The sequence below is a fragment of the Juglans microcarpa x Juglans regia genome, chromosome 1S (assembly GCF_004785595.1).
Source record: "Juglans microcarpa x Juglans regia isolate MS1-56 chromosome 1S, Jm3101_v1.0, whole genome shotgun sequence".
Taxonomy (NCBI): Eukaryota; Viridiplantae; Streptophyta; class Magnoliopsida; order Fagales; family Juglandaceae; genus Juglans; species Juglans microcarpa x Juglans regia.
The window spans coordinates 4,706,820-4,773,298 of NC_054595.1; the positions used below are offsets into that span (position 1 = coordinate 4,706,820).

The 66,479-nt window shown below is 34.4% G+C and overlaps 5 protein-coding genes across 19 annotated transcripts in view; 3 read left to right on the forward strand and 2 right to left on the reverse strand.

Moving 5' to 3' along the window:
• Positions 1 to 219, forward strand: part of LOC121245913 (U-box domain-containing protein 33-like) — a 7,823-nt gene extending 7,604 nt beyond the window's left edge. Inside the window, exon 9 of the mRNA XM_041143825.1 lies at positions 1 to 219. This exon is cut by the window's left edge and continues 134 nt beyond it. Coding sequence (XP_040999759.1) covers positions 1 to 49 — 49 coding nt within the window. The 3' untranslated portion in view covers positions 50 to 219.
• Positions 220 to 13,412: 13,193 nt separating this feature from the next.
• On the forward strand, positions 13,413 to 22,110 carry LOC121245914 (signal peptide peptidase-like 4). Its single transcript, XM_041143826.1, has 14 exons — positions 13,413 to 13,702; positions 14,539 to 14,697; positions 14,848 to 14,959; positions 16,254 to 16,373; positions 16,520 to 16,671; positions 16,805 to 16,987; positions 17,911 to 17,945; positions 18,988 to 19,150; positions 19,275 to 19,328; positions 19,949 to 20,041; positions 20,139 to 20,281; positions 21,023 to 21,093; positions 21,698 to 21,781; positions 21,855 to 22,110. The coding sequence occupies exons 1-14, from the start codon at positions 13,568 to 13,570 to the stop codon at positions 21,959 to 21,961; spliced, it is 1,611 nt and encodes a 536-aa protein (XP_040999760.1). The 5' UTR covers positions 13,413 to 13,567; the 3' UTR covers positions 21,962 to 22,110.
• A 3,238-nt stretch (positions 22,111 to 25,348) lies between these two features.
• On the reverse strand, positions 25,349 to 33,585 carry LOC121246623 (SKP1-like protein 21). Of its 11 annotated transcripts, XM_041144818.1 has the most exons (10): positions 30,451 to 30,488; positions 30,216 to 30,343; positions 29,156 to 29,380; positions 28,624 to 28,815; positions 28,429 to 28,539; positions 28,241 to 28,359; positions 27,911 to 27,914; positions 26,881 to 27,018; positions 26,592 to 26,770; positions 25,777 to 26,162 (listed from the first exon to the last, which is right to left on the reverse strand). In XM_041144818.1, the coding sequence occupies exons 2-10, from the start codon at positions 30,249 to 30,251 to the stop codon at positions 25,970 to 25,972; spliced, it is 1,197 nt and encodes a 398-aa protein (XP_041000752.1). In that variant the 5' UTR covers positions 30,252 to 30,343; positions 30,451 to 30,488; the 3' UTR covers positions 25,777 to 25,969. The 11 variants fall into 11 exon arrangements, with proteins under 11 accessions (XP_041000756.1, XP_041000752.1, XP_041000760.1 ...); XM_041144822.1 differs by adding an exon at positions 25,349 to 25,682 and having other exon boundaries at positions 26,041 to 26,162; positions 29,156 to 30,503; XM_041144826.1 differs by lacking the exons at positions 30,216 to 30,343; positions 30,451 to 30,488 and adding an exon at positions 33,431 to 33,585 and having other exon boundaries at positions 29,218 to 29,380.
• A 9,338-nt stretch (positions 33,586 to 42,923) lies between these two features.
• On the forward strand, positions 42,924 to 52,611 carry LOC121246157 (ascorbate transporter, chloroplastic-like). Of its 4 annotated transcripts, none has more exons than XM_041144179.1 (11): positions 42,924 to 43,162; positions 44,903 to 45,504; positions 45,804 to 45,911; positions 46,150 to 46,305; positions 46,768 to 46,983; positions 47,185 to 47,394; positions 48,546 to 48,683; positions 49,217 to 49,318; positions 50,756 to 50,821; positions 51,801 to 51,885; positions 52,111 to 52,611. In XM_041144179.1, exons 1-11 carry the CDS (start codon positions 43,108 to 43,110, stop codon positions 52,206 to 52,208), a joined length of 1,836 nt encoding a protein of 611 aa, XP_041000113.1. In that variant the 5' UTR covers positions 42,924 to 43,107; the 3' UTR covers positions 52,209 to 52,611. The 4 variants fall into 4 exon arrangements, with proteins under 4 accessions (XP_041000113.1, XP_041000114.1, XP_041000115.1 ...); XM_041144180.1 differs by having other exon boundaries at positions 44,912 to 45,504; XM_041144181.1 differs by lacking the exons at positions 50,756 to 50,821; positions 51,801 to 51,885; positions 52,111 to 52,611 and adding an exon at positions 49,932 to 50,600.
• A 1,848-nt stretch (positions 52,612 to 54,459) lies between these two features.
• LOC121245911 (ATG8-interacting protein 1) lies at positions 54,460 to 59,085 on the reverse strand. Of its 2 annotated transcripts, XM_041143822.1 has the most exons (5): positions 58,916 to 59,004; positions 58,732 to 58,771; positions 57,403 to 57,686; positions 56,831 to 57,306; positions 54,460 to 54,844 (listed from the first exon to the last, which is right to left on the reverse strand). In XM_041143822.1, exons 3-5 carry the CDS (start codon positions 57,668 to 57,670, stop codon positions 54,740 to 54,742), a joined length of 849 nt encoding a protein of 282 aa, XP_040999756.1. In that variant the 5' UTR covers positions 57,671 to 57,686; positions 58,732 to 58,771; positions 58,916 to 59,004; the 3' UTR covers positions 54,460 to 54,739. The 2 variants fall into 2 exon arrangements, with proteins under 2 accessions (XP_040999756.1, XP_040999755.1); XM_041143821.1 differs by lacking the exon at positions 58,732 to 58,771 and having other exon boundaries at positions 56,831 to 57,686; positions 58,916 to 59,085.
• Between the last annotated feature and the right edge of the window lie 7,394 nt (positions 59,086 to 66,479).

The following is a 66,479-nucleotide window of genomic DNA, read 5'->3' on the forward strand; positions in this document are numbered from 1 at the left end:
AAACCACGCTCTTCGTTCTGCCATACAGGAATGGCTGCAACAACAATGAAATATTTTCTTGTTTTCCTTTGGTTGTTATACATATTGTTTATACTCACGGAAAGAAACGTAAAATTTTCCTACTTTCTCTTTTCTTGTTTATGTTGGATCCGATAGTTTGCTGACACAAAATATCTTAATCCTGTTTGTATAGAATATACAACTCCTCATTTCATGATATTTTGATCCCTTTGTATGTAACACAATAAATCTATATCCTTCACATGGTATAGCATGCAATTTTCATAATGCCAAGACGATTGTATTTGTCAATCATTTGATATTACATCAGAATGAAATGATGATAAATAGTATTTTTCATTATATTTCTTCTTGATATAGTAAAATATTCCCCAAAAAAAAAAGTGGGGTTTGCCCTTTTAGGTTTTACTTTGCTGAGATTCTCAAGATTTTTTACTCTTTTTTTTTTATTTTTTATTTTTTATTTTTTAATTTCTTGGATTTATTGGTGTTCTAATGTTTTTATTTGCAGTCTGAACAGCTGAAATTGCCAAGATCTGAATGTTTTTGGTAGGTATAAAATTTTTGGTATGCACAGGAAATAAGAGTAATGTGTTACACACGTATAGGTGGACAATTTTTCCACAAAGATTATATGTATGAAAGTCAGAATAGAAGAATAAAACTGCGTTTAGTTCTCAAACTCAGCTGAGTTTAGTTGAATTCAGTCTAATTTTAAGTTGAGTTTAACATTTACATATTCAATTTTCAAATTATTAAATTCATCTCAATTTAAAATCTTTTTATACGTAAAACCTATAATCTTATTCAACTTAAAATATCTTTATACACGAGATCTATAACAATTTTCAATTTTTCATAAAAAATATTAAACTCATCTTAACATCTAAAGATATTTTAAACTCAGTATAAATGAGCTTCACATAACTATCTCAACTATTCAACTCTAACTATTTATAAAGAATCTAACTCAACTTAATTCAATTCAATTCACCACATCATCCAAAGCCGGCCTAAAACTGCATCCACATAGCCTTTTTGGGTCACATCAAATGCAAATGCTTTCTTTTACCAACTCTAGTCAGCAAAGCTTCAAATCAAATCCCAATTGGCCTAATGGCGCTTCCCACCGTTCCTTGCGGACCCGTATTTAAGGCCAAGAGTAAGAAGTTGGAACCGTGTCAGCCCTTTAAAAAGTTGCCTGAGTTTCTTTTATTTTTATTTTAAAACAAAAACAAAAAAACAAAAAACTAGGTTGGCACCTTATCTGAATTTTACATTTTTATAAAAATAAATATAAAAATTGGCGAGTTTGTAAGATGTTAAATTGTAAAATAAATTTATCGTCTTACATTAAGTCATATAAGTCGGTAAGATATCTATCGAGATCTAAAACTTGGTTTTTATAAAAATCTCCCTTAAGTTTTCACTTTTCCATCTTTAGATTTTAAAAAATTTGTAATTACTTTGTCTTCTTTCAATACTGGTTAGTTTTTCACAAGTTTAGAAGACCATATAACACGTCATCAACTAACCTATTAACAAAATATCAAAATAGTAAAAGAATATATTTCAATATCTTTAAATTATTTTTTTTTAAAAAAAAGACAATTAAATAAAATCTACTTTGCAAGGGGAAGGCCTCCCATGGGTGGTAGCCACCCAAGGGAACATTACAACATATACTAGTTTTTGTTAAGAGAAACTATGGTCAGAAAAAATATATCCACTGTGACAAAAAGTTTTTTCTCACCAAATTGATCCGTGACAGCTTGGTAGCATATAACTGGTGAAGTAAGTCTCTTTTTCCACCAAAAGTTTAATTCATGACAAAAACTTATCTTTTTCCATGACATTAAAGGCGGAAAAAATATACAAAATTTCGTGACAAATAATACTAGACCTACCCTCAGCTTGTGAGAAATGAGTGAATTTTTCATGAAATTCAATGGTGGATAATTGTTTTACCCATGACCATGTTCATGAGAAATGATTGCATTCCTTTTTTTTCCCAAGAAAAATAGTCATGCAATTACAGATTTTGCATGTCCAATGCTCATGAGAAATAACCATTTCCAATCAAATACATAGTCAAAACTAATTTGATTACATGATTATATTTCATGGCAAAAGACTAATTTTGGAACAAGCACAAAAACATAGTTGAGAGAAAATACTTTTTGTTAGGACCAAATCTCGTCAATGAAGCCTAATATGCACGGAATGATTGGCATGGGAAATAAAAATATATGCAAGCAACATGGATCCGTTCTACCAATTTTGCCTTGGAAAAAAGACTAATTTTTTGTAGCAACCTGCTTATAGAGAAATCCACATTAACAAAAAGGATTACATTCAAAAGAGTATTTTGCTAAAACCATCACTATATTGAAGCTACAAATTACCAACCATCAGAAGAATATCATAGCTTTAAGACTAACTCAACTATACAATAAATTAATGGCCATTCACTTCATAAAACCAACGCCTGAATAACTTCAACAAAAATATCATAAATATAAATTATATATATCATAATACTTTTACACATTTTTCGACTAGATTAACCAGTCAATCGAGGCCTGCTGATTTACAATATATGTTTGCAAATAGGGGAGTACAGGAGGTAAGCCAACTACATCAGTAATGTTCATAACAAAATCCAGCTACATGTACACATATTTCTTGCCACAAGACACATTACTGTGATTTAGTGTGTGCTCCAATTCAACTCCATTCATAGTTGGTTGCAAAGCCTCTTAACCACAAATATGATGGGCTCATAGTTACCTGAAAATACCATTTATTGATCTGTATTAGCCATTAGAAAACACTAAGGAACCTAGCTACTAGGACATATGCTTAGCAAATTATATTTAGAGCAAATCATATTTAGAAAGATGATATAAACAAGTTGTTTTGTGGTTTACAACCACTATTTAATAGCCATTGAACAAGATTATACCGGACTTCAAACATGAGTAACTCATTGTAATAATTTTGATCATAAAACATTTATATAACACCATATCTTTTCCAGCCATAAATACCTCACCATTTTTAAGATTCATAAATAGCCACCTCTTACTACTTTTACATACTTGCTACCCTATATATTTATTTACTTTATTTCCCCCAATCCCTATAATTCATGAGTTGTGCCATATGAAGCAATACATACCTCAAATTTATTCCCAGCCTTATCCATTTTGACTGCATCTATCTAAGGTGGCACCATCAGTTTTTTATCTCCACATACTCCAACCACTATTTGATATATTTTTATATTTATACATATATAACCAAATTGTAAAGAACATTACCACCTTTCATGTGCAAATAGAGATGTATTAGGATAACTCATGGACTAAGTTAATTGCGAATAATTAGAATCTCAGCAAATAAGTAAAGAATACTTACTCCTGTACAAGGAATACAGCAAAAAGATGTGCAGGAATATCTGATTTAATGCAGGCTGGTGCCCTGGTCTAGAACCTGCATAAAATAAAAAGACTAAAGTTATTTTAGTATTAAGTTTGAAATAACCAATATACAAAGTCTACAAACCAACTTAGAACAAAATATAAAATAATCACCCCTTGATGATAACTAGAAGTCTTCAGAAACAATAAAATTATTTCCTTACTAGTTTTTGTGCAACCAACCTAGAGTCAAATCCCACACACTTCCTCACGCTCTAGACAAAAGTTTTAAAACCACCAACTTTTCCCTGCCACTTGTTCTAACATACTCTACCATAAAATATTTCCACTAAGCCCCATCAAAATATTTCCCCTTCCAAACTGCTATGGCCTTTGGATTGTGCTAAGAAAATGATAAAATATAACAGAGTTTAATATATGCTAAAATAAATATATCTGAACCTTGGAGATCCAAATTCACAGTTACAATAATTTTTTTTAAAAAATGTAACATTGTGCTAACATTCACAAAAAAAAACTTCTAATGAGAACACGAGAGGAAACTACCCATACAATTTATACACGTGCACCACACATACACCACATAACCACAAAACATTATAAGTTAAAATTCATGACTCCACAAAACCACAACCATACAATCTATTCAAGCTTTATAAGATCAACATACAATCCATTCAAATCACTCATTTATTTTTTCAAGCTTCATCCATACCCAATACATTTAATATATACAAATTTGTCTATTAAACCAACATTAACGTCATACTTTACAAACTCACTACAACTCCATCACTTAATCCCAACACTTCAAAACAATTCATTTTTATTCCAACTCCATTTCATGCTCAAACATCAATACAAGTGAAGCCACTTCATTGCAATCCAAATAGGCTATCGCCCAACCAACCAAAAAAAAAAATCCACTTTAGAACCAATGACATATTATAACTAACCCAAACAACTACATTTAATTAAAATTTGTTTATAATTAAACTACCTTTACTTTAATTAATCAATGAAAAAATGCATAATATTTCTAAACTAAGCCCCAAATCAAAGTGATATAACTAGTTTCTAGGTTAAAATGATGGTAAAAATGAGAGTTTTCAGTAACTGTGTGAAAATGAGAGTTTTCAGGTCAAGATAGTGTTGCCGGATCTTGTAAACATCAAAGCAGCTTGCAGTAAAATCATTAAAAAAGATTCTAAAGGTAGAATGAGATACGACAAGATGAATAAAATACTGGATTATAAATATAGTATTGGCCCTAACCCCTTAAGTAGCGAGCCGATGACTTGAGCCTTTATTGAAACTTGAAAGACACAATGACTATACTTATTTAGATCACCAGACATTAGATCAGATATTTAGATAAAACTTAAGAAACATAAAAGTACCACAACCCCCCCCCTCCCAAAAAAAAAAACCAAATAAAAGATACAATGACCTTACAAAAGTGGGATTATAGGAAAAAAAGGCTACAAAACATACAGTTTGAAGTACAAAACATAGAACTGTAGCATAAAACTGCTTGTCAGCAATTAGCTTTCCAATATGAGCTGGAACCTGAGCCAAAGTTTCAAGTACAGAATATGGAAATTTTTCAGAATCACCAAACTGTGAAATCTAGAAAAATTAAAAGAGAATAATTGTAGTGCTAGTTTATAAATGATGAAGTCATAGTATAAGTACTTTTTTTTCCATTTTCTAAGAAAAGGTTGGAACAATTGAGTAAGGGCACATCATAGCATGCAAAAATGTGTGCATACCAATACATCTACTTATATATACATGCCTACATCTAGATATGAATAAGAAAGGCAACTATAACTCAAGTGCAAAAAGATCCAAGCACAAATGTGTAGGCATAGTGTTTTAAAGCGTGGGATGGAAATTAGGTGATTGAAAACAGAGACAATGAGAAGAAGAAATAAGCAAATATGCACAGGTCTTCCAATTCTTATTGTGCCATCAGTAATTGTGGACATGGCTAGTAGCCTAGTACACACAATGACAACCTTTTCCAGAAAAAACAAGATGCTTCTCTACTTGAGACAAGACAGAGCCCAAACACTCCAACTCATTATCCCATTAGGTTTCTAGAAGACAGTTCAATAATGCTACTACGAAAACCATTATAGATGAGTTGCATTCACATCAATGCTCTCAAATCTAAACTTGATTCTTGAGTAATTACATTCACCAAAGTGTATAATATCCTTTGGAGACCAAGTGGCTGGCCACCTTATTAATATCACACTATCTACGGGTCTAGATTTAGTATGTGATATAACTTTTGGTGTTAAAGATAATCTTCAGAATAAAAGCTTACTAAATTGCTTCAGAATAAAACCAAGCTCATTAGCAAAATACCAAATTCGAAACACAAGAAATCCTATAGTAAAACAGCTCCATCATCATTTGGTTAGGACCAAAACAAAGCATTTATAATATTTTGCAACATAGAAAAATAAACACAACCCAAGACACAAGCTTTCCATCACAAAAGAATTCGGTTGGCTTCAAACTAATACCCAAATCAAATAGAGTCCAGTTAGGGTTTTTACCTTGGTTCTTAGCTCCTTCTCAAGATGTAAAATGGAGGACCAAATAATGTTATAGGCATGTAGAGGAAAGAACACAAGTGATTGCACTGAAAAACTCCAAACCGAAACATCAAGGGGTAACATTCCTTGAAGAAATCGAAACACATTCGAAACCATAATAGAAAGTAAATCAAAATGGTCTTACCTTCAAGGTTTTCCCTTTGGAAAGATGAGAACAAGACCTTAAATCAAACTTGAAAAGAAACTAAAATGGGTAAAGGGATGAGGGCATCGCATGGCTTGGGAGGAAGAAAACCATTTGCTTAGTTGCTATGGTCACACGGCTTGGAGGAAGAGATATGCAGGAGCTAGGGTGGAGCGACGGGTGGTGACTAGAGGAGCCGTAGGCGGCTGAGGGTGGCGATGGTCATGGCTGGAGAAGGCGTAGGTGCACGGATCTAGTGGGATCCGAGAGGGAGAGAGAGAGAGAGAGTGAGATAGAAAGTCGGTGAGAGGGCGAGCTCTAATGGCTTGACGGCGAGGAGAGCCTTTCGCGGTGGCGCAGTGGGGAGGAGAGCCTCGACAGTCGCACGAAGTCGTAGGGAGAGAGACAGAGAGAGAGGCGAGAGTATCGCAGGGGTTGGGGGGAAATAAAGGAAGAATGGTTTTAAATTCTTATTACTATTTACAGCGAGTTGTTATCGCCGCAAATGGTATTTAGTCGCCGCAATTACCAATACCCAGAATTAAAAAAAAAATTAGTAGGCAAGTTTATTTGCGGCGATAAATAATCACCGCAAAAAGATATTAATCTCGTCAAAAAAACTATTAACTCACAAGAGGAAAATATTTCTGAGAAGATTCTATTCTGCGATATAAAGTCGCCGCAAAAAACTAATAACCTTGTCGCAAAAACTATTTATCCACGAAAGTAAAAATAATTTTGGTAAATTTATTTTCGGCGACCTGAAATTGCCGCAAAAAATGTTTATTTCGTGGCAAAAAAATTTTTTACACAAAGTTTTACTTGCCAACAAGATTTCGTGGCAAAAGGCTTGTTTTTTTTCCCCACCAACTGTTTTTGTGTCATCAGCACACTATTTGCCCGATCATATATCGTGAGAAAAGAATTCGTGGCCCCACATTTGTTGTAGTGGAATAAGAAGCAGGAACTCTTCCTCCCCCATCCCCGTCATGGCCACCCCATGAGGAGGAAATCTGCTCACATAGTCGTCGTAAGCATATCTTGTGAGCCAATCTACTATTAGCAGGTGGCTCGTGGCCACCCGAAAAGCGGATCTTTATCATATACATGGTGGTTGCAATCCATCCCACAAGGATATTGACATACTTTAACACAATACGTTAGATCTATTTTACGATAAAAATAATTTTACAGTCTAACAGATTATATTAAGTCATGCACATCAGTGTGTAAACTTTTTTGTATAAAATATTTGGGTAGATCAAGCATTTCTCTGGTTTTTATAGGCTCAAATTTTATTAGGTGACTAGTAACCTTAATTTACTCATCCCAAGTAGGTTAAAAACAGGAATAATGCTATATTTATTCCTGTCACATGAATTGGTTCAAGTTATGGCTTTATGCCACTTTTTAATTCTGTTTTCATTTTTTTAGATATTCAGCTCTCTACTTGATGTTTAGAGCTTAAAAAAAAAAAAATTGATTAAATGCAAAATAAGAATACGGCAAAATTAATTTTTAAAATGCCGCCACTCTTTTTTAAAATAGTAAAATTTATTATTAAAAATTATTTTTTTAATATAAATCTTATATTTATTTATTTAAAAAAAATACATATAAATTTTATGATTATGAATAAAATAATTTATCTCTTCAATTACTATTTATTATCCTACATCATATATCTTATAAAAAAAAATTATGGAGCGTGAGAATTTGTATCCGTACGTGCCAGCATAATACGCGTTGACGATCTAAAGTCAAAAGATATAACCAATCAGATAAATACGTGGCGGGACTTACGAGCGTTAAAGTGGGTTCCACACATTATTTAGATATTATATTATAATCAATTGAGGAATTTTATGCATTCGTGACATCATCATATGGTTTTTTTTTCTTAATTTTATATTATGTGGAAATTTAATGAACCTTTTAAAAATCGAACCCCTTATTTTTAAGGTGTAATCCATCCGGTTCGACATATTTTATAACCGAATTAATATATATTGATTTTAAGAATTGAAGAATCAATATTGTAATAATTATAATCCTAAATTGATACTTTCAATTTTTTCGATTTCAATCAAGTTCGTTCCGATTTTTTTGGTATAATATATTGTAATATATTATAATTATATTATAGGTTATAGTAATATATTATAAAATATAATATAGTGATATAATATAGTATATTATAATATATAGTGATAGTGTTAGTATAATTATTAATACAATAGACTATAATGATAATATATAATTATTTATATTAGATTTTAAAATTTAAAATTATATTAATTAATAATTTATCATATAATATAAAATTATTTTATATATAATTATATATTATATATAAAAAGTATATATAATATAAAAAAAATCATACAAAAAATACTTTATACAATATTAAAAATTAAAACATATATATATATATGAACGGATTTGGTATTTGAAAAAATAAAATAGAACCGAATCAATTTCGACTGATTTTAAAAAAAAAATAGAACCGTATTGATCAAAACAAACCCACCAGTTCAATCCGATTTAGTCAAGTTGACCGATTCACCAATTTTTTATTTTTTTTTCACCCTACTTGTTCCTTTCTTTTTGTTCCTTGAAAAAAAACATAGTATAAAGAGATTAGACTCCAGATGAGACTGAGCAGCCACCGACCCTTCCGACTCATAATGATGCAATTAATCAGAGAGAAATGCTATTTAACGTCTCAATAGCAGGTGTTGATAACTTGATATGTGATTTATTTTTATTTTTATTTCTATTTAAATATACATATTTATACATTAATATATATGTATTTAAATAAAAAGATAAAAATTACAAATTATATATTAGTATATGGTGTAGGAAATAATATGGAGAATCTTTCTTAATCATATAATTAAAAAAAACAACAGTACAGACCATGTTTAATTTAGAAATTCTTTTTGCTTGATCTACGATTTTTCTTAAAAAAAAAAAAACTCATGGAATAACTTTTAATGTGATATAATTTTAGTGAGCCATTATATTTACAAATGAGAAAATATATTTTCAACTGTGAATTATGCAACTGCTGTTATATGTAAAAATTAATATTTTAATATTCTAATAGTGAATCTCACTCTTTTCTAAAATGATTACGTGGCGTTTACGCACTTCACAGTTATATGTAGAATTACTCTAAATTTCTCTTACAAATTAAATTCTGCAAACATCAGTAGTATGCAATATGGAATATTTATTTATTTTTATTGTTATGTTTTTTCGATTGGTTAAAAAAAATAATAAAAAAAAATCAAATGACTAGTTCAATAAAAAATGGTTAATTTTGTGCAATAGTTTTTTAAATACAATATATATATTTTTTTAAATCAAGATTGTTTTATTAATCAAAACTGCTGCAACAAAGTCTAGATACATGGAGCACTAGCCTCAGTATCCACAATTACATTAGAAATATACAAAACATTTTTGGCCAAGACATGTGCTATAACATTTGCTTCTTTTATAACATGATGGATTGACCAATATGTAAAGTTTTGGAGTTTACTTTTAATGTCACTAACAAGCATTCCAATATTAGTCCAAGACTCTCCAGTTTTCGAAATGGCTTGAATAACTTGAAAAGAATCACCCTCGAGTATGATGTTTGTTAGCCCCAACTCAGATCTAAAGATAGTTGCTTGAAGAGCACCAAAAGTTTTTGCAAGTAATGGATCAGGAAGGAAACTCCTATTCATTCTCATAGTGGTTACGACTCTTCCTTCCCAATCTCTAGCTATAACCCCAATCCCAATCTTGCATAGAATTTTGTCAATTGTAGCATCCCAATTGACCTTAATGGAATTTTGTGGAGGAGGTGTCCAATACTGAGATTAATGTCTAGTAGCTTCTGATGAGCTTGTCCTCTTTGCTTGAATTGCCTTCATATCTTGCAAAATCTATTTAGAATGCAACACCACACTTTTTGGATGGGTTAAAACTGCATTAAAAACAAAATCATTCATTCTCAACCATATTCTTCTAGCAACAACAACAATTTCTTCAATTTGTTCATTCTCAAAGGTTTGTGTTTTCCATTAACTCCATAAAACTCATCTTAGTAAAACTGCTTTTCTGTATTTGCTTAGTACACCAACTCAAAACATCTCGAGCGGCAATGCATCACCACAATTCATGATCCACTGGCACTTCCTCCTCTAGATAGATAAGGCATTTTGAGTTCTCCACAACTTTCTTTCTGAACAGATTCAAGTTTGTAGGAAGTGCTTCTAGTATGCTATGCACAAGACAACTTTGTTAGCATTTAGAATGTTCAGCTTCCTCTTCTTTGTTTGTTACTGTTGAAAGGTTGCCCTTTAGTTCTCTCTTGAATTTCTATTTGTAGATAATAAGCACTTCTTACCGAAAAAGTCCATATTATTTTCTTTGATTAGGTAAAAAGTCAGATAAGAGGTTTTTTTTTTCTTAAATTTAAATTTAATCATTTAGTCTTATTAATTTGTGTGTTGGATCTTCTTTCTCATGGTTGGTTGGTTTAGACAGTTTGGCAAGGTTAGCTGCAAATAAATAACTTCAAAGTTTGACTATTGACATCTGTAAAATCAGTCATGACTTTTTATGTATTTATATAAGAGTAATATTAGATACAAGTTTTAAATAGACAAATTTCGTACAAGTATTTTATAAAATAATAAGTCTCACTAATAAATAATAATTTTTTTTACATTTTTTTAAAGTAGAGTCTAATTTTTTACAAAAGCTTGTATGAGACTTATCTATTTAAGACTTGTACAAATCATTTCTCTTTATAAAAACAAAAAAACTACTGAATTTCTAACTTTCACATTACTCCGTGTTTCTTAAATCCTTCCGTCCAATTCCCGTGAACTTTTATAACATTGCAAGGCTGACGTGGCTCAATGTACACACATGGACCAATTAGATATAAACACATGACATTGTTCATATTATTTTATTTTATTTAAGGTGTGGACGATGCAAAGCTAAAATAAACCTGCCTACTTTTGATTGGTCCACGTATAATTTGAGCTATACCAAAAAAAATAGGAAGAATAGTGAAAACTGCATAGATATTTTACAAACTTATGAAAAAGAGATATTTTACAAACTTAATAAAATTGTTCTCAATATATATAAATAGTTTTATCTCATCTCACCTCATCTCATTATTATAATTTTTTTAAATTTTTATATAAAATATAATAAACAATTCAACTTTTTCAAATTTTAACATAATAATAATATTAAAAAATAATATTATAACAATATTTTTTTCAACTTTTAATTTTTATTTAAAATCATCACATCTCGTCTCACTATCCAAACGAGGCCGACTCTGTTTGGATAGTAATATTTTATCATCTCATCTCATTATTATAATTTTTTCAAGTTTTTATATAAAATATAATAAACAATTCAACTTTTTCAAATTTTAACATAATAATAATATTAAAAAATAATATTATGACAATATTTTTTTCAACTTTTAATTTTTATTTAAAATCATTACATCTCGTCTCACTATCCAAACGAGGCCGACTCTGTTTGTATAGTAATATTTTATAAGAATATTCTACTATTATTTATTATTTTATCATTACTTTTTATCTATTTATTATTATTATTCACAATTATTTAATATTTTATCATTATTTTTTATTACTATTTATAAAATATCTAAAATCACCAACTTATCTAAACGGAATGAACAACGTGTTCTCTTCAGACAAGTTGTCAAAGAATAATGACGTCATTCCACGCGCCTTTGCCCTTTTACTAAGCTGCAGCCCGTGTAAGGCGGAAGATCATGGCCTTTTCCCGTTTCGACCTCCTAAAGTAAACGGGATTATATACAGGGATTATATTAAAAAATTATCTATATAAAAATAATTTTATAAATTAACCTGATTTTATGTATTTATTAGATTTATTTTATAATAAAAATAATTTTATAATTTAATATCACAAATCAAGTCACATCATTTTTGTGAGTTTATTTTTATATAATTTTTTATGGTTAAAATTTTCCCTTAAAAAAATATTTGCTTATATATATATATATATATATATATATAATGATATGCGTACAATTTTTGTTATAATTTTTTATATAATTATTTTTTAAAATAGAGGGATTTCTATAAAATTATATTACGTTTTTAAGTTATTCAATAAAAATGCTTATCATTAAAATATGAGTAATTATATATATATAGTCTATAAGTTCTATAAGTTACGAGGAGATATTATAAATATCAAAATATATAAAGATATCATTGAAAATTAGAAAAAATATTTGAAATGAATAAAAAAATATTAAAAAATATAATATTTAAATGATATAAAGAAAAAATAGATAAACTGATGTATGATATATTGTAAAAATCAGTATGTAAAATAGAAAAAGTAAATTTTAATGATATATTTTAAAAGATAGGATGAATGATTCACTGTGAGTGCTCTAAGTATTCAATCTTAATGGCAGAATTCACCTGCGGATTTAAATTATTCAGAGACTTTAGATAAATAATATTAGATTATAAAAAACAGTCATAGAAAGTGTCTATCTTCTTTTAAATTAGATTCTCAAATTTAAAAAATAATTTGAAGAGAATCTATATCTCACTCAGGATTAATAGAGACATGGAAAATTTCTGAACATTTAAAATGTAAATTCGTCTGAATCAATATTTTTTTTTAATATACTAATAAAAAAATAGGATTATTTAGTTTGAAAATTTAATATTTTCTCACTAAAGGTCACAAATTTTTAATTTTAATTTTTCTTCCTTAAAAAAAAAAGAAGAGAAAAAAGGTCTTAACCATTGAATTTAATGGATTTAAATGATATTTAAAATTTAAATCTTATAAATTAAATGATACAGATGCTGTTATGAATTTTGTCTACCGACTTAAGAATAGAATCTTTAAAATATAAAGAGGAGTAGATATTAAGAATATTTGTAAATATTTGTAAATAATAATAAATAGTTTATAAATAATAATAATAAAATAGTAAGAGACCGATAGGAAGGAGGATTCATTATTCAACGGTTAGAATAAGACGTTTTCTTTCATGTGAATGCTATCAACAAAGCCGCAAAAAAACTGAAACACACGCACATTATATATTATTATATATTTGTTTATGTATATATGTATATGAAAACGACGATGCTACCACCCTGTCTCCGTTTCGTCTCTTTTCCTTTCACATTTCCTCGTCTTCCTCGTCTCTCTCTCTCTCTCTCTCTCTCTCTAAACCTTCTTCTTCTTCTTGAATCTCTGACTTAGCTAATCTAAGCTCGCTCTTAAGTTATTTTTCGATGGATTTTCAGAGAGCTCCTTGTATAGTGGGAGTTCTGTTACTCCTAAGCATGTCTCTTGGGTCGGCCGGAGACGTGGTTCACCGCGACAACGTCCCTCCCAAGCGGCCTGGCTGCGACAACGACTTCGTTCTGGTATGGGACAAAACGTCAAACAGCTAATTCCTCTCTCCTTTGGGAAAATTATGAGTGTGGAATTTTCTTTTTCGTTTTTCGTTTTGTTTTCTTGGACTTACTGTTCCCTTTTCCCTCCATTTTGTTCTGGTAACACGAACAAAGACTATACAGCTAAATGGAGGGAGATAAGGAATAGTAAGGATAAAACAAAAATAAGTTTTTATATTTTTTACGAAGATTACTGTTTGATCGATTTGGCTGAATATTCGTTTATTCTTTTTTCTTTTTCTTTACTTTTGTTTGTTTGCTGAGAAAACTGGGAAAAAGAATTGAAAAGGAAAGAAAGGATTTTTTTTTTTTTTTTTTTTTTTTTCCATTTCTTGGGGTTTTTTTCCGGATTTTGATAAATGAAATGCGCAATTCAGTTCAGCTGAGTCGGGAAACTAGGACAGGTTGAGTTGAAGAGGAAGAAAACTCTTTTCGTTAGATATTTTAAACTGCCTTAGATTACTAAAGATGAGAAACATATTTTTGCTTAGGCTACTGGAGATGATCAATTATTACTTGATTTTGTTCTGGTGGATGCAAAAATTCAACATACAAAACAATTAAAAGGGAAGCAAAATACTCAGTCAACTAAATTATGTACTGTTGTACAGCTTTTTGATTGACTTGTAATGCGTTTACCTTTTTTATGCACTAAACCTAAATATTCGAAACCTAAAACTTGTTCTCTTTACTCTGCTTCTTGGCAACAAAACCGAGCCTAAGCTTCTCATGTACATGGTGCTTATTTACTGTAACTGATCAAGGTGGCTGTGACGTAACAAGCTTGATGCAATTTTGTTCCCCAGGTCAAAGTCCCAACATGGATTAATGGTGTAGAAGACGATCATTATGTTGGTGTTGGTGCTCGATTTGGCCCTACCTTGGAAACAAAGGAAAAGCGTGCCAATCATACTAGAGTTGTTCTTGCCGATCCTCCTGATTGTTGTAGTACTCCCAAGAATAATGTGTTCTTCTTCTGAAACATCTATATGATGTTCCTCAATTTGATTCTGCTAGAGACTAATTAATTCACATGTGAAGCTTGATTGGTACCTGTAATATTTTATCCTTTTATCTAATGGGTGCCTTATACGGAGTTCCTTGCCTTTTGATAGCTTACGAGGGAGGTCATTATGGTGCACCGCGGAGGTTGCAGTTTCACAATTAAGGCAAATATCGCTGAATCTGCTGGTGCTTCAGCCATCCTCATAATAAACAGCGATCCTGGTATTTGCATAAAATATCTTATGCTTTTTCGATTCATTTCTTGAATTTGCTGCCCATCTCATGTTCTAGTCGAACCAGCTCTATCCCATATAAGACCAGTTCTGAGATATTTCTGTCTCTACAAGATTCATTGCTTGCTGATCTAGCTTCTCTATCTTCCTTGCAGTTAAAGTTGGCATGCTTTTTAAATTATGGTTTTTACAATTTGTTTGTAAATATGCATGCCATGGCTTTCAAAGTCCCCCGTTGTTATGTAACCACTTTTCATGGGCATTATATGTTTAGGAAATGCAAAATGATTTGTGTTCCTTGTTGTCTACATTATTTTCTCTATTACCGTTGGATGTACAAAAAAACATATCTGTGATAAAATCAAATGCGTGTTACGTCAAATTAGTGGTAAGAGTAAGAAATGTTGCAGTGGAATGTTGGTTTTCTTAGAGCTGGTCAGGATCGGAGATGGGTGCTATTACAGAAAATTTTCACCTTGCTGTACTCTATGAGTTCTGGTAGTTTTGTGGTGGATAAGATGATTTGGATTCAGTCAGGGAGTGTGAAAGTCTCTGTCCGCTCTTTGTACAAGGCCATGACGAGACAGAATTACAACCCTTATCCTTGGAAGGGTATTTGGAGGAGTAAGGTGCCTCTTAAGGTTGCTTTCTTTGGTTGGACCGCTTCTCTTGGGAAAATCCTCACGATGGATAAGTTAAGGAAGCGGTGGATTATTATTGTTGATTGATGTTATATGTGCAAAAGAAGTGGTGAATCCATAGACCAATTGTTACTTCATTTTGAGGTGGCTAGGGCCTTATGGGATGATATTTTCAGCAGAACCAGATTAGCATGAGTAATGTAGGGAACACCCTTTGGAAAATCTCATACGAATATTTTTTTGAGAATATAGGGAACGCTCTCTGGAAGATCTCATAAGAATATTTTTTTAATTTATTCTTATGGGCATCTGTTATTGATTTCAATGGAGCTAGCTTTCATAATTTTTTTGTTTCTCTATCAAGCTCCAAACTCTCTCTAGGTGTTTCCTCTTGTATACTTCCTATGTACTTGGGTTACGCCAATTCATTTGATTCAAATATTTTTTTTTACCTATCAAATAAAAGAGTAAGAAATGTCTCCCATTTCTGAAATAGAAGATCAGTAGTAAGAGGAAATGGTGGTCAATTGCAAGTGCTGAAAGGGTGTCATCATTGTAATGCTTGCTTGTAATTCTAATTAACAATCTTCAAAACAGTCATGTTAAACCTTTTTTTAAGAAATATTTCCTTCTGTCATGCAGAACTTTTTAAGATGGGTTGTGAAGACAATGAAACCAATATACATGTACATATACCTGTGGTTATGCTTCCACTAGACGCTGGGGAAAACTTGGAAAAAAATTTACAGAACAACTCCACAGGTAAGGCTTTTTTCTGCATATATTCATCAAAACTTAGTTTGACAACTGGCTTGCCCATCCATACTTGGAAGTTTTTATCATAGAAATACTCAGTAATACCTGATCTATCTTTTTAATTTCTTTATGTGCATGGTTGCTTCTTTTAGTGCTTGTGCAGCTATACTCTCCACTGCGTCCATCGGTTGACATTGCAGAGGTGTTTTTATGGCTTATGGCTGTTGGTACCATCTTATGTGCTTCGTATTGGTCTGCATGGAGTGCCAGAGAAGCAGCTATTGAGCAGGACAAGCTCTTAAAGGTCGCCTTCTGGTTTTCCAGATCCTCTTTTGCTATTTTTGAAATAGGATTTTCTTTTATTGGGATTGATTGAATCATTGCTGAATTTCCACTGATTCTATCATTTGACATACGGATTGGTGCTGTGACTGCAGGATGGTTCAGACGAAATCCCAAGTTTGGAAGGCATTGGTTCTAGTGGTTTTGTGGAAATCAGTACAACAGCAGCAATTCTATTCGTTGTGATTGCTTCATGCTTCCTAGTTATGCTTTACAAGCTTATGTCAAAACAGTTTATTGAGATACTGGTGGTTCTGTTTTGCATTGGTGGGGTAGAGGTGCGTGTCTTCTATGATATGCACGTTTGATTGACTATGACTATATTCTGAGTATTTCTTTCCTAGAGACCAAACTAACAGCTACTTTTGTAGTTAAGCATATGCATTTGCAACTTCTGCATTAAATTCCAACATTACCTACAAAAGCCTAGTATTTCTCTTTACATTTCAATCTCCTTTTCTTATACCCATGGAGGGGTTGGCTTAGTGTTAAAGTTAGGTCCTATAATATTTGTTGGATGAGATGTGCACATGATGCTAAGGGGACGAGACTTGCAACAATTATTCCTACCCATTGAGGGGGTCAGCCTAGCGGTTAGTTTAAAAAAAGAGCGCCTGCAGACCCCTCGCATCCGATCCCGTATAGAGAGCTCCTCCAAGGCTCATCTATGCACCTTTGATGGATGCTCCAATAAGTATTGGTCGTAATATAGTCACACTGAGGTAGAGTGTTTCAAACTCTAGCTCCTCTTTAATACTTTGAATTGAGTATAAGAAGGTGAAGTGAAATCACACAATGCTTGGGATGGAGAAGTCGTTGTCCTTTATAATAATTCTAAGGGGCTCCAATTGTAACCTTGGGTAGTTCGGTATAAGATCAGACGCAGCTTTAACTTTCCCTGGGTTATTACATTATCTCTTTACCCTTTGTTATCTATAAAAAAGAAATATCCATTTCCCATATTTATGTCTGAAGCCATCAATGCATCAATGTCATCAGGCAATGTAGTCCAAATATCTTATACATTTGCAAACCATCTAGATAGTATGCTTTGCATGTCAGTTTTTCACATTCATGAGATGATTTGTTTGTGAATTCTCTAGAAATATCCTTGAGGTGATTTTGAATTTCTAAGCTTCATATCATTCTGTACATTCGTTGGAGATTTATGCTGAACCATGTAGGCTCTTTGTTCTTACAGGGCCTGCAAACCTGCTTGGTTACTTTGTTATCATGGTAAATATATTCTCTCTCTCTCTCTAATTTTTTTTTGCATTTCATTTTTTCATTCAATATTGATGTGATGTATTCTTCTCAAAGAGAGGGGGCAGGGGAGGTTTTTGATCAATGATCTATTCGTCTCATTTGTGGGAGTTACCAATGTCACCTCACTAGGATGAACCTTTTTTCAGGAAAGCATGTATTTTATCTTCCAATCAATTTTATTGTGGATGGTTTTTTGTTCCTTCATCTGGATTTCTCTCTTCTGTCAACCTTTATTTCTATTTCTAGAATGCAATAAATCGAGTAGAGCACAAAATTTAAAAAATCACTCAAGATTTAATGTAAAGAATTAGACTCAAAGAATGTGGAATTTTCCAGGTGTTGGAATTATCTCCCTGACAACTTGTCTGCAAACAGTTACTGATTGTGATGCTTTGATTGCAATCCATATTGTAGCCATCATATTATTACCAATAACTAAATTCAAGAAATATACGTTGGACTAACTTGCCAAGAGAAAAAAAGAAAAAAAAAACAAGTTTACTCTTGGTGCCATTAGCTTCCCAGTCAGTGTAATATATCTGAGAAAATTAAAAGAAAAAAAAAATGAGAAGATTGGATAAATTGTGTCAACAAATGTTTGGTCCACAATGAGAAGTGCAAAACCTTTACAAACTGACGTGGCTTAATATGGTATGTCAAATCTATCTTATAAATAAAAACAGCTTTACAATCTGACTAATCACATCAAGCTACACCAATTTGTAAGAGTTATTGTTATAATTTTCTTTGAAGACCTAGCACTTCTCAATTGTGTCACATGCCATGCTTCCTATGAGGTAAGCTAAAACCAAAAATCAATTATATGTGTTTGGAAAGCATGTTTAAATGTGAGAATTCCATGGAACCATTATTGTCTATTTTACAGTGAATGAGGAGAATGGAGAGGATTTCCTTGGAGAATGTGCTGGTGTTTGATCTGTTATATTTTTTTTTTATACTATTTGGTTAGTAGATCTTCCATAACATGGGACTGACAACCAAACAACTGTAGTTTCAGATGGTTTGAACGTGTGGGACAGTCATTTGTTAAAGTACCCTTCTTTGGAGCTGTGTCATATCTGACATTGGCCATTTCTCCCTTCTGCATAGCATTTGCTATTGTTTGGGCTTTCTTTCGCAAAAAATCATATGCTTGGATTGGTCAAGATGTCCTTGTAAGAAAAAAGTTTCTATTAACTTCCTGTTTTATATTGGTTCTTTTAGCTTCTTTTTAATTTGCAAGTAAATAGGAGGGGACGACTGAATTTCATAGTAACTTCCTTTTTCCCCTTCACTCAGGGTATCACACTAATAATCACCGTCCTTCAAATTGTCCGTGTCCCGAATCTCAAGGTAATTATTTGAACTTGTTTGGCTTTTCGTAGTAACTGGTTTGAGAAATCTGCAGGCTTTGCTATTGCATGGTTATTATATGATAATCCCCCTGCTGCTCGTTTAAGATAGTCATGCAAGAATATCCTTGTAATCTTTCTTGACAGCTTTCTCTGGTTTAAGGCTTCCAACATCAACTTGCTCTTATTGTTTCTGAAGAAAAGTAACATACGATGCTTTTTACTTGTATTACTTTTATGAAATTATTTTGTTTTGGTAAGTATTAATTTATGGTATTATACTTCTATCTGAGAGAGGTTGAAGGCCCTGAGCATGGAGTATTAGACAGGTCAAAATGAGAATGCGGCACTAAAAGAAAATTTGACGAAACACAAATCAAGTAACACATACCCATTTCTATATCAATAAAATATTTTCTTACTTATAAAAAAAGGTAACACAAACAATGGGGAAAACATTAGTAGTTCAGAAAATGATATTGATTCTGATAGTTATGTTGTACCCCCTTTATCTCTCCTCTTTTCCTTTAAAGGAGTATTAACGTTAGTTGGCAAGTATTTGCTTGATTCAGTCTTAAGGGGACATTCAGATTGACATCTTCCTGTTGTATTTGTAATCAGGTTGCAACAGTCCTCCTCAGTTGTGCCTTCTTGTACGACATCTTTTGGGTATTTGTTTCTAAACCGTTGTTTCATGAGAGCGTGATGATAGTGGTGAGTAGGTCAAAAAACATCTATCCTTCTCAGTAGCACCATCAGTCTGCCGAATGAAAGAGTACCTATAATTATTCATGCTTCATCTTCTGTACAGGTAGCTCGGGGTGATAAGAGTGGAGGGGATGGTATCCCAATGCTACTAAAAATCCCACGGATGTTTGACCCTTGGGGTGGCTACAGCATCATAGGATTTGGTGACATTATCTTACCAGGACTGCTTGTAGCATTTTCATTAAGGTTCAAGCTATGATGCCATATATGAACTTTTTCTTGTTTTATTTCTCTCTTTTATCAATAGAAACTTTTTTCAGTAACCTCCTATGTTATGGCCAGAATAAGTTTTTCCCCTTGTGCCTTTTTTTAAGGACTTGCACAGGCTATTCCTCAAAAATAAAATGTGCTACTCCTAAAAAAACACAAGGGGGAATCTCAACTTAGTCAAAGCACAAGGGATTATTGACCAAATTTCCTAAGTTTTGCACGCCCCCAACAGGGTATTGAATTCATAACCTCATCCTCCACTTCATTCTCATGGGGAGAAAATGTAACCATTTGAGCCAGAGCTCATTGGTTGATGCCATATATATAAGCTTTACTAATACAGTCCATTATCTCCTCTAAAATTTAGTTTTGACCACCATTGCTACAACATTGTTTTGCTATTTATTCCGTTAAATGATTCTAAACTTTTCATATGCTGTAAGGCCTGTTTTTTTTATTTTTATGTATATTTAGGAGCCAAACAACACAGGTGTGAACATACCGACTTTTAAAGGAACAATGCATAACGTTAATAAGCTAATTTATATGTATGAGGGCTCATCCTGGAACCTTTATATTTATCTTCAAGTATATATCATTATTGGTCCGGTATCTTTTAAGTGTTTTTTTCTTTGATATGTTTAAAATGGAGAGAGAGAGACAGTTCAGTGTCTAACACCTTCCATATTCTAAAAATTGTATGGGAAACTTTGACAGGTATGATTGGTTGGCAAAGAAGAGTCTTCGATCAGGGTACTTCCTTTGGGCAATGACTGCTTACGGTTTAGGTATGAGATACTAAATCTGGAACCATGTCCCCCCTGGACCTTGAGGAAATATCTTACTACTGGGAAATTTTCAAGAAAATATAGGAAACTGGAAAAACTATGTTGGTATCCAAGGAAAAATACTGAATACCCATTTCACAAATCTCAGATGCATGCCACAATTAGAAAGAAGGAAGGTTCAACAATTAACTGATAAATTTCATCAGTATGCACTCACTAGTTTGTGATAGGATAACTATTAAATGGGAAAATGTTACTGCCCTTTTCATTGATCATGTATCGGAGGGTGGCACGCTCTTTCTTCCTCACCACTCTATCTCTTCCTTTCATCTGACCTTGTTTTTCTCCTGTGTATGAAATATGAGAGTAGTAAATGACTCCAAGTTGTTCAAGAATAGTGTTCTCGACCCTTTGACTCAGCGGTAGAGTGTCACATTGATGTGTTGGAAGAGAGAGGGTTTTGATGTCAAGAAGTCATCAGACAGTAGCACTGAACATTAACTTGTGCATACAGAATACATATATGATGCTGTAAAATGTCCTGCTCTAATTTTACTCAAATTCTTTTGATTTTGTTGATCACATTGCCGGCATTAACGCACAGGTCTCCTCGTCACATATGTTGCTTTGAACATGATGGATGGTCACGGCCAACCAGCTTTGCTTTACATTGTTCCATTCACACTAGGTAAGTTGGAATTTAATTTAATAGATGATAAGCACTAGTTTCTTTTTACTCAATTGTTTGGTCATGAATGCAGGAACTTTTTTGACTTTGGGAAAGAAGAGAGGTGAGCTTAAAATCCTTTGGTCTAGAGGAGAGCCGGAATGGCCTTGCCCACACATCCAACTCCAACCTTCCCAATAAAATGAAACCATGAAGCATACTTGTTGTAATTATCTGACAGAGTTTTAGGGTAAACTAGAATTTGGGAACTCTAACCTGGGTATACGTAGGACTGTATCATTTTTTGTGTTACTAAATTATGTCTTTAAATATCAACTGATAAAGGGGGGGGGGGGGGGGGAAAAAGAATCTTAAACGAGGAATACCGTATACATTTCACCATTTAGCGGCGTGTGCAGTATTATTCTAATTTCATATTGAGCTCAAGCGCAGCCCAAAATGAATAGAGAACTTGTTTGGCGGGTGCAAGGTGTAAAGGGGTGCATAAGACCGTTTGGATAGTGAGATGAGATGAAAAAATTTTAGATGAAAGTTGAATAAAATATTGTTAGAATATTATGTTTTAAATATTATTATTGTTTTGAGATTAAAAAAAGTTAAATTGTTTATTATATTTTGTGAGAATTTGAAAAAATTGTAATGATGAGATGTAGGGATGTGCAACCGGATCCGGATATCCACCCATAATCGGATCCAAATTCTAAAAACTGGGCAGTTATAACCAGATTGAATCCGAATATCCGGATTTTTTTTTCTTTTTTGGCTATATATTCGGATTGTAACTGGATTTATTAATAATTTTTTTAAAAAAAATGTTTAAACTTTAAAGAATATTTTTATAGTACCTTTTTAAAAATAAATTAAAAAAATGGACTTGGTTACGGATAATCGGGTCATAAAATCAGATCCGTAAACGGATTCGAGTTTCTCTCAACCGTCTGGATGCACCTGAATAAAAAATCCAGCATGATTCTACACCCCTAATGAGATGAGAAGAAATAAGATGAAATTATTTTTCTATCCAAACGGGGCCATAGTCTTACTTTGGGTTGGAGAGGATTTGAGACAGAAATGGTTGCTATTAGTGGCTAATGAAATCAAGGGAACTTTCCATTTTGACACCAAAATGTAGAATTCTTCGATTTAGCCAATTTTTTGGGACACACTTTCTAGTGAAAAGTTAGCAATTTAACCAATTTTGTATAGAAAAACTTTTGAAGGTGCAGTGCACAAGACCAGAAGTTGCTCTGCAGGGATGGGTCCCGACACCCAAAAAATAAAAATAAAAATTGTTAAGCCTATTCGTTAATTTTGAAATAACAATAATAATAATAATAATAATAATAGGAGCCATAATTGCCTTTGAAGGGGGAAGAAAAAATGAAAACATAGAGCCAAAACGGCAATTGACAACTTTGATCAGATACAAAATTCAATTGTTTAGTAATCAAGTAAAAAGTGTTACAGAGATGCTTTCTATATCTAGATAGTATAGCAGTAAATAGACTCTTTGTGTACAGTAAATAGACTTAACGTGTAAATAGCAACTAACGTGTATAGTAAGACTAGCTATTGGAATGAGTGCTCGGTTGTAACCCTTGTCTATATAAATGAAGGAAAACAATGGAAAGAGGTATTCAGACCAATCTTGACATAGTATCAGAGCCCTTAACCTGATATTCATCTCTGTGGTTTAAATCCTTCGTGTGCGACAGGAGGAATTTTTTTTCCCTCTATTTCTGCAAGATTTTCTTGCTCTCGGTTGTTCTTGGTTGTGGAGTCGGAACTATCTGTGGTGGTTCTCGGCTGTTTCAGTTGTTCTCGGTGGTGGGTTCGTATTTTTGGTGTCTGTGGTGGTTCTCGACTGTGGTGTCTGTCGGCACTGTATGTGGGTGGCTGTGTGGCTGTCGGCACTGTCTGTGGCCATCGGCGTTGTCTGTGGGTGGTTGAGTGACCATCAGTCATTTCTGTCGTCGTTTGGTTTGCCGTTTGTTTCTTGGCAAGTTCTTCTCTTTCGTGGTGCTTGTTTTGTGGTGGTTGGGTCGCTGTGGGACCATCGGCTCTCTCTGTGGCAGACGGCAGTTTCTGTGGCGGTTGCGAGGTGCTCGAGTTCCTTGGTTGACGTCGATGCGGGGTGCACCTTCTTCTCTGCGTGATATCGGGCCTATCGATTTGTCGATTCATTTGTGCGAGTGTCTCCTTTGGTGAGTATCGAAATTTTCTGGGTGAAATTTTCTGCTTTCTATACGTGAGAATTTCAGTTGTTTGGGCTGGCCTTTTTATTTTGGGAGTAGACTTATTACCGTGACTTTGGGCCTTTATCAGTTTTGGCTTATTTTGGTCCTAATTTAAGTTAGGCTTGCAGCTTATTTGATTGACTACTTAGAGCATATTTTTCTAAGTACTTTTCATCATGTCTATTGAAAATACTATTGTTCGCTTTACTGGAAAGAATTTTCCTATATAGGAATTTCAGTTTAAGATATTTTTTAAAGGAAAAGAATTATCAAATCATATTAATAATTCTGCTAAAATTTCCACTTATGAAAAAGAATTTGTTCAATGGGAGGTCAAGGATGCCAAGGTAATCTCTTGGCTATTGGGGACGATTGAGTCTCACCTTGTGACCAATCTTTGATGTTTTACTACGGCTCAGGCTATGTGAGATTATCTTCACCACATTTATCACAGGCTCCCCGACATCTTCATTTAGCAGCTGTCCGTCGCATTATCCGATATCTGAATGGCACCTCTACACGCAGGTTATTCTTTCCTAAAGAATCTTCCTTACAGTTGATGGGGTATAGTGATACTGATTGAGCCGGTTGTGCAGATACTCGTCGCTCTGTTACTGGCTGGTGCATATTCTTAGGCAATGCACTCATTTCTTGGAAGAGTAAGAAGCAAGACAGAGTTTCCCAATCCTCTACTGAGTCTGAGTATCGTGCTATGTCTTCCGCATGCTTTGAGATCACATGGCTTCGTGGGTTATTGGGTGAACTTGATTTTCCTCAACTACATCCCACTTCTCTTCACGCTGATAATACCAGTGCTATTCAGATCGCTGCTAATCCTGTCTTCCATGAGCGTACGAAACATATCGAAGTCGATTGCCATTCTATACGTGAATCATTTGACAAACATGTGATTACACTCCCTTACATTTCCACTGAACATCAAATTGCAAACATATTCACTAAAGCTCTTTCTCGGTACCGGCATCAATTATTAGTTGACAAATTGATGCTTCTTGATCCACCAGCATCAATTTGAGGGGGGATGTTATAGAGATGCTTTCTATATCTAGATAGTATAGCAATAAATACTCTTTTTGTACAGTAAATAGACTTAACGTGTAAATAACAGCTAACGTGTATAGTAAGACTAGCTATTGAAATGAGTGCTCGGTTGTAACCCTTGTCTATATAAATGAAGGAAAACAATGGAAAGCGGTATTCAGACCAATCTTGACAAAAAGAGAGCAAAAATTTGTAGGATACGAATCTAGACTTTCTAGTGGCAAGAAACTACCACTATATACAAACATGTGACGTTGAGCATACATGGTTGGCTCAGGAAACACAATTTTCTTTTTTCTTTTTTTTTTTTTTTTGCTATTTCTTCCCCTCATAGAATACAAGGTTGTACCCAGAATCAAAATTGCATCCGGGTTAAGCACAACCAACCAACCAACCAAAACAAAAATAAAAAAAAGAAAAATAATAAAGAAAAGAATTAAAAAAAGAAAAAGAAAAAATGAGCTCTCGTGTAATCCACATCAGTGACAATACCAACTCTCTAAGTGTCTGTAAGCATCATCTGGTCAAAATTGTTTCAGCCATTGGCCAATCTGAGAGCGCGCATCCATATTTTAGATATCATTTCCACTCCGGGTCTGGTCCTATTCATGGAAACAAATGATTCCATGAGTGCTGTAGATTATGAAGGTGAAAGATCAAAAGAGAATGAATGACCCCTCCCTAATCCTCAAATCATGAACCTAAATGAGGTTACATATCATTAGAAATAATTTTCCTGCAAATCTGTCTACAGATTATGTAAGAGAAAAGTTGAGAATGAACACAAATTTCTCTTTTCCAGAACAGGGGAGGAGGAGGAGCGGAGTGTGAAACTTACAAAAAAACACTTTGAGATTTGTTGTAGAAAATTTCTCTTTGCCAGAACGGTTCATGTAAAAGGCACATCTTGACCAAAACAATATGGAGAAACTTTCATAAGTGAGGATAGAGTAACCGTACTAGTGTATCTCCTTGAGGATCCATTTTCATTTACTGGCCTTCTTTCTTGACCCAAAGAAAGAATCTCTTGCATCCTTTCAGGCCAGTCCGAATTCAATCTACGAGCAAAATCTTCCACCTCCCTGGGTCAGAAAAGATATTAAGATGGACAATAAGAACAAATAAAATAAATATACAAATAGAACCACGACAAAAGATGCAATTATTTTTCTAACTGGCTATTATTTGAACAAGTTCCTTTCCACAAAATGAAATGAAAATGGATGCTGAGGGAAAATGAATCCTCTGATGGGGCATGCGTCCTAAAGCATGCTTCTATTCCACATATATGGATATGGGGATTGCAAAAATGAGAGCGACTATGCGTATCAACTTCTCCCCCACAAAAAACACGTCAAATCAATTGGGGACACAAATAGAAATATACAACGGTAGCCCTATTACACCCTTGTTAGTTGTTAGCTTCACGAACTCGCTGTCACAATCAGAGTGCCACAAGCTAAAAAAGGAATGCTAATATATTCCATGGCCAGAAAACTTGTTTGGCTCACCTATCAATTTTCTCCTTTAGTGCAGGGTCAATCTCATCATCTATATCACCGTCATCAAACTCAACCTTATGTGGAAAAGTGTCATTTTCCACGTCTGGTAATGTTGATGTCTCACCAGGATGGGGCTGCAACTTGTCAACTCCAGTACCATTGCATACAAAATTAAGACCATTTGAATCCTAAAACATGGGAAGAAAAAGATCAGTAACTTAGCAGTTCTAGGGAATGTTTTCAAGTTTCAATGATCGGTTGAGGAAAAATGAAGATACAGCCACGAGATGGTTCAGACCTTCCCATGACTTTCAATAGATTCGTCTACTGAAGCATTTTTCTGTTGCTCCTTTCTTCTTCGGTTCTTCTTTTTACTCTTGGAAGTTTTAAGCACCGTAGAATCTGTGAAACACAATTTCCTTACCTCTAATAAGGCCTTCAAAAGGAAATAAATTAGGGGGAAAAGACTAAGAAGCTACACTTCAGAGCCCATTTTCTTCAAAAGATTCTCTAATACTCCAATGTGCAGTAAGAAGTGGAAGCATGACATCCAGGAAAAAACACAAGCAATAATTAAGATGCATGTATGTATGCGTAGCAAATTCTAAATTCTCCAGTACTGTGGTTCATTAAAATAATTAAAAATCTATTTACAAGTCTGTTAATGACATCACTGATGTAGAAGTCTGCCACATCAGCTAGCATAAAAAAATATTGGTGTTTTATGAATTTTTTTTTATAACTATAACGGGTCTACACACCAACTTGTCAGTAGCAAAACTTTATAACTAAATTAAAAATATCAACCAACACAGAAAAAAAAAGAACATATAAAAATAAAAAATCACTGAGTTATTAAAACTATTTTTTGGGGTGATATAAAAACCTATATTTAATAATAAGTCAGCCCAGTAATAGATCCCCACCAGAGGGTAAAATCTCTATTTATTTGATGGGGGCCCACAACCAGATGTTGAGTGCATCTAAGCATTTCAAGGTCACTCCACTAGATTGCTTACATTTCTGTATTAACATCAACATAATATTTTCTTATATGATTTTTGGAGGGGCTATAGCATAAGCTAATCAAGTCTAATGTTCCTAGGTAAATCACATCAGAAGAAACAAGTTTCTAACCCCAGTTCCTTGCACTGTTTGCTCTCTATTGCAACTCTCTAACAGAAACCCTTATCAACAGATATCCAAAATGAGCAACACAACTTATACACAGATTTAACACAACTAGCATTAAAAAAAAAAAAATGACTTTAATTCCAACAAATCATCTGATAATCAACAGTTCATGTTTCCAAAGAACGAGGCCTAACATGTCCCCCCCTCATTTAAGCCTGTGTGTATGTTCTGATTTTTCTCCTTCCCCAAGGAGAAGTATAGTATGCATTGCAGTCTATGAGGTGGTTTTGTTAATATAGCCTCTTTTTTTTTATAAGTAATAAAGACGAGGGGTGAAACACGAGGACTTCCCCAGCAGGTCGTTTTGTTAATATAGCCTTCACACATTCATGTGCCAAAAGTAATGCCAATTAATATTCATACAATGTCGAGCAGTCCAGTTTAGGGCCAGTCAACAAAATTCCACATATATTGTTAAAAGTGATAAAATAAACCCATGAACTATCATACAACATACAAGACAAATACCTCCATTTCCACCATTGATAAATGACAGAAGATCTTCAACTGAACGGTCATCAACACGCTCTTCCTCAGTCTCAACATTCTGAAACATATGGCAGGTCCAATTGTCATCAACCTCCTATACAGTTTTGTGTATTTAGTGGCGCATGAACACATATGCTGGATAATGGGTTTGCATTAGAATCACCTTTAAATGTTCTCTCTCTTTAAGTTCTTTCCTCTTTCTTGCATACAATCTATTCAATAGTCGAATACGTGGATCGTCAGTAGAGTTTTTTAGGGGCTCCAGTTTCTCTTCCTGGATAATGGTTTGCATTAGAATCAATGGAGGAGATGAAAAGGGCATTACTAAGCATAAACAGATCTCGGAAGCAACAAGCACCTCTGTAAGATCATCGGGCAAATGAAATATCTCACGAATCTCCTCGGGGGTTTTCCCTTCTATTATTCGCGCAAGTGCACGACTTGTAAGATCAACCAAAGGCTTTAACTGGAGGCTGTCCGCAGCAGATGTCAACTCACAGAGCCTCTTCGTGTCCATCCTAATGAACTTTTCATCAAAAGACTTACGTTCCTATGCAAGAGAACAGCCTGAAGTCAAACTCAGCTTTTGCCATTCACAGTTAGCCATTCCAAAAATTGTATCATCTAATCTGAATAAATTATTGACGAAGAAACAGCTAAAGAAATGATCCAAAATTCTCAGGTTACACTTTTTCCAATTGGAAAGTTACACATACACCAAACAAATCTTGAACCCGCAACCTCAGTCTCTACCCTGCTGCTATGGGAGGAGGAGGTACCATTTGTGCTACAACTCATACACTCTCAGGTTTATAATATGCCTAGACTCAAGAGCAAGGAAAGAAGATCATCCCGACAAAAGGAAAGCGAAAGTCAGAAATATGTAAAACCTTGTTAGAGCGACCAGTTACTTGATGAAACCTGCAGTAATCCAGAATTAAGCTCAACATACAAGGATTAACTCGTTGTGGGAGTGATATTGCATAAGTCTTGGATGATCCCATGCCTTTTTGAATGATTTCATGACATATCATAGGGCAAAACATGGCAACCTCTTGCTCCACTTGTTGGATTGAACCATCAGCAGTCTGAAGCCATATATAGGACTTTATCATCTGCAAATGCATTTTGGTACCAAACAGCTTCAGGATCATTATTAAAACTAAAAGACACAATTAGAAACTGAGGCTGAAAAAAGAACAAAGTAACTGCAAGCATTGCAAGCATTGCAAGCATTAAGAACTGCTAGAAAAAGGGGCTCAACATTGAACATAACTTTTTCTGATAAGTAACAACCTTGAACATAACTAATTATCTTTTTGACTCATTTACATGTATATCAAGCTGCGTCAGGATTTAAACTTTGTACAATGCATATATAACAATCACAGAGCATCTTTCCTTACTGTTTACATCAGTTCAGAACTGTTCATCCATCTTCCTGCATCCCTAAAGAAATAATATGGCATCTGTTCTCTTCCACATGACCAGTGACCACTAATATTTAAAGCATCGAATTTGAGGCAAAGTCTGGAGGTGGTTGCGCAAAGTTCCAAGTTCAGATCTCCCATCCATGGGCTTTGTTAAGATCGTAAAAAGGTGTTGTGTTAAGTAAAGTTTAGCCTTTATCAAGATCATATAAAGGTGGTGTAGCATTGGGTAAAGTTTTTGCTCTTAGGAAAAGCATCATCATCCTAATCATACAATAACTGACTTCTCTAAAGGGCAAAAGCCGTCAGCCCTGTCTTCAACTCTACCCAGTCCCAGCAAAAAATAGAAAGATTCAACTCCCTCAATCTACGTACAAATACGTATCAATGCACACGCATGCATGTGTGTAGGAGTGCACATTTTCACACTTGCAACACTACGAGCTTTGATCTCTTAAGATTCACTAGTTGAAAACTGATCTACACAATAGCAAATGAAGCAAGAATAAAAGTATCATACCTCAGGTTTAATAACTGCCATATCAAATTCTGACATTTTTCCAATTATTTTTAAACACCAAGAACAGTGAATATATAAAGCTCCTCTCCAATAGAAGTATAATCCCTTTTTCAAAGACTGAAAAGCTCCTGAAGGTCAAATGACAACCCTCCTTTCCTAAGCAATCCAGCTTTCTAATATAAAAAGATTATGCACAATGATAGCCATAATACACCAACTCCATCAACAATATTACCAGCACCAATCCCGATAAGTGTTATTAGAATTCAAAGTTGAACTGCAAAAGGGAGGAAAAGTATGCAATCCTGCCAACCACAAAATGAACATTTGCTTCCTTGAAGTATGCAGACAAACCACAAAGAATTAATTGGGCCCAGCGTTCTGCAAAAAAAAAAAAAAATCAGATGTTTGAGAAGAAAAAAAATATAACAATGAGGAAAAAAAAAAAACAATATACTCAATTATAGATTCGTGTTCTCATAGTTAACTCTCCTAATTTGCAATTGAAACAATAAAAGTATAACAATTAGTTTAAGCCAATTCTACCATGCGTAGAAGTACAAAATTAACAATCCAAGAATTAAATTCCTATTCTCAAAGATCTAAACCTCATAACAGGCCAATGGCCTTTGACCTAATGGTACCCACACTCATCCCCATAATGAGATAGCGAGGCAAATAGGTCGGGCAACGGGTGACCCATACACACTTGCAGAACCTGCCCTATTGCAGAGGTAATGAGCAGGCATGCCTGTAGTCCAGGCGGGTGCAGGTTTAAACATGCAAATATCCGTAAATAACCTCCCTACCCCAATGTTCTATGTGTATATATATTATAATAAAAAAAATATGTAAAAATATGTTGTTTAGCATAAGTTAGATGGTTGGTTTAGAAGGTTCCAGATTGTCCATTTATCATTGTTTAGCATAAGTTATATGGTTGGTTTAGAAGGTTCAAGATTGCTAATTTTCCATCATTCTCCTCCATTCAATCTTCTCACTTCTCAACTCCTCTCAGTCGCAACTCACTCACGCCACATTGTTGTTTGCCACCCAGCCCACAACCAACACTGCCAGTCTGCATGGTAATCCCCCTCCTCCCCCCCCCAAAAAAAAAAAAAAAGAAAAACCCCATCTCTCTCTCTCCCCAGGTTCAGAACGAAGGGGATATCTCACTCTCATTAACACCACCACACCGTTAGGCACCAATGCTCAGCCACCAGGTATGATCTCTCTCTCTCTCTCTCGCTTTGTCTCTCTGACTTGTGATTTGTGGATTTTCGCATTTTGATTTTTGGCTTATGATTTGATTATTTTGATTTTGATTTTTATTTTTGCTCTCTTTTGGGTTTATTTTTGTCTACTTTCTTATTCTCTGTGCCTTTCTTAGGGTTAATTATTTTTTTATCAGTAAAATTAAGATTATGTTGAATATATGGAATAGGCATAGCCCAAGACACATGAAGTATACAAGAGAAACACCTATAAGAAGTTAGGGGCTTAAAAAAGAAACAAGAAAATCATGAAAACAGTGCCACTGAAATCAATAATAGAAGCCCATAAGGTATTGAAGAAATCTTTCTAAGTTCTTCCAGAGAATGTTCCCCATCTTCAAAACTCAAGTCATTCCTCTCCAACCAAATGCACCACATAAGACATAAGGGAGCCATCTTCCAAATTGCAGCAATTTGGAAATTACCTCTTGGAGACCTCTCTAGCTAGTTTAGAGATCCATCACCCTCCTAGGCATCACCATGCAAGTCTGACCCAGCTGAAAATCTCATCCCATAGGGCCTCGGCCACCTCACAATGAAGCAACAAATGGTCAAAGGATTCACTATTCTTCTTACACAGCACCAATCAACAAAAATAATCTGCCGCTTCCTTAGATTATCCACAGTTAGGATTTTCCCAAGAGAAGCCGACCAACCTTGAGAGGCACCTTACTCCTCCAGATACCCTTCCAAGGAAAATGGTTGAAATTCTTACCCATCATAGCCTTGTACGGAAACTGAACAGAAAACTTACCATTCTCGGACTGGATCCAAACTCATCCTCCTATTAAAACACGTTTAAGCTCCTAAAGGCCAGCATCACTGCATCTCTAAAATTAACTCTGAACACCCTAGTCTTGTGTTTTCTCTTTCCACACCTAGAGTCTCTCTAGAAATAAACTCCCAAGCACACACATATTGAAGAAAATGAAACTAAAAGCACTGCACAAAAAGCAGTATCAATAGGTAAGACACTTCAACCTTCAACTCAACTCAACAAAAAAATCCTGACCAGTTTACATAGGTCATATACTCACATCCCTTGGGCCAATAGTATTCTCTAACTTCCTCACCCAACATTTTCCCAGGTTATTACTCTCCATTACACTGTAAAACCATTTCAAGTAGTCCCAATTGGCACAGTCATGAGTTCTCAACTCATTTTCAACTCTAAACCTGTCATTTCTTAATTTCCCACTCACCCAGATCAAAATCTGCACTTCATACCAGTTCTTTTTATGATTTTAATGTTTAATAATACCTTTCATTCGTATCAAGAAAACACAAAACAAAGAAGGTAGGAAATTAGAATTTCCATCGAACTTAGCCACATAGTCGCATACCTTCATCGGGGCTCATTATAGCAAATATTTCAGTTCACTCATTTCCCATATAATTGAGTAATCCACATTTCAAAATTTAAATTTGTTTTTCTCATCATTTCCCAAACAGTTATTAACCAACCAAACGTATCCTATTAGGAGAGCAAATATATTGGGAAAGCGCTAGTTGTTAACCTCTTGGAGAATGATGTGGTTCAACCACTTTTACTCCTTTTTATTAGCAACCAAAAAGAAAAATATAGAATATTGCTTGGGTAAAAAAGAGAAAAAAATAGCTTATGTAAAAATAAAAGAAAAAACAACAACAAAAATTATCAAACCATCGTAAATTAAACTCCCCCCGGGCCGGGGGGGGTGGGGTGTATGTTGACCTAACCATACATATAAACAGCAAAATCTTAAATACCAGCTTATGCAAATGAAGGCTCTACTTTCTCGCATTTTTACCGCTGCAAAGATCCACCAGAAGGATGCACTATAACTTACATATGATATATACGCATATTTATAAATAGATATATATAAATAAATATATATATATATATTCGCAATGCAAATTGCAGATAAGCATGTCCATGTATGTGAGATTGGCGTGCACCTTGTGAGCAGAGGAAGAAGAAAGTGGAAGAAATATCAGAAATTTCGGAAATGAAAAGACGGAAGCTTCGTATTGCAGGGATATGGCGGTGGTCGGCAAATCCAAAATGGATAAATGAGAGAGAGACAGAGAGATGTATATGTGACTGAAATTATCGTTGCAAAATTTTATATTTTATGTTTTTTATGGTGTCTCCGATAAACGACGCCGCACGCTCGTGACACCAGTTGCGGGTTGACCTAAAGATAAACATGGGCCTTAAGAAATATTCAAGGAAAAAAAAAAAAAACAAATATATAGGATTTTATAACAATTATCTTTTATTAATATATCAATCGAATAAGAAGATAATAAATAACTACTTTCATATATATATAGATATAGAAGATATTTAAAGATGGAAAATGATAGTATATCGCCTGAATTTACTTCTTCAATTTGACATCTGGTCTAATTTAATTTTTTTTAATAATTAAAAAAGTGACTATTAATAAAATTATGTATTTTTTTTTTTACAAATATTTAGATATCTAAAAAAAATTTCAAATAAAAAAGAAACAAATGAAAAGACATTCGTAGGCATGTCCAGCGGTACGTGCTAGACAACATAGTAGCAACATCCTTTAAAGATATCCATCAATTTAATTAAGAGATGTTATAAAATAATATAATTAGACATTAACTTCTCACAAGTTCTTTACCAAACATCACTTAAGCATAACACATTTCTCAATTTTAAATCTTTAACTTTTACATTTAATTATTATTATCTAATTATTACAATTTTTATAAATTTAAAAAGAAAAACACAAAATTCAATACAATTTTTTCAAACTTAAAAAAATATATATATTAAGAATTTATATTTAAACAATTTTGTAATTTTATAATATTTTTATTTAACTATTTCTCTCACATTTCTCAAAACTTAATAAAACATCTTAGATATTCCATTTGTCCAAACGACTCCTTAACTCAGACTATTTTACTATTATATATTTACAGACCGTTTCCTTACTATTCACAAAATTTTGAAATACTTCAGGTATCCAAACGAGTCCTTAAACATAATAGAATCTAGGTCAATTGCTTATATAAATATATATATATATATATATATATATATATATATTATAGAATCTAGGTGAATCGGACACAATTAAGAATTACATTAATAATCATGTCATTTTCCAGTAACCAGGATATCCAAGAGGCTTGTTTATTTGATATATTGTTATCATAAAACACAATTTGTTCGGTCTCACAATATCCTGCATGGTGCAAACTTCAAAAGGTCTTGATGTCATGACCAATTTTAATGGCTATTAAACCCTTCAATTGTGAAGTATTTAATGTTACTTTGTGTGGAACTCTCGAGCAATATCGAAATAGCATATGATTTATGTCTCTCAAAATTTATATCCAATTGAAATAGAGTCCAATGTTGGCCTCAATTGGGGCGGCCACCGAAGGCATGAGCTAAGAAGGCTATGTGATTTAACTAGAATCGAGACGTCAGGATATACAACACTGGTTACACATCTCATGCATTCATGACAGTTAAGATGCGTGAATTTAACATGATACTAGCAATATGAAACAGTAACAGTGGAAAGATAATACTAAAAACTATATCAGATAAGATTACATCCCAATGGTTAAATTTACAAAGTCACCGTAAAAGTATTTATATTATAAACATACATCATAAACTGAAACATTGTCATCCATTTACAAAATATGCAACCATATCTCCAAAACATTCTATAATTAAAAAATCAGCTTTCTATGGGACTTCTATCCAACAAACTTCAGATCGATGGATTGTTCTTCATGATCTATTTGGTCCGAGTCCACCTATTATACAACAAAATATACTATTCCGAAGAGTAAGACTGTAGTGGGACTACTATGATGAGATTATAAAAATCTTAGTAAGGTGTCCCTAGAACTATGCTCATGATAATTATGTAATGACATATATTAACATAAAATGTATATGAATGCATATGACAATGTATATCTTAAAATTTTCTTGCACTTTTCTCAAAATCTTTGTGCTCTTTAACACCATATTTTATCTTTAATAACTGTAAGTCTGTAACACCATTGTCTTATTCATAAAACTGTGTGAACACTTGGCTCTTTTCATCACACATTTGAGTAACGTTTGTCGATGTGACTTCATCTAAAAAATACTTAAACGTCCTTCACCTTAAGCTTCTTTAGCCTCCGCCAGCAGGAAGGCTCACCTACGTCTTTAGGCCATTACTTATCTCTCATGGACGTTGATTGTTCATCATCAAAGAAATCTCATTCCATTCTTAAACACTCCAAAATGAACAGAGAAGTTTCACTAGAATAATTCTCCATTCTAGCTTGGGGTCGTGGCACTTTATGAACAACTTTATGCTTTATGCAACAACACCATGATCTTGAGATACTTACAAAATCAATGCATTTCAACAAAATAAATTATGTTCGTGCTTTCATAGTTAATAAGCAATCATACATCGTAAGATCAATGAGTTCATTGTATAAGTAATATAACTACAGGTTAGAATTTTTTCTCGAAAATAATCCTAGATTTAAAACCTTAGCTAAAACTATGTAAATAATTTATCTCCAACCATAAAATACTAGGTAAATGTCTCCAAAGCTCGTTATTCGCTTTGCAGACCTCATACTCATCTTTATAAATTTTCATAAAATCCCAATTTGATCATGCTTAACCTTGGACTAAACAATAACTAACATTTCTACCATATCGAACACTTTACACACCTCGAAAGCTCTAGTGCCTAATGTGCATTCTACAAGATAAACTTAGGCCTTGTTTGGTTACACAAATGAGATGAGAAATATGAATAGTAGTGAGATACTTTGTTAATAATAGTGAAATAATTTGAATTAAGATGTTTTATGGAATTTTGAGAAATGAGAGAGAAATAGTTGAATAAAAATACTATAAAATTAAAATATTGTTATAATATAATTTTTATTTTGAGATTTGAGAAAATTGAATTATTTTTTATGTTTTGTTTGAAAATTTGAGAAAGTTATAATGATTAGATGAAAAAAATTAAAAATCTGAAAATTTGAAATTAAAAGGTGTTTGTGTTTGAATGATATTTTGATGTTGAGATGAGATAAAATGAAATAGGTTAAGACCATCTGTGAAACCAAACGGTGCCTTGTATTATTTTGAGTCATAAGCATGCAACTTCCGTGAAGCCCTAAATAGAAAATCATAGGACATCAACCATCGAAGTTTAAACAAGTTATGAAGGTCAGAGGTTCACCCGAGATAGGCTGGTTTCACCTACTGTATTAATATTTGACCAACTTCATCAACGGGGGTTACGGGCTTCAAAACAGAGTTTGCTTCCTTATTTATTATTAACGTGTCACCCAAAAAATCAGCAAACTCTAGTTATACATCAAAGTATAGCTTCGATGTTCACTCACTGCTCGCCATCCATAAGTTAAATACCTCAATTTTTACCTTAAATGCAACAATTAAACATTGATAACCCGGGGTTTAACTCTTAATTATAGATTCAAAGGTTACGTTGTACCATACTCAACTATGAAAAATATCTTCTACTAACCGAGTAGCATAAAACCATAACCGAAAAAGAGTGAATATACTTACCAGTATGAAGTCCTTGCTGCAATTAGCTTCTATAAAAAAAAAAAAAAAAAACTACAAATTCTACTCACTTGATCAGCCTAAGTTTACAGAGGAAGAGATGAGGATGGAAGCTCGTGTGTGTGTAGCTAGGTAAAACAGACAATGTGGATAGAAAAAAATCAGGTAAAGGTGAAAGTGTCGTCCAGCGAAAAGACAAAAATTCTGAATGTAATCTTCCTATGCAATCGCCGCGTAGTCGACTCCCACCACGTCAATTAAATGAAGCGATCGTGTTTCATTCAAGTGGCAGGCATTTTTGTTTGTTTTGGGCGAGGAGCTTAAAAATTTCAACCACTGGAGGGATGTAATATTTAATGAAACGGTGTATTTCATTTAAAGTCAAAACACACCGTTTTGATTCTTCTCCTCCTTCTTCTTTGAACTTATTCTCCTTTGTCCTCATTTGACCTCATTCTCCTTGGTGACAAAACGGTGCGTCCCCTCTGCAATCGTCGTTACCTCCCTTCTCCTTCATATTCTTTTTGCCCTAAGCCTAGCGACCTCCTTCATCTCTGTCAACTCTAACCCTAAGACCCTAACCCATTCTCCTTCGCTAAAACGAAACCCTAATCCAAAAATCAGAGCGATTTCAATTTTGATTCTAACCCATTCTCATTCACCAAACCCTAGCTCTAACCCATTTTCCATTTCGATTTCCTTACTCCTAACCCTAGTTTCTTTGTACAAGACGGTCAATGTGTGCAGACTCTCTTTTGGCTAAAGGGCTAACAAACCCGTGAGGCAAGGTTCTTGGTCCTTTTTTGTTTAGTATATGATTTTGTCGGTAGATGTATATCTCTTAGCAATATTGCTTAAATTAGTAAGTTATCTTGTTTGCTATTTAGTTATGTAATCAACCATCATTGCACACAAAACAAACGGAAGGGTAATTTTGCTATAACTATATTTCCAGACAAAGCATGTAAATTAATTATTAACTCCCCATAGAATTATTATTTGACTTGGAGTGGTATTTTTTTCCAATACCGTTGACAGTGTTGTAAGTTTTTTTTATAGCAGAATGGGATAGAACCTCATTAGGGAAACCAATTAGGCTTTTCATATCATCATTCTTGCAACCTCTATAGAAGGTGTGCAAGGTATATCTCAATCTCTCTTGTTGCTCCTAATGTCAATATGAGAAATTGCCATCATGTCAATATTTGCTTGGACATATCTCTCTTATTAAGGAATTTAAGGTTGGAATTTTGAGTTTTGATGGGATAAACTTCGCTTTATGATTTATTTTAGGCTATGCCTATTTTGGAATATCAAATGTGCTAAAGCAACGACTATTGAAAAGGTAGGTCTTGTAAATGATTCTAATAGAATTTTCCAAGTACTATGCAGTAGAAACTTGCTAACTATGTTTCTAGTGGTCTACTAAACATGCTAACTGTGTTTCTAGTTGTCTGAAATGTAATTGTTTTCTTTTTCTTTTTTTACCGACGCTTTTTCAAGGAATGCCTAAGGGGTTGGTTATTTATGTCTACTAATTCCACTTAAAATGATTTATAAATTTATGAATAATTATTATATCCAGAGGAATTGAAAGGATCATGATGAAAATTTAACAAAAGGTGGTTGAATGTCTATGTAAGTTGTAACATTCAGATATCAAATTAGGACATAAATTATTTTTAGTCTATTTATTTAGTTTAAATATTATTATAAATACTTTAACTCTGATTATTATTATTATTTTAGAGGACAAATGTCAGTAAGTTTGAATAAATCTAAATCTATTGATCGAGTTCCCCTTCAAAAAAAATTTACTACTAACTTTTATCTAAAACTCTCACAGCTTTTAAATTTAAAGTTGTGTTTGGATAATGAGGTGATTTCAGATATCCTGTGGATAATAATAAAAAGGTAGTGAAAAAATAATGATAAAATATTAAATAGTAATAAATAGAAGTAAAAAATAGTGAAAATTAATGATAAAATAATGAATAGTAGTAGAGTCTTCTGATAACACTTCACTACCCAAACAGACCGGATCAATTTTACGTGTTTATCTCAGTCTCAATTTTACTTGACAAAATGATGAGTTTCTTACTGATGTTGAGAACTTAAAGTAAACATGCTTAATATAAGATTTTTCAGAAAATATTTCATGCAGAGAACTTAAAATCATGACTGATCATATTGATGTTTATGCTATGCATGACTGATTTATTTGAATTAACTGACTGATCTGATTTATATGACTTATCTAGCTGGCCAACACACTTACTCTTGTGTGCACGGATGTGCACTAACTTCCCCTGCTGCAGCTAAGGAAACCGATTGTGCAGTACTTTGGTGTACTACGGTGGATCACGCTTGAGTCCGTGATAGATTTCCGACACAAAATCTATCACGGTGCTTTACTGGGAGGCTTATGGTTTTTTTTTTTCAAATAACACGTAGAATTGAGATATTTATAAAGAGATTTGGGAGAAGGTGACAACTAGTTTGAGTTGAACTCGGTTAAAGAGTTTTAACGTAAAGAGGACTCGTAAAGTTGTATCCCTGTTGGAATAGGATGCCAACAAGTTTAAGTTCGAGTTGGACTCGGTCACGATCATTCAAAAAGAGAGTTTAAATTTAAAAATATGATCTAGTAGTTCATTTAATATAGAATTGGCAGTGACTGAGATTGCATAGGGGACTTCAATCAATGATGATTTTAAATTGAAATAAATTTTTAATAGTCAATCTTTATATTTTGAAGGAGTCTAACTCGTTCAAAAAATAATAAATAGGATTTAACTTAGTTATTGAACCTAATTAAAACTTCTAATTAGTTTTAATAATTTATCGCTTGTGAGTTTATCCAATATGACCTATTAAACATAATTTATGCCCAATAAAAATTATTAATATCTCGATCTTAGAATTATTGAGTTGGGTCGTTACACACACACTTCAACAATTGAGTTTTCAACCTAGTTTTGTATGCACCATGCGACCCAAACTTCTCAAACATTTTTTTCAGTATGTGCCACAAGCAAATTCTATGACGGCTATCTCGGAAAACAATTACAATTGCATTTTTCGTTACTTTATCTTAATATGTGATAATAGCTTTCGAAGTTTTACCATCCATATACTGCAATCAGGTCTGAAATAACCATATAAAGGTCTCTATATCCTCACTAGAAATCAAAATTGCTCCTAATAGAATTAACTGGCCATGGTGGTTTACGCCCACAAAAGGTGCAAAGAGCTTCCCATATCTATTTGTCAAGTATGTGGTGTTGAATTAATACGATATCACCAAAATATTTGTAGGTGCCCTACTTCGTGCATCTGTCCAAAAAAATTCCGCAACCTACCGTCATCATCTAAATTCATCAGTGAAAAAAGTCATCATTCTTATATTGTATCCTACAAAATTACTCACAGAGCGCTCCAGCTCCACCTTTCTTAAGTTGTAGGTGTCGTGCATTGTCAATGTAATTGTGACAATTTTTCTCCAAGAAATGGAGATTCTCGAATCCACCTGCGTCAACAACAAGAGAGTTGAAACTCTTATTCATTCGGATGCCAGTCAGATCATTTGTATCTAAGACTCTCTTTACCAAGTCGCTCACTTCTCTATTGCTTTGAGTGAATCAGCATTTCTCTGGACTTAGTCCGTGATTGTGGTTATTCTAAATCGTTGTCAACCACAATATCCCATCAATTTTTAAGACATTTACCTTTGACTTACAATCTGTTTTTAATGTCGAGTGTGGCTTGAAGACATTCGACGTCGTATTACGTGTCTTGCCACCACAAGTACAACCAATTGTGACATATTTGACACTCTCATCCTATACTCTCTCACTCCTTTGTGTCATTACTCCAACACCGCATTGCTTAGCGTATCACTTATAGTAAACGATTAATTCTTCCAAAGAAGTAAACTGAATCCCCGACTTTGGATCATCAATGTTATCATCGTCGATTTGCACTATTTGGGGTGTCCCAGAATTACCATCGTCATTATTTGTTTCACTGGTATTACCCAAAGACGAATTGTATATCACTTCAGCTTCCCTAGAATTTGGTGTAGCCTCTTTAATTTCTTCCAGAACTTTTGAGCTTGTAGCGTTGAGTGCATAAGGAAGGATAATTGCATTTTGAAATGGGTATGCAATATTTGGCTACAATAAACAAGACCAAAAACATAAATTAATCATTGAACTTTGTTGTTAAAAACTAAAGTAAAATATCGTCAAGTCGAACACATCGCCTAGTTGCTGCTCCATAAATATGGATTGGCATTTGGACGAGGCAGAAAAGAAGAACTACGTAGTGATTGAAATTCTATCGAATTTATGGCAGTTGGCCTTATCAGAGGGTTAGGTCCACCGTATAATGGGTACTTTTGCTGCAATTGACCACAACAACAAACATTAAAAAAATAATAACCACATCGAAACAAGCTTAAAGCACAATAAATTATTTAACTACTTCGCATCACCTGGCTGTAGCTTGGATATGGGTTGGCATCTAGACGAGGCACAAAAGGTGGTAATTACGCATGTGGCACTGTTCCATAGTAATTGTGCATGTAGTTTGCAGAGTTTGAATAAAGTGGCCTTGGTATGTCCTAACACCAAAAAAATAATGATAATGAGGCTTGTTGCTGTATTAAAAGTACATTTCGCTTCAACACACAGATACCAAATTTGAAACAATATTGGAATACCTGGGTTGATGGATTTGAGGTAGTAGGTGTCAGGGAAGATGTGGGCTCTTTGCCTTTTCCGGTCTAGACAATTTCAATAAGAACTAGATCTATGAATAGTACAACAAATAGTACAACAGTTACATATAGACTGACTTCAAATAAGAAATAAAAAAAAAGACATAAAAACTTATAAAATAACTCACCAATAATCATAATTCCCTCCGATACTATTCCAATTATGAGAACTCCCAGTTATAATAATGCAAAACCAGGAACTCAATCAACAGTTATATCATCTGCAAAAGTGAAAGAACACTATTTGTGTAAGTTGTTCCAAGCATTTATATAATTTTAACAATTACGACAATATTTGAAATGCAACAATTGTATAATACTGCAAAATTTATCTATTTTTTTTTAGTTCCATTTCAAAAATAGCATCACTGTTTTTAACAAAAAAAAGAGTGATGCTAGGCTGATGCTTAGCAGTGACCGTTGGGCGTGCCACCTAGGTAAAATTGATTTTTTTTTCCTTTTCACATTTTTTAACATCTTTAAACATTTTTAAAAAATAAAAAAATATCAATACACTAATAATCATTTCCTCAATTAATAAATAAAAAAATTAAAAAAAATTAAATACATGAACAGTCAAAATGAAGGAATAAAATGAGAGGACATACTAACATTATTAAAAAAAAAACATAAAGTTTCTTTGGATGTCAATATATTCAATTTTAAAATAAATAACCCTGATTTTTTGCCCCGACAGTATTTGTTACATTTTTTAAATTATACATATCATAAGCTGTAAAGATTGATGTGAGAATATTCCATCATGTTCAAAATCACATGAAAGGATATAAATGTAGAAAGAAATTTTTCCAAAAAAAAAAGTAGAAGATTTAATTCCCGAAAGTACCCATCATGTCACCTTCTATTCACAAACGCCCCTTTCTTCGGTAGTTGGTGAAATCTACAAACCGAGATGGCTCAGACACTCTCAGTAAATACGCCTTGCATGGAGGGGTACTAGTATAATTTCGTCATTTGAGCCTTTCGTGACGAGGATGATGCGCCACGTGTCAGTCTCTCGACCCCGATTCTCTCGTGTATAACGCCACCGAGATTTTTCCCGCTTCTCTGGTTATCCTCTCTGCTCCGGGCTGGTCTACGACTAGAGTAGAGAGAACGAAGAAAGCTGAAATGGAGTCGTCTGCCGATACTTGAGCTTTGGTCCTTTCTTTTGACTCGAACTCTGAGATGGTATAGGAGCTTTTCGAGCCCTCTCCTCTGATTGAGCTTTTTGCTTGAAGAAAAATGGCCATCGGCAGTTTCATCTCGAACCACAATTTCGGTTCGTTTGTCGGCTCAGGTATCGGTTTAGATAAAATGATGTTTTTTTGTTGTTGTTTTATGTATAATTTTTTTGCTTTGGTTGTGTATCCTCGTATATTTTGCTCCGGTCTGAGCGGGTTCTGTAACTGCATTTTGTGAACTGTTGGTTTTCCTTGGGAAATCATCAGGTTCATGGGTTCAGAGAACCTGCATCCATACCATTACCATGGTTGTCGTTTTTGTCTGTGGGATTTTGTGGAATTGTTTTTGCATGTGGAAAACTCTGTGGAATTGGATTTTAATCTGAACTGGAAAAGAGTAGAACAGGATTGATTTTATGAATTTTTTCGTGCTTTGTGGAATTGAGTTCAATAATCAAGCTGCATGCAATTCTTACATTGATATGATGTGCTAATACGGACCTCAGTGTTGTGCTAATTTTTTTTATACAGGTAAAAGTAAAGTTTTATTGAAACATAACGAAAGTTGCCACACAGAAAATATGAATAATGATATATACAAATGCAAATGCACAAGTTTCGTGCAAGCCTTTTATAAACAAATGGATCCCACCATGAAAAGCGTGAAAAACTTACTTTCCACTTTTTTACAAAAAACTTGCGCAAGGCTTGTGCATGTGCATGTGGGGCTTGTCCCTAGCATTACTCCGTGCGCTGGTTCCGTTGAACAATAACAGGAAATTAAAGAAATAAGGTGTGAAAGAAGTGTCGTACATCTTTTGAAGTGGGATTTTTTTAGGATATTTGGTTCGCTATGGAATTTTTCTCTACCCGTTTTGACTTACATAACATTTTATTTTCAAAAGCTACCCTTTCCCCCCCTCTTTTTTTTTTTTTTTTTTTTTTTTTTTTTTTATTTTTTTATTTACTTTCCTTACTCTTTTTAACTGCGTGCAATTACGTCTCTGTTAAAAGTACATGGAGCTACCAGCTATGTATAGTGGCAGAGTCAGAATTTTCTTTCATTGGTGTCAATCAAAAACGCTGAGTAACTCTGTATAACTTAATTTTCTTTCACTATTTTATCAATGCATGATCATTCTCTAAACTTATTGTAATTAATTTTAATTAGTTCAAATATTCCAAGTCAATTGCAATGCTTTTGGAATTATGGCGTGGGCATCGCCCCCACTAACATCACCGTAGCTCTGCCCCTGGATATGCATTTATAATCAATTCTTCTAACAACTCCTCTAGTACTCCTTGTTTTGAATAGTTGGCCATATAAGAATTCAGTGATTGCTTTGGGGGAAATAAAAAGAATAGGGTTATTGCTTTGGGAAAAAAAAAACAAGAATAGAGTTATTGCTTGCATGCATGCTTTTTTTTGGGGGGGGGGGGAGGGTTTGTGTGGGGTGTTCTTAGTCGATATTTAATCAAATGGATTTGAAGTTGGTATACTCTAAAAACTTATAGTTTCTTTCCTTTCCTTATCCAAATTCTTTACTTACTAGAAGCTTTCTGGAATCTGACTCATTAGAGTGGGCTCAAAACTCTCACCCTATGGAAAATATCAATAATATGGAGGACAGGAGGAGGATTGTTAGTTTGATTGGTTTTAAGAGTGTTACAAGCAACTTTCTATTACAGCATTTGCTGACAAATTTTCAGAAACTTCATAAGTTGAATTTTTGCATGATTAGCAACCTTTGGTATCTTCAGTTGCAAACTCAATGCATTATAGACATTGGAAATATCCTTCTTAGATTCGTATATTATAATTTTTTTTTATGCACTTGAGGTTCTAATGTTCGCAGGAAAATTAGGTCAAACAGAACATGTTATTTCACATCAGAGAGGAGGGCGTCTGGGTGTTGCTTTTGGTCTACCACGACAGGGACATAGGAATATGTTCTACCAACAATCGGGAAGTCTAAGGGAAAATATTGCTACATCTAGATGCTTGTATGGACCATTTCTTCATGCTCTTGCTACCTCAGATGGGAAATTTTCAAAGCCCATAGGAAGACTAAGTGATGGAGGGAAGCATGCTTGTCCATTTCCCTTGCCAACTATTTGCAGCATCAACCCTAGGCAAAGGTTCTGTGGGCAGTCTCGGTGCTATATTTCTTCATATTCTGCTCGAAGCAAGCAGATTCAACCAATAGGGCTGAGTACATGTAGTGGGTATTCTGAGCATGTTAAGAAATCAAACAGAACCTGTGCTTATTACAAGTCTGAGGAGTATGACATAACAGATGCAAAGGTGGACTCGCTGACATCAATTGAAGAGTCAAGTGAAGCTGTTTTAGTGGAAGGAAATGTGCCAAAAGTATCTTCTTGGTGGGAGCAGTTTCCCAAGCGTTGGGTGATCGTACTGCTCTGTTTTACTGCATTTCTATTGTGCAACATGGACCGTGTGGGTATTTTTATGGCTCTCTTTGTTTAATTATATGCCTCGTCTGTATTATCATGGATTTTGGAGTTCATATCAGGTTTCCAGGTCACATATCTCTAGAACCTTTTGATTATAAATGGGTATCCTCTATGAGTTTTGAGGCGTCTCGAGATATTTACAACAAGTCTAGACTAGGATATATCTCTAAATTGTAGTAACTTAACAATTCTTGTCTTGGTGAACATGAACACTGCAATGCATCCAAGATGCCCACAAGAAACGTGTTTGCCACATAGTTAATATCTTTTTTATCACTGTAGGTGAATATGAGCATTGCTATACTTCCAATGTCGAAGGAGTTCAACTGGAACAGCGCAACAGTTGGCTTAATCCAGTCCTCCTTTTTCTGGGGATACCTACTTACTCAGGTTTGACATGGTATACCCGGAGTACTTTGGCATTAGTGCATCACCATGCAGGTAGTCATGTTTCTATATTTAAATTACTGGTCTTGATAGATGAGATTTTATCTATGTGACTTGGCACTTGAAAATATTTGGTCTACAAGCTCCAAGCATATATATACCCATCCAACTTAGGTGAGAAACTCTACTTTTCAACTTTTTGAATGCAACTGTGATTGTTTTTCACCTTTCTGGCATATAGATTGTTGGAGGCATATGGGCTGATAAAATTGGTGGGAAGCTGGTATTAGGTTTTGGAGTCATCTGGTGGTCAGTGGCAACAATTTTGACACCTATTGCAGCAAAAATCGGGCTTCCTTTTTTGCTTACCATGCGTGCTTTTATGGGAATTGGTGAGGTTGGTCTCTTCCAACACTTCACTTTTTTCTGTTAATATTCACTCGTCTAAATGTGTTAGCCCCTAAATAATGTGGCCAATTAAGGAAATTTCTTTCTGCTTCATGAAACTGTTATATCCTTTGTACAAAAGAAAGACATGTTATTTCCAGCAATGCAAGACAAGGACAAACTAAACTAACTCAAAAATAAAAGTAGTCAGATAACTCAGATATGAAAAAAAAAAGATTCATATGTATGGCAGGCTATGTACTTGTACAACTTCTAGATCTAGTATATTGATTTTGCAGCTCCAGATACTCTACGTATTTCTAACTATTTCCAGTGATACTTTGAAAGTTCAAGTTTTCCCTTTTCAGCCATGTCTTACAGAAGCTTCTTCCCTCCTAGAGACAGTTTTTACCCTTATATTGGTAAGTAGATAGAGATTTTGGTTCTTGACTGCGAGCAATTTTCTTCACAGGGTGTTGCTATGCCTGCAATGAATAATATGCTCTCTAAGTGGATTCCCGTGTCAGAGAGAAGCAGAGCACTGGCACTAGTATACAGCGGCATGTATCTTGGTTCTGTCACAGGGTTGGCTGTCTCTCCTGCTCTTATCCACAGGTTTGGGTGGCCATCTGTGTTTTACTCATTTGGCTCCCTTGGAAGTATCTGGTTTGCGTTATGGCTAAGTAAAGTAAGATTTGCTTTCTTCAGCTATGCTCCAATGGAAAAAGAAAGCTATCATCACCCACTCCCCCACCAAAAGAAAAAAAAAATGATTTCCTGTCTTAGGCTGCAAATGATGTAATTGATATGTTTAAGTTGAATTTTGGATGTCATGGAATGTAAATAAACACTAACATTCTTTCTCATTTTATTTATAATTTCTTCCCAGGCATATAGCTCACCAAAAGAAGACCCAGAACTTAGTGTGGAGGAGAAAAGGCTTATCTTGGGTGGTAACATATCGAAGGACCCTGTTTCTGTCATTCCTTGGAAATTGATTTTATCAAAAGCACCTGTTTGGGCTCTTATAATCTCCCATTTCTGCCATAATTGGGGAACATTTATTTTATTGACATGGATGCCTACTTACTACAATCAGGTATATTACCCATAAACACAATCCAGTGAGCTACATAGATATCTTCGTAATGATACTATTATTCTATCATTTATGTGGACATATCCAAGTTTGACATGCAGAAATCTGGAAAACAGATGTGGAAATGGTTTCTTCGCCTGTGACGAATCAAATCAGCATTGCTGTCTACTATTATGATTGTTTTGTTAGGAGACTGACCAGCTTTGAGTTGAAATCTGTTCTGCAGTCTTTGGTTAATAATTGTCTTCTTACATGCTTGATTTTGATGCGCAATGGTCTCTACAACTATGAGTTTCCTAAAACTTTTTACGCATATATGATGCACTAATTCTACTGGTACCAAGCCCTTCTGAACCAACAAGGATACTTTAAAAGGATATTCGAACTACCCTCTACCTAGATGTTGCATATACATTGCCAAAAGCTCACAAGCTCTCATGATTCCATAAGTCGATGAGAAATTCTCATAACTTCTCACAATTTCCTTCCCAAACATCACTCAAATATAAAACACTTTTCAATTTCAAATCTTCAATTTCTTCATCTAATCATTACTTAATCATTACAAATTTTACAAACTTTAAAACAAAAATAATAATAAATTATATTCAAACAATTTTTTAACTTTATAATATTTTTATTCCCCCTGGGACTAGTCAGGACGTTGTTCTTGGACACTCAGTGCCAATAAGAAAAATAATTTTATTCAACTTTTCTCTCCTTTCACAAAATTCAATAAAACATCTTAACTCAAACCATTTCACTACGATTCACAGAATTTTGAGATACTCCAAGTGTCCAAACGAGCCCTTAGAATCTAATTTGTGATTGTTGATACTGATATTTGGCCAATAAACTTAAAATATAACCATATCTAGTATAGTCAATCACAAAGTTAGAAATACTTGTAATGTGACTTATTCTTCTTGAGAACTGCTTGATGTTTGCAATACATCTTTCTTCAATTTGGCTTCCATATCTTTTGAATCTTGAATCAATGGAGATGTTCACTAGAATGTCAAATTTCTGAATTTGAATTGACAAATGACCATGAATTTTGCAACCATCATGTACTGTCACATTAACAATATGATGTCGATATAAATGAACCAATTTATTCTTGTCCCATCTAATCTTGGTTTTTTTCTCAGGTATTGAAGTTCAACCTTACTGAGTCTGGGCTCTTTTGTGTCTTGCCATGGTTGACCATGGCTGTTTTTGCCAATATTGGAGGCTGGATAGCAGACACACTTGTGAGCAGAGGTCTTTCCATAACAGCAGTTCGAAAGGCAAGATTCAATATTTGTTTGATTTTCAAGAACGTTGATCGTGAAACGTAATGTACACTATCGAGTTCATAGATGGTAACAATACACAAACAACACAAACACATGATACTATGGTCAATTGTCATGGTTATTTATTCTGAGCCTTACTGGTCTATACATTGTACCATACATATTATTGATTTACAGTGGTATTGTCCATTTGGCTAGTGTTCGAACAGTGTTACCAAGCAACCATTCTAGGATGAGCTTCTAGATACAGTCCATATATTAATTAAACTATGATTTCTCTGGAAGATTATCTTTATTGATCAGATGAATGAACATCTAGATATAGTTCTTAATACAAACTATGCCAGCATGCTTTTTTACAGGTAACAGTTTAATCATGTTTCAAATAGAGTTATTGTTGCAGTCTTTCCAAGATGAAATAAATGATTGTAGTAACCCATTTTTCATCATTTATTTATATTATCAATGATTCTCCTATGTCACTTCTGAAAATAATCCAACTTCAAATTCTTTTCATTTTGCAGATCATGCAATCAATTGGTTTTTTGGGCCCAGCCTTCTTTCTTACGCAGCTGAGCCATGTCAAGACACCTGCTATGGCTGTGCTATGCATGGCATGCAGTCAGGTTTGAGCTAGTTTAACATCATTATCACCCTAGATCAACCCGGGGGGGGGGGGGGGGGGGGGGGGGGGGGGGGGGGGGGGGGGGGGGGGGGGGGGGCATTGACCAGTATTTTCAATCAGTGGGTGCAATAAAATTAATTGCAGTATGCTGAGTTCAAGTTTATGGTGTTTCAAAAATTCTTCTTCATTGCCAAAAATCCACTAATAACAAGCAACTAACAGAACATAAAGTACAAACCCTGAAATTCTTATCTCTAATTAATTAATCATTTTTCCTGGAAAATATTATATTCAATTCTTCCCAATAGAATTGTTAATTATCATGGAAGTAACATGATTGTGAGAAAAACCAGCCGAAGTATTTATCAGGGCAAAGAAACAAACCAAGTGTTGCAATAAATATGCAATCTATTTGCAAAATTAACCAAACAAAGAAATAAATTGGCCATGGTAAAGATAGCATAGTATTATTTTTAAGAGCCAGAAAAGTCAATAGTTCAGTCAAATTAGAAACAGAGTTGGCTGAATGTAGCTAGGCATTTGACTTCTGAATGGTACCTAACCACTGCATGCGGCAAACAAGCAATCTTTTGAGGTGTTTTCGGTAATTTCAGCCAGAACAGTAGAGAGGGGTATTTGTAGGAAGCAGGGCACAGAATGCCAGTATAAGTAGATCACTCATCTCCTTTGCAGGTAATTGCAATGTTTGGATGTCAAGCTATGTTAGTTTCTAAAAAAGATCAAGAATGGACAATGGAAGAGCTCAAGACTTTCAATGCCCTCCTTCTTTGGACAGCCTCTATAGATTTTAATGGGCTTAATTTCCATGACTATATTTTCTCTCTTTCTATTTCTAGATAGGTGGCTCTCTTGTATATCTCCCATTGACTTGGATTGCGTTTTTTATGCTTTTTAATGATATTTCTGTTGCTTATATAAAAAAAGGTTTCTAAAAGAAAACATGTGAGCTCCAGTCATTGTTTTGACGTCCTTAGCTAGTCTTCACACCCCTTCTTATACAGTTGGAGCTATTTAAATAGCTCCGAAAATTTGTGTTCATGCTCTATCATATTTGGCTCACGCAATGGGGTTGGTACCTGGACACCTTTTGAGCTTAAACTAGACCAGAAACAAAGCACTATGAATTCAAATTGGCAGTCTAACAAAGCACTATGAATACAGTTACCAAAATTAGAATAAACTGTCTTTTAGTATAGATGAAAAAAAAAAAAAAACTTTATAACCTCCAAGGGTGCCAACTTGTAAAGGAATTCCAGTATGCACCTCTTGTGTTCTCACATAAAATGTCTAATAGTAGTCTGGAAGCAGTTCCTGTTAGAACCCTAATGCTCATGGAGGCTGTGAAATTAGATACAAATTTCCATTCTATTAGAAATTTTAAAATCTTATTGATTAACACATACTTTTTTCTTGACAGGGATCTGATGCATTTTCACAATCTGGTCTCTATTCCAATCACCAAGACATTGGACCGCGCTATTCTGTGAGTTATTGCTATCTTTTTTAATGCACTACATGCCGCTAAATAATAAATCACTTCCTATTCCGCTTTCTGAAATATTACTCCCACCATAAAATGTTCTACCGAGCTTATAAATTATTGAAAGATAAACAATGTTTTTTAGTAACTGGTAAAAAATGAATAGGTGGATGCCAAATGGAGGAATCTTACTAAAAATTGAATTGGTGGGGTACCAAATGGAGGAATCTTGAATGCAAAAGTTTAAACTGATTGGAAGCGGTGAATATCTATATACATATAATTTTCAACGAATAAGCCCTACTCTCATGAAGCCACATCTTCCACTATCTCATTTTATTATTATTAAATGAAACTTATTCCTACAAAGCCATATCACCCCCTCCAATTGTATTATTATTAAATGAAAAATAAATAATATATGAAATTAAGTTAAGCATATTAAACGAACAATATTAAATCAATAATTTCTATTTAAAACTAAATTATTAGATGAAAAATGATATATTTAATCATGTTTCTAACTTTTTTTTCCTCAAAATTACCAGTCTTTTAGTTTTTTAAATGTGGTTTCTTTTGAAGAGGAAAATGAATGTGAGAAAGATTATACAAACACGACTAACTTTATTATCTGATGATATAGCAGAAATAAATGGGTTCACAAAGATGGGTTCCTCAACTTTGTCTTATTTTTGCGGTAGATGGTATAATATGAACCCTGAAACATTTTATACGTTTTTAAAACATTTAAATATATATTTATTAAAAAAAACTATTTTAAAAAACTCTATATATTATTTATAATTAAATATATCATATTATTTCCCTGCATTGCGCGGGTCTATGACTAGTTTAATATTCCAACACTTTTTTTCAGTAAAATGTAACCAATTTATTTGAAGCTTGAAAATAGTTGAAATCTATGAAAGTAAAAGCTTATAAAGTAATTATTCTTCCAAAAACTTGGAAACTTCAATGACAGGGAGTATTGTTGGGACTCTCGAATACGGCCGGAGTGCTTGCTGGTGTCTTTGGTACAGCTGCAACCGGTTACATACTCCAACGAGGTAAATCATTCACCCCAACTTCATGAGGAAAAAATTGGAGCTCTGGTGTGTACTGGCGCCACTTTCATCTGGAGTCCTGCTGAGGGGTTGATATCCTGACAAGTGGCTCCAATACAGCGGGAGCAAGGGAAGCAACTAGCCACTTTATTTGCTTTCAGTATTTGCTTTTCTTCTTAATTTTTTTCTTTTTGTTTTTATTTATTCTTCCAACTCTTTATGCTGCAGGCTCTTGGGATGATGTGTTCAAGGTGGCTGTTGCATTGTACCTCATAGGCACCTTGATCTGGAACCTCTTTTCAACTGGAGAAAGGATTCTTGAATAGGAAAATGCAAGAATGTCAGGACATTAAGATGCACCCAACATAACGATAGAGATCGAGTAATGAAGAGATGGAAGATATATACATAACCAAGGATGAGCAGGACGTAAACCTGGAGGAAAATGGATGAAAAAAAGAAAGCAGGAGTTGCTCATGCTAGGGCAAAACCCTCCTGGACAAATAAGGCTTAAGATGCTGCAGTTAATGTTTTTATACCAACTTTTGAGGCCCTACATTTGTTCCGGTAACTTTTGGCTTGACCTAAAATACTTTTTATTTTAACAGATCAATGCTAGGAAATTTCCTCTTCTTTTTACATGGTGTTAACAACTCAAATTCTCTGTAGTTGATGAATCTACAACATATTTACTGCATGCCAACAAATAGCAGCAACATATGTTATCCACGTTCTTGGTGGAGCTCTGACATTTTAGTTTGATATGCATCCATAGTGATTGCATTTATGGTTGCTTCTAATTCACTCAGTTGGCATCTTTTGCCGCGACCCGGCATTTTCTGTTTGTTAAAGAACATATATTCATTGTTTTATTGCAGAGCTCATGAAACTAGATTCCTCAACTGCCAATTTGTCCAAAAAATTGGTGGGATCATGTGACCTTTTGATTAGGGTTAACAAAATACGCAGTGAGACATAATATAGCAGTGATTGGCTTGTGCGTGTGTTTTAAGTACCCGTTTAAACAGGGAGCCGGAGCGGGCGGCTTGCTTAGTAGAGGAGAGACAGTCACAAAAATTTGATTACACCCAAAAAAAAAAAAAAAAAAAAAAAAAAAAAAAAAAAAAATGGGCAGTGCATATACCATATTCTGTCTAGTAATCGTCCTGCGAATCTAGTACCCGGGATTTAGCGTGCTCTAAAGTTTCATGAGTTATTATGTTTTAGTTTTGATTTGGAGTCCCAAGTAATTTGTTACTTTCAAGAATTGTTAGCGTCCTCTGGAGTCATATTTGGCGTGTCAGAGAATAAGATTCTGACTAATCTTGGGGATGCACAAGTGAGGGTTGAGATGTTTCCTTCAAGTCCACTTTAAGTAATTCAAGGAGAAAGTTTCTCTATTCCGATAGAACTTAGAAATTGTTTGCACTTAAAAGTCGAGAGAATTTGAATATTAGACCTGAAAGAAGCATATCATCAAAACTAAGGCCTTTTACCATTTGAGTCAATCCCGAAATTTCAAATTATTATTTTTTCTCTTTTTATGTGCTTATAATTTGAGGGAAACTCATATTTTTCATGTAAAAAAGGACTCTTCACTACACACCACGCAACAACCAAAACAACTCTTCAAGCTGAAGGAACTCCCACTACCATTTCAATACCCCCGCCACCCACATCATCTTCAACTCTCTAGCGACTAGTACTATACTGAATCTTTCCCATGCAAAATACCCCTAGTTTAAACCCTACAGCCACTCATAAAAACACTCCAATATACACTTGTCACCAACTGCTCTCTTCCACCTATCAATCTGAGTTTGGGCCCATGCAGCAGACATGTTACACTCGCAGACAGCTGCCATTCCATCCCTCATCCGTGAATGGGAAGAGCACATCTAGACCATGAATCAGTTTTCTCTGTTCTAGACAATGCTAACATGTTTCGTGCATGTTTGAGATTACCCTTAAGGCTTATAGTTTATAAGTTAAGTAATAAGTTTTACTATTAAAAAACTATTTACCGTTTGATAACCATATATTTAAAATACTTTCAAACATGTTACGTTTGTTTAAAAATAAATTAAAACAGTGCTTTCTGAAGTAAAATGACAATTATTTGAATTTTCAAATCTTATGACCATATCGTCGAAAGTTTGATAGCTGTAATTATTTTAAAGTTATATAAGTATTTTCATCCATTGATAGTATTTTTAAAACTCGAATTACGTTCCGCATTATTCAAAAAAGTACATTTGAAACAAAAGCATCAAAACTACATTTTCTTCAAACGTACTTTTTAGATTATTTGAGATTAAAAATACTTTAATATGTAACACTCACCATTAAAGAGATTTTAAGATTATTTAAATACTTTTTAAAACTTCTACTGCAACCCTAAGCAGTAAAATTGATTGTAATATAACTTTATATCATTATTCTTATAGGAAATATGATTCCAGGTCACTATCTGTGAGGGTAGAGATTGCTAAGCCTAACCCTATCAAACCTGTTCCCTCCCATTTCCATTCCAAGGGACGCTTGATGCACTTGAACCACCACAAACACTAGCGCAAACAAAGGAAAATTTACGACTTTTTATTTTCCTTTCTTTTCGTGCTGAAAATTCATAAGCAACTTAACTTTTGAGAAGATATATGATTTCCCAAAACTATACAACACAAATCAAAACAGAAAAAAGAAGGGAAAAAAGAGAGTACCATCAAAGTACAGAACAATATCAGACTCACATATTTACCATGAGCTTGTCATTAGAAAAATACGTGGAACCACACTCAGCAACAAACTAGCACTTCAATCCTAACATATCTATCTTTCTAGCCTTTTCGTCATCATCTTAGGCCTCACTTGAGGAGCTGCCCCTGATCAGGGAACCATGGCGGTGACCGCCAACTATCACATCCTTAAGTCGATATATGGGACCCAGCATCCTGCCCCTCCTCTTTCAACATCAATAGAAAACCAAAAAAGAAACAGTATCAGCAGATGGCAAGAAGGTTAAAAGGGAATAAAAAGGGGGGCAGACAGTACAACACTCAAAAAATTTATCAAGACTGGCACATAAGAGTAGGAGTGTCAAATCGTGTTTTAACGGGTCGTATTCGTGTCGTGTCAAGACATATATATTATACTATATAGGTCAACCCTAACCCGGCCCGTTAAACTTATCGTGTCAAGATCTCAAACCCTAACACGATCCATTAACATAACGGGTCGTGTCGTGTCAACCCGTTTTGACTCGTTTATGTAAATGGATTGAACAGACCCAAAATTAACCCCATTGATCTAGTTAAGTTTAGCATAATTTTATATAAATGTTAAAATCACAATATCTATAAAAAATATAAAACTAACTACAAGTCCAAAATTACAATCCAAACAATAAAAATATCGTAATTAAAATCCCAAAAATTTATTTTTTAAGTATAAGGTATAATTGTAACTTTAACTTTCTTAATGGGTCATAACGGGTTGACCCCGTTATCAACCCGTTAAGCTATCGTGTCTTAACAGGTCAACCCGTTTTGACCCGAACCCGTTAAGGCCAAACCTTAACCCGCTTTTATCTTGTCGTGTTCGTGTTGGGTTAACGGGTCGTGTCACATATTGCCACCCCTACATAAGAGTAAACGGAGGAAAATACACAAGATTGAGATCCAATTGACATAAGTTACATCCTAAAAGCTGGCTTAAATTGAAGATAGAAATCCCATATACTAGAATGTAAGCTAGATATAAAATAATCACGTGTACCAAATACTGCACCCTTTAGAATGTAACTTTCCCCATAGGTCAACTTAAACAATTAAGTGTAAATTTCTGAGAGATGGGATTTTAATAAGTGGTGGATGCAGAGGCACCAAATAATACGAGACATTAATAAAGAATTTCCAAAATGTAAGTAAATTAAATAAATACGAGAGATGCAGAACTTTGAGTTGTTAATTAAATTATATAACTGTAATTACAAGTCTCACTTCAGTGCTTCATAGTCCAAAACCACTTTTCTTTCTCATTTTTTTCGTAACTTCATCCTCTTTTGGAAAGCAAAATATGACATCAGAAAACAAAAACTTATGCGATGACCATCAGAAATTAAGAGCTGCTCCTAGCCTATACATTATGCGTCCAAAAAATTATTCTTTTTACACTTCAGTTTGATTTAGGTTTGATATCAATGCAATTAAATTCTTATTAACCCTCTTAGCTTAGACCACTTTATAAAAAGAATCTACGGATACTTTTAGACAAAATAGTCAACACCAAGCTAACACCTTTAAGTGCCAACACATCAGTTCCAATATCTTGAGATTCAACTCATGATTAGAAATTTAGAGTGATGTTTCTAGCTGTTGGTCCAGCAAGAAGGTTGCCTCAACCCACTGCTTTTTATAATTAGCCACGTTTATGTCTCTTTACAATAGCTCAAGCATAAAGATTAATTTCGATTTTCATGAGTCAGAACCTATAAGAATAACCACTACGTCTCTGAATCTCAATTTCTGATATTATCCCACATGCACAGTCATGCTTTCCAAATATATGTATTCTCCATGCCCAATGAAATTGGTTTTGTAACACCCCTTTCAGCTTCTTAACCTATTAATTGTCACACAAAAAGGTCCAAGTACCGGACCTCCATGAGAATTGTTCTCGTAAAAAGAGCAAGATCCTAAACTAGCACACTTAGGTGTTGCTCTTGTATGTCCCGTATATTTGCACTCTTGCCTATTCTTATGATCAGTAAAAAGTTTTTTACTGATAGAAAAAAAGAGCAAGATCCAGCCTCGTCATATTTTATAAACCAATATATCAAGCAATAACTTCTCAATCGAACATACTATCCAATTTTTCATAGGCATGATCAGAACAAAATTAAATAGCCAATCAATTTCATTAAGTATGCCTCCTCATTAAAAAGAAATACCTCTTCGTTAATGCTGATCTGCCACTTGAGTTGCAAAGCCTGCCACCTTTCCTGCTGCCATTGCTGCCCAAGTACGACAAGACCCATCACAGCTGCAGCAATGAAAATAGACCAAAATGTATTTGCCTCTTTTGCATGAGCATACAGGGAAGCAGCCCTTCTCTTCCACCAAGCTCCGCAAGGAAGGTCACACTCATCATGCTTCTGCTCTTTTGCAGGTACTGGAGACAATGGAATGTCTGGAGAAAAATCCAAGCCTTGCTCATTTAGTCCAGGAATGGCCATGTTCTCACCATATGCAGTTGAACCAAGACCTGTCTCACAGTGTAAAGAACCATATGTGACTTCGTTATATATACTTTGCTCCTTTTCGATCAAATTTAATCCTTGGAGAGTAGTGCCGTCTTCAAAATCTGTACCATGGATGGATAACGTACAACCCTTTTCATCAAAAAACTGTACTCCTGGGAACTCGTCTGGACCAGTTAAACCTTTAAAGGTCAAATTCTCATCATCCTTTCCACTGGATCTACCAGCTTCTATGATATCAAATTCAGATACCACATCCTTACCTCCTTGTTTCTTATGAATCTCACTGTCATCAGGTTCCAATGGCAAATTCTCATGCTGACTAGGTGGAAAAACAAAATGACCAGACATGAACAAAGCACGAGATATTTCTGCAGCATCATCCTCTTGGTAAACATTACCACTGTCATCATCCTTCAGTTCAACTTCTTTTGGGCCAGGGGCAGCAGCATATGCTGATGCTGAAAGTGACACAACTTCCCATTCGGTCCCACGTGAGGCATTTTGCTCTCCCTCCTCATTATCTGCCATCCTTCAGTCCTTATTCCTAATATTTTTCAAAAACGCAAGAATAAAACTTAAAATTACAAAAACAGTAAGAAGAGCAGTAAAATATGGATTTAATGCTTAAAATGGTATTAAAGTAGAAAAGCTAATAGCAGTTCTGTTTTACCATAATGCAAAATTAACTTTAATTAATAAAAAAGGGTCCCTTAAGAGGTATAATTTAAGGAATATTTTGGAAAATAATATAACTTCAGTCTTCAGATGTAGCTACGCTTTCTTTCTTGTCAACAAATGGTCACAAGTAATCATCCATCAATTCAAGAGCTTCAAAGGGATCCACTTCTCATGTTCTTGCCAAACCCAAAAACACGATACTAATATTAGTAGTTTTACCCGAACAAATAAAATAACAACTGTAATTACAAAAAGATCTAAATTCCCAAATAAAAATAGCCCATCAAAACAAAGAGAAGAATGGAAACTTATTGAAATCCTGGGACTCAATAAGTCACAGAACCAATACCCTTCTCTCAAATACTCATCTACCTTCCGTTTCAGCAGACAAAGATAACATGATACCTTACAAACAATCAAGTGACCACAGAGAAATTTTCAACGCAGGAAACCCTTTGTAAAAGTATTTTCATCATCCACGATCCATTCTATTGAGAAAAAAAAAAAAAGTAGAAATGCTACGATGAACTTTCTACTAATCTTTCTGCAGTTATTTGGGTACAATTAGGGATTTGCAATTACTTATCTTGTTTATCCATAAACATATACCGTTTCTAGGCTAATTTTATCATATCCCATAACAAAAACATAAAAAAATCACATTTCATGTCAGAGACTTCAATTTCGATCATCAATAAAAGAACGAGACAAACAATTTCTTCTTTTTCCCGAAATTCCTCCAACCATAAATAATTTGAATTCCTGCAGTAAATCCAACCTTATCCAACAACAACACTCGATTCAAATTAGACTATAAAACCACCTCCCCCCAGCCCGGGGCGATCAACTCGCCCAGCATATGAATAAATATATTGAAAATATACGTTATAGTCGCAGAAAGGTGGACATACGGATCCAAACACCCTAGGAATCAACAAACAGATCCTGAACCTACACCAAAAAAAAAAAAGAACAAAAGAGAATCGAACCCGAACAATCACGGCCGAGCAGTCAAAACAAAAATCAACAATCAAGTCTAAAATCCATTGCAAGAATCAATGAGAATTGAAGACAAAGCAGCGAGAGTATAGCAACCTAATCGAACGAGAACGAGATCGACCGAAAGACAAAAGAGGATGACAACGACGACGTTCCGATGGGGTCGAAACTGCCTCGAAGTGCGCAGAAAAGAGGAGTCTTTTCCGTTCTAAATTTATTTTATACCGAACTGTCTCTCGGGGAAGAGATGAAGGAACCGGCGGTATCGGTATTCGGTAAATGCCATTTGTGAATTTAATACGAATTAAACGCCAAATTAAATGGTTAAGGACTTCGATATTATCAGGTTCCAAGTGACCCGGGTTTCATATTAAAAAAAGAAAAATTATTTACATCAGCCGCCGTAGCCGCAGCACACCGTGTTGAGGAAAAAAAAAATCACGTTGGGTGTGCAAAGAGTGCAGCTGATGTATATCATTGCTCTAAAAAAAACTAATCCCAGCATCAAAACGGCGCAGTTTTAGTAAACTATAAGCGACGTCGTTTTATGCTTGAGGGTTAAAATCACTTCCCCATACGTCCGATCTCTCTTCTCTCTCTCTCTCTGTTGGAGCTTTTATAACTAATGGATTCTTGCAACTCTTCCTCTGCTGATTGAAGCTCCGTTGCCTCGTGGTCATCGTCTTCATCAATCTGTGTCGCTCCGTCGTTGACGTCAAGAACCCAAGATTTGTTCTCTGCATTTTATTTCGATTTGGGTCTGTTTTGTTCTCTGTGCCGCCTACTATTTTGTTCTAAAATTTCAATTTCTTTCCTAAACAGATTATATGTTTTCTGTACGTATGGGTTCCTAAAAAGATTAGTATTCGTATTCAATCTTAAGCAACAATATTTATGTGCTCTTTCCCTATATATAAACCATGACTTATTTTGGCCAGCTTGTATAGTTACAAGTTAATTTTATATTAGGCAAATTTCTTTCCCATCTGTTATGCTAATCAAACTATTATTTTCAGCATTTTCATTTTTAAGTCTTAACATGTACGTTTGACTGTGATTGGCGTTTGGGCAACTGAGTGAGGTTTAATTTATTAGTTAATGGAGGTCGAAGTAATATATTATTCCATGACTGAGGGACCCGACTTGAAATGGGTTGTGAAAAAACTGTGTTTGAGGAGATTAAGCCAAACTATGGGGTTTTTTTTTTTTCTTTTTTGTTAGGGTTTGTTTCATCCGGATGAATTTTGGAGAACTAGCTCTGTTTCTGCAGCTGATATTGCAAGAAAAATGTGTGCCGAGGAATATTATTGATCATCGTGATTATGCACAGAACTTTAACCCTCGCGCAAGATTGATATGGTTATTATAATTAGGTTCAAATCTGAGTGAGACAACTCAACAACTTTAGGAGGGTCATTTGAGCAGTAAGTAATTTATGGATTGTTATAACTTTTTTTTTTTTTAATTTTATTTTTATATCAAGAACTCGTTTTATTCAAAACAACCACACTTACATCATAGAATTAGACCAAATAATTTGTGAAATACAATTAGGATATGAATCCCACCAAACTATCAAGTCATCAAGATGTCAGGCATGTTTTACCATTTTGTGAGCTGCTTCATTAGCCATGCATCCAGTATGTTGGATTATGCATTTCGGGATCAACTGCATCAGATTCTTTATCTCATAAACCAGGTTGCCCAACAAAGACATGTAGTCTCCATCTGCAAGTAACTCATTAACCATAAGTAGAGAATTACTTCCAATGAGTAGCTCATGTATGCCCAAAGGGATGCTCAATTGTAAACCTCCCAAGATAGCAATCAGTACAATCTCCATTGGATCATTCATCTCATTTTCTTTTTCACTAGCAGATAAGATGATCCCACCCCTATCATCTCTTAGGATAATCCCCACTCTTGCTCTTCATTGATCATGTAATATAGCCCCATCAACATTCAGTTTCACCGCCCTTGAAGAAGGAGGCAGCCAACTGCAACTTGACAACTTTTTCTGCTTTTGATGTTCTTGAGCTTCCTTATGAGCTTGAGATATGGGCAGAGCATACTTTACAACTTGCCCAAGCTGTAATATTTTATCTTTATACATTTTTTTATTCCTTCTATACCACATACCCCAGGCTATAAGAAAAAACTTGTCCACATCTCCAATACTCCCCCTGAGAATAACCTTCTTTGCAAGGTGTACAAAGTCTTCTTTCTCTTTAGATGCCAATAAATAACTGAATTGTTGTTGCCAACAATCTCTTATGGAAGGGCTGTAAAAGAGTTCATGATTCACATCTTCCTCCTCCTCATTACACCACTTCACAAAGTTGAATCTCATCTTTGCTGGCCCTCCATGCAAACACTTTCACTCTACTTGGTACCTTCATTTTCCATATCCTCTTCCATACCTTCCTCTGTTCCTTAGCATCTGAGCTTTCGCCAACCTGCCTGGATTGTCTAGGTTTATGAAAAAATCTATATGCGCTTTTGACACTATAAATCTCATTCTTTTCATGTTCCCCATTAGAAAAGCTTGTTTACTTTCAGAGCTGATCATAATCTTCAAACCTTCTGCTGCTTCTCAAGGTTTTAAGATTCTTTTGACTTTATCCACATCCCACCACTTTGTGGCATCATCGATAAGGCTTGCCACTGTTGCATTATCTTGATATGTAGGTGCAGTGGAATTATTTGGTAAGTTTATAATATGGCAGCCAGAAATTTGTCCAAATGTTAATAGATTTCTCATACCCCCACTCTCAGCCTCCATCCTTGCATCAAACTCTTTTTTGCCTCCCATTTATCTCTCCATACATAATAAGGTGTTGCACCTAATGATGACTCACTGAAATTGGAATTTGGAAAATACTTAGCCTTAAAAACTTTATGCAGCAAAGTAGTGTCTTATTTTAAGATCCTCCCTACCTGCTTGGGTAGTAGAGCCATATTGAAGGTCTGCAAGTCCTTGAACCCCATCCCTTCATTTGTTTTTTACTCACCCATCGAATTTTGTTCTCATCCTTCTTTTGACCCCACTAGAATTTTGCATCATATTTTCCAGTTCAGTACATAGGGTTCTAGGGAATTTGAAGCAGCTCATCGTGTATATTGGAATGGACAATGCCACAACCTTGATTAGAACTTCCTTAAATGAGATGTATAGAGATTCTTTGAGAGCATCTTCATTAGATTAGACATTTACTATCAAAGTAAAAAATATGCCTAATATTACATAAAAACACTTGCATTGGATTAGGCAAGTCCAAATAAAATTGACTTTGAGCTACAGTGTTTCGCACCCTTGGGTCATATTTGACTTGTTATTGTAGTTCGACCATATCATATTTTATTCTTTTATTTTGCATTACCAATGGTTAGACCCTCTCTGTCTTCTCTCGAATTTCTCTCTTTTCCCTTCTCTTCCCTCTCGAGCCTTCCATTTCTTGGCATTTTCTCTCTGTCTCTCTTCCATTTTAGGTTTTGCGTGGAAGATGATTCATTTGTGCATTATGTGATGTATTTGAATAGAAATGAATGAGCGGTGTTTTAATAACAGGGAGCGTACTGCAAAAGACATCTGGAAATTTTTTATGTTTACCTTGCTTTAATGGGTGTCAACTATTTTACTTAATTTAGGGACTGTTCATGAATTTTTGTTTCCATTTCCTAATCTTAGAATGTAATTAGATGTATCTGTTGTATACTTCCTGTCTACATGGGTTTCACCTATTGCATTCGATGAATAAAATTTTATTACTTATAAAAAAAAAAAAATCAAGTTTTGCTCCTTAGTCCTAGTGGAGTTTGTGTGAATTCCTTAATGTTTTTCTTGGCTCAAGAATATTTGAGAGCTTATTTTCCTCTCTTGCTTTCGGTTTCCTTTGCATGAACACTATTCGACACTCATCTTCTGGGGGCGAAAATCGACATCGATGATCTCTAAATTCATGCAGCACCACCCATATTAGGTTTTTGTCCTAGAGTGCCTCCGCGTCACATATCTATTTCAATTCGAAGCTAGGGTAAAATTCTGAGAAATGATATTTGCAATCGTGAAGTATGCAAGCGCTGCACAATCTTTTTGAAGAAAATGAATAAATACAAGACCTACATGAAAAAATTAATTTTTTAATAATGGATCTCACTTTTTTTCAAAATGATTACATAGTACTTGCGCACTCCACGACTGTATGTAGCATTACTCTAAAATTCTTTTTTTTTTGATAGATAATCAAGAAATTTTATTCATAGAAATAGGCAAAACCTAGGTACACAGGTAGTATACATGAGAAGCACCTAGCTAGAGGTTACAATCGAAAGTAGAAGGTCATGGACTTTTAGTCCGTTACAAACTATGACCCCCGCCCATAAAAACAATGACTTAAAAAAGAAAGTTTTTAGTTCATCCGTTGTTGTGATCTTCGAAACTTCTAGCATTTCTCTCCCTCCAAATACACCAATACATACAAATAGGAACCATTCACCAAATGACCACCACCTGTGAGTTACCATGAAGGTCTCTCCAACTTGTGAGGAAATCCACTAATCTAAGAGGCATGGCCCATGACAATTCGATTCTCGTGAAAAAATCATCCCACATGATCCTAGCCACCTCACAGTGTAAAAGCAAATGATCTACTGATTCTTCATGGTTCTTACAATACAACACCAATCCAGTATAGTTAAGATCTTGTCCAGTGATGTTGTCCAAACAAAAAAAACCACTTTTGAAGAAGCTTTTGTCTACCATATACTCTTCCATGAGAATATGGTCATCTCAAAACTTGTTAGAACTTGGTAAAATGATCTAATAATGAAATTACCTTTCTTGGAATGACTCCATAAGGCCCCCATTTCGTGTTGGTATCTCCACAACCATTTACCCAATAGGGTTTGATTGAATTTTGTCAAGTGGTGAATCTCCAATCCTCTAGAAATTGGAGTACGAACCGTTGACCAATTAACTAGATGAAATTTGAACTCTTCCCCTAATCCACTCCACAAGAAATCCTTTTGTTACTTCTCAATGCGGTTAGCTACCTTTGCGGGAAGCGGGAATAAGGACCAAAAGTATGTGGGTAAGTTTGAAAGAGTGCGTTTAATCAAAGTCAACCTAGCACCTTTCGACAAGTATAACCTCTTCTAAGAAGTCAATCTGCACTCCACCTTTTCAACCACGCCATTCCAAGTCCTTTCAAATTTAAAAGAAGCACCCCATGGTAAGCCAAGATACTTTAGAGGCAGAGATGATACCTTGCAACCCAAGAGTGAAGCTAAATTCTCTGCTTCATGGACAACCCTCACTGGCTAGTATTCAGACTTTGAAAGGTTAATTCTCAAGCCTGATGCAACTTCAAGACAAATGAGTAGAGCCTTCAAAGATTGAATGTGCCCAAGACGTGCACCACAAAAGATGAGTGTCATCGGCAAATAGTAGATGAGAAATGTTAAGATTGTCATTCCCCACTGAAAACTATAGAGTAGCCCACCGTCCACTAAGCCCTCAATCATTTTACTAAGAGCTTCCATGACAAATAAAAATGTAAAGGAGAAAGCAAATCCCTCTGTCTCAAGTCACGAGAGGAGTTGAAGAAACCCACCAGTGAACCATTCACCAAGATAGATAATCGAATTGAAAAGATTCAAAATTCTACCCATTTATGCCATTTTCCCCCAAAGCCACATCTTGCAAGTAGATAAAGTAAGAATTGCCATTTTTTATTTTATTTTTTATAAAAGTAAGAACTGCCAGTTGACGTGCTCATATGATTTCTCTATGTCTAATTTTCAAAGCAACCCAAGTTCTCTAGATTTAAGATGTTCGTCCAAACTCATTTGCAATAAGGACCGAATCATTTGTCTTCATTTCACAAATACAATTTGTGGCTTCGAAATTAGCTTTTCCACTACTGAGCTCAATCTATTTGCTAGCATTTTGGACAAAATCTTATACACCATATTCACAAGACTAATGGGGCGATAGTCTTTAACATCCACAAACTCCCATCTTTTTAGGAATGAGTGCTAAAAAGGTAGCATTAAGATTGCATAAGATCTTCCTTAATCACCTCCCAACAAACTTGGAAGAAGCCTATGGTAAACATGTCCGGATTGGGAGCCTTATGTAACACCCCGTTCCCGTAGGATAGAGATGTTACTAACATTTAGAACATAATGCTAGGTGAAGAGATTCGAATTTTGAAATACCTCATTTATTGAAACATCAACTAAACTGAATATAACTATTTTTGAAACATGAAACTAAAAACATAACGTAAAAACATAACTAAACTAATTCTTGTGTAAATAACATTTATTCTTTTCTAAATCTTTACACTAGATCTATTCCTGACCCTCTAACTCTGCATTCTCATACTCATCATCTGTGACAATTAAACATAGAAGAAAATAGAGAAATAAAAAAATGAGTCGAATACTCAGTAAATAGCACATCATACCGTAAAATACATCTTAGCCTAGCATAAACTTAATTTTTGAAAGACTTTTCATAATATATATATATATTATCACAGATTCACAATCATACCGTGCACATAACTTAATTTAACATATGCTTAATCTCTGAAAAACTTTACATTCATATACTATCACAGATTCACATATCATATCTATTCATCGTTAACATGAGCGGAATCATACATAACCATGGTAACCATGTAACGTGAATGCATAAATGACTGACTTCATACATTTTCTAACAAACATACATAACTTATTTATTTTTTCTTTCATTTATCATATAGTGAACCACGTTTAGGTCCGTGGCACCGTCTTAACATAACTTGTAGTGAACACGCTTAGATCTGTATCATCTTTAACATCTTATTTTTCTTAATGCATGATAAGTTTGCTGGACTTCCTAAACTTTTATAGCATGACATATACTTGTACATATCATAACATAACATGACATGGTATAATGTGATCTGAACATAGACATTTCATGGCATACATGATCTGAGAACTACATGAACATTAAATTACTTATACGATCTAAGTACTTCATGACGTTACATTGTATGGCATACAAGTGATTCTCATGACATATCATCCATCAAATCACAATCCATAATAGCATAACATACATAAGCTCACTTACATGCATATCATTATAATTCATCGAAAATCATGAAAGGGATCTATCCTTAACTTAGCTCATAGCGTAGCGTAGACAAACATCATATTTTCATATACAATTAGAACATTTACAGTACACATGCAATTATATGATCATACTAATTACCTCCTAGCGTTGTTTCTTAATTTCCAACTTGTAGCGCGTTACTTATATACTTATAGGAGGTACTAGATGTTACTAATTTCCTAGCAAAACGTACCGTAATACTCTACGTATTAAATACGTATCATGGAATTTAACTAAAATAGTAGGCTCCATGATATCCTTTAAAATCGTTTAAATAACTTTTATAACAATTGTTTCTATAGGCTCTTAATTATTCAAGTAGATGACGCCCATGTAAAAGTAATGTTTTTATGAATAAATAACCAGCCCAATAAAATGACTAAAACATGTTTTTGTAAAGCACCACCAGGCCACTTTAAAACCATAAAACAGTTTCTGTTAATCCAAAATTCACCCACTTAAATTATCATAGTTTTTTGGAAA

What these genes read in the sequence shown, in the direction of transcription:
- LOC121246623 (XM_041144816.1), bottom strand. Translation starts at nt 29,419, where the DNA reads ATGATCCTGAAGCTGTTTGGTACCAAAATGCATTTGCAGATGATAAAG. An exon ending in AAGAGAGAGAACATTTAAAG is followed by an intron (nt 28,360 to 28,428) that starts GTGATTCTAATG and finishes AAAACTGTATAG; the next exon opens with GAGGTTGATGACAATTGGAC. An exon ending in CTAAAGGAGAAAATTGATAG is followed by an intron (nt 26,163 to 26,591) that starts GTGAGCCAAACA and finishes TTTCTGACCCAG; the next exon opens with GGAGGTGGAAGATTTTGCTC.
- LOC121246157 (XM_041144179.1), top strand. Translation starts at nt 43,108, where the DNA reads ATGGCCATCGGCAGTTTCATCTCGAACCACAATTTCGGTTCGTTTGTC. An exon ending in CTTTTATGGGAATTGGTGAG is followed by an intron (nt 46,306 to 46,767) that starts GTTGGTCTCTTC and finishes TTTTCTTCACAG; the next exon opens with GGTGTTGCTATGCCTGCAAT. An exon ending in ACATTGGACCGCGCTATTCT is followed by an intron (nt 50,822 to 51,800) that starts GTGAGTTATTGC and finishes CTTCAATGACAG; the next exon opens with GGAGTATTGTTGGGACTCTC.
- LOC121245914 (XM_041143826.1), top strand. Translation starts at nt 13,568, where the DNA reads ATGGATTTTCAGAGAGCTCCTTGTATAGTGGGAGTTCTGTTACTCCTA. An exon ending in GCGACAACGACTTCGTTCTG is followed by an intron (nt 13,703 to 14,538) that starts GTATGGGACAAA and finishes TTTGTTCCCCAG; the next exon opens with GTCAAAGTCCCAACATGGAT. An exon ending in CATTGTTCCATTCACACTAG is followed by an intron (nt 21,782 to 21,854) that starts GTAAGTTGGAAT and finishes TCATGAATGCAG; the next exon opens with GAACTTTTTTGACTTTGGGA.
- LOC121245911 (XM_041143821.1), bottom strand. Translation starts at nt 57,670, where the DNA reads ATGGCAGATAATGAGGAGGGAGAGCAAAATGCCTCACGTGGGACCGAA. An exon ending in AGATCAGCATTAACGAAGAG is followed by an intron (nt 54,845 to 56,830) that starts GTATTTCTTTTT and finishes TGATGTTGAAAG; the next exon opens with AGGAGGGGCAGGATGCTGGG.